General features: G+C 39.7%; 1 protein-coding gene across 1 annotated transcript; it reads right to left on the reverse strand.

Moving 5' to 3' along the window:
* Positions 1 to 2,627: 2,627 nt before the first annotated feature.
* NPSR1 (neuropeptide S receptor 1) lies at positions 2,628 to 58,925 on the reverse strand. Its single transcript, XM_051768432.1, has 9 exons — positions 58,679 to 58,925; positions 45,872 to 46,004; positions 20,401 to 20,504; positions 19,958 to 20,051; positions 15,123 to 15,324; positions 6,100 to 6,176; positions 5,328 to 5,417; positions 3,088 to 3,268; positions 2,628 to 2,978 (listed from the first exon to the last, which is right to left on the reverse strand). The coding sequence occupies exons 1-9, from the start codon at positions 58,823 to 58,825 to the stop codon at positions 2,885 to 2,887; spliced, it is 1,122 nt and encodes a 373-aa protein (XP_051624392.1). The 5' UTR covers positions 58,826 to 58,925; the 3' UTR covers positions 2,628 to 2,884.
* Between the last annotated feature and the right edge of the window lie 13,164 nt (positions 58,926 to 72,089).

A 72,089-nucleotide genomic window follows, 5' to 3' on the forward strand; every position in this document is an offset into this window, starting at 1 on the left:
AAGCAAGTTAAATTGCTTTCTTATTTATATTTTCTTGGACATTGACACAGAAGCACACATTTTCTATTCTCCTGAATTAGTGTTAGTTTGAAAAGTATCCTAGTCCTATGCTGTTTGATGTGACCTCTCTAAGGCATGAGTATCTGATTTTTCATCCTTTCTGAGAATCTATAATCATATAGGACTTTATTATCATATGGGATTTTATGTCTTAACAGTCATGCATATAAATAATTCTGGTCGCTGTGGAAATGTCAGAAGGATTTCACAGATGCATCTTGAAGTGTTAAAGCTGTTGAAAACCAGAGCTCCTCCTGGGTTGTCATGGACAAACCAGCTGGGTGCCCTCTTCTTGTTGTGTTCAGACTCCCTCTCGGGACAATCAGACCTTGACACTGACTTTTGCTGCCTCTCCTCATAGGTTTGAGGTCTGGTCGTAACAACTCTGACACCATTAAGCAACTAAACAGTCAACAGATGTAGAGCGAGTTGCAGACATGGAATAAGAACAAGAAACCTACTGGAGTCAGGTGAAATTCCCTAAATCTCTCTCCCCAGAGACAAAGGAGAGCTGTGCAAGTGTTTTCCAGACTAATGGAAAAAATCAACTTCTTCTGTTGCTTTACGACAGAAGATGTGGAGAGTATAAAAAGGTAGTAGAATGCCATCTCCTTTACAGTAAGAAAGCAGGATAGAAAATAAGACAAATTATTTATTTCTGTATTTAAGCACTTGGAAGGGATGCAGACAAAAGTGGTGTGAGGTCTTTTAAACTGAAAGAGTCTCATATGAGGAAAGGCATCACAATCATGTCCAGAGGAGAAAGGATATTAACAACATGTAAATGGTACATAATACAATAATGAATGAAACAAAAGGCTGTTTCTTTGAAAGTAAATGAATAATGACTTCATTTAAGTCTAGAGTTCTACATTAATTCATGCATATGCTTAATTTAGATGGGATAATTCCTGTGGTGACCACACTGAATTATGTGTAAATTTTAGTGGGACTGAGTCACATTAAATTTGCAAATCAAAGTACTGCTCAGAAATGTTATCTGATTTCCAGGTATTAAATCTACAAACTCCATTAATAGTTTGAAAGTAGAAACCCAGTGTATATGTATCAGATGAAAAAGTTAAATCCCACAATTTATATCACTATGAAACTTAAACCAAGCAGTCCACTTTTGGGAAAGTTACTACATGCTCTAGTTCTTATATACAGTCTATCCAAGGTGGCTGCTGTAAAGGCTGATATAGATTCATAGTTTTAATTAAGCAGTTATTAAAATTTAGACATAGAGTATAAGTAACAGAACTTCATGGTAATAAAGAGAGATACATAAAATTGTGGGGCTTTATGTTCTCAGTAAAATAAATAAGGTATCTCCTACTTAGGAAAAAGTATTTTAGTAATATAGGTAATTATAAATAAATTTTATTCAATTCTTGTTTTGCAGGGAACAAACTCATTGCAAAGGATCATAATAATAAAAAAAGGTTTTAATACTGACTCCACTTAAGTAAGAATAATTTTTTTACTGAGTGGAAACAAATACACTTGCCATACAGCTGGTTAGAGCGTATTATCGCACAAACACTTCAAGCTGCCTTGTGGCAAAATGAGCATTGGAGTTAATATCATTCCCCCACCCACTTAACCTGCATGAGAAATTTCTCCTTAAACTTGAGAAGAGTGTGGTGGGAGGATGCCCTGAGGGCTGGGGGAAGGGGATGCCCAACTGCTTGGGTGCTGTGCAGCAAAGCTTTGCCTGACGGATGGTGTTCTGTGAGCCTCACAATGAGTTTACAAGACTGGACCGTCAACAGCTAATTTTTTCTAAATGTAATTCGAGTTTTATGGTTTCACTTGGGTCTTTTTCAAGCTCTGAGTTTGTGCAAAGATATGTATGGTTCCTTGCATGATTTAAGTGGCAGGGATGATTTACATAGGGTAGGGGGTAGGGAAATGCTGCTGTGTGGGTGGCGAGATTAGTCTGCAGTGACAAAGTGCCCTGTATGGCAACTCCCCATAGGGCCCTGAAAAGACTGTTCAGGGCCTTTGTCACAGAAGCACATAAAGATCTGTTCGTGGGATGAACCATGGGGTCTGGGAGGGACTGGCAAACACTTTCTTAGTAGCCCAGAAATAAATGATTATTTGGATGTGTCATGTGGAGCCCTTCTGGGATCCTGGGGTGCCACTTGTGTGCCAAGGTAGCACAGCAGGGAAATATCGCACTGGATGGGGAAGAAGAGCTACAGGGATGGTGTGGCTGGCATGAGCTGAGAAGCTAGGCCAGGAGATGTGACAGGCAGTGACCCAAACCTTCATTCCCCTCTTGTCTGGCTATGACTTTGTAAGTGGTTCTGTATGAAAACAGATATAATATATAATTGAGTGGCAGGGGTGTGTTCTCATTGGAAAAGTGCCCGTGCTTTCATTTTAACTGGGGTCCTTGCTCTGTAATTATTTGTAAACACTCTATCAGTTATATGAGCCAGATGGTACAGTAGATGGCTTTTAGCAACTCCTGGAAAATAGAGAAGACTCTGACTAGACACCTTTAACTTTTTTTTTTTTTTTTTTTTTTGCTGTTTGGAGCATGCATAGATTACAACTTGCTTTAAACAGAGGGCCAAGATGAAGCCTCAAAACAGAGGCAGACAAAAACCTTGCTCTGAGTTTGGCACTGGCAGTGTGAGATTGCTGAAGCTGCAGTGCCGATCCAAAATATATGTGCTGTAAGATGCACAAGAGCAGCAAGTTGCAGGCTCTTGCCAGTCAGTGTCCATCTGCTTCACGATGACAGGGCTTGTGGGGACCTCTGTTGTCTTCGGTACAGGTTCCAGCGTGGCTTTGTGGAGCATCGTCTGTGCTAGATGTATTCTGGTTTGGACAGGACCTGCAACTTCTGCCCTCCATCACTCCTTTCCCGGAAAGTCCCTCCCAGCCTTTGAGTTCTTCTTTCCCTGTAAAAAATAAGGAATAATCAGAATTAAACCGGACAAAAATAGTTAGTCAGTTTATGGACTGTACCCTTCTTAGGGGGTAATCAGAGTGACAGTAAAGGAGCAATACTCGAAAGGGGGGCAGAGGCGGTTGCTGAAGAAGCAGTAGATGAGGGGGTTGATGGCACTGTTCAAGGCTGGCAGGTTCTGAATGATCACGGATGCGAAGAAGCGCTCTTTAGTCTCAGGGAGTATGTTGAAGTTGTCCAGGATATCAAAAAGAAAGTAAGGGCTCCAACAGAGAACAAATGCTGCAGAAGAGAGAGAGAGAGGAAGAGCTTGACGTTGGATAGTTGAGCAATTTAGGGAGGCAATTACACACTCATGGAGAGACTGTCATAACACATAAATATTTGTTTATGCAAAAAACCCTCTCGCTATTCAGGATCTTATTTAAGAGAATAGTTATTAGATTGTGCTTTTATTTGTCTTTATTTTTATTTTAATGCCTATAAAATATATTATGTGTACTCCTCTAAGCGTTTAGAATGCTCCCTTTAGACATATTTAGACACTTCAGAACACTACACAATGCATAAAGGGTAAATAGGTAGCCAGTTAAAGCTTCATCAGTTATAGTGAAGTGCTCTTTTAATGGTCCCCTGAGTGAGCAGCCAATCTAAATGTACACGCAGCCGAAGCACTGCTCCGTGACAGCACTGCCTGTCATAGCCACCTATTAAAAGAAGGCTCTCAGACACCCAGGAGCAAGGAATGACACTCTTTCACACCACATTACAGCAAACCAACATGTCATTTGGTATGCTGGCTGGAGGTGCTGTGTACATGGAATGTGCAGGAAGATTCTCTAATTTCCTGTACTGCCATTTGAGAGATGAATTTGAGAAAGGGAAAAGAAGACTGCATTGCTCATAGCCTCTGGTTTTTTTCAGAGGTGGTAGGGAAAAAAAAGGTCACAGATCTACCTTTATTTGCAAACATAGGGAATTAATCTGTCCTTCACAATTTTTTGTGTCATCTCTTCTCACAAAGGCTTATGATTCAGGATTTCCATAGAAATGCTTGGGACAGGCAGTTCACTCAACAACCTATAACTACCTGGGTTGCAAACAATTTGTAAAATCAGACACAATCTCTTCCTGACCCAGATGAGACAGAAGAGTGACCTCATGCCTGTTTCTTGTCACATTAATCAGTATTTCTTCTCTGTCACTTAGCTGAGTGCTCCTTGAAAGTGCCAGGAAGAGGTAAACTCACCTCCTGTATTGTAGAGTAACCAAACAGGAGATGTCTATGCACAGATATCCATAAAATAGCAGTACACAGTCCCAGCATGTGGATCATAGCACTAACTGTGCAGAACTTTTAAGTTACCTGTTTGCACATCAAGAGAGGCTGCGTGCCTAATATTACCAAGGTACACTGAAATACTGACCATCCATGTGAGATCTTAACACCTGATGGCCTTGCAATAGTAGTTGCATCTGACAAAATCTTTCTCAGAAAAGTTCAGACACAAAGAAGCTGTTCTTGGGCTTATGAAAGGTATGAATCACACCACCCTCTCTCACATCTGCAGACACTACCTCTACACGGTGAGCTAAGCAACTCAGTAGTGGCTATTATCACAGTATCCTCCAATCTGAATTTTGCACAGTATTGGAAAGAGAAGCAATCTCTTTTTCAGTGTCAGGGGATGATTGTCAGCCCTTGAGAGTAAACAGCTTTGGTCGCTTTCCTGCATTTCTCTGCAGTTAATCACAAGCCTTGTGTGACGCTGGTTTTATTTATTGAGATAGAATATCAGCCTCCTAATTGCATCAGAATAATGTAATTTCCCTGGGAGACAGAGAACGCCTGCACTGAGTCATCTGTTGCTCAGTCAGGAAAGGAGAGTTCATTCTTTCCATCTCGGCAGGCAACACACCTGTAACATCAAATGCAATCGCTCCACATCTTGCCTCTCCTTCCTCTGCCTTGCACCAGCCCAGCAGCTCACACGCCATACATAGTCTCTAAGCCTAAAAGACAACTCAGCTGCCAAATCTTTCAGCAGTCTGGATGGGAAGGAGATGACCCCTTCCTTTTTCCTTTTAGACGTTGTCTCTTCTTTACTTTCTTAATGCTGTGCATATAATTTCATTTGAGGCTTATGTCAGATGCCTAAAATAGGAGTGTGTCAGCCAGAGGAGAGAGGAAGGACAGGGTCAGAAGGCAAGTCAGGGATCTAAGTTCCTTCTTTGAGCTATCTACTGCACTTTGTCTGCTGCTGATGGAGGTTGCTAGGGAGAAGCAGCTTCCTCATGTCAGCATCCTCCCTAGTTATCAGCTGAGGGGCTTTTCACTTACCAAGGATAATTACAATGCTGTACTTGATAGCTTTCACTTTTGCCCTTGATATGAACCCACGACTGGTGCAGCCAGCAGAGGTTGTGCCACCTGGGGAAAGAAGAGTTCAGCTAGTAAGAGAATAGGGCTGGTGTGTGGATGTGTCAGTGTGTACCTTGGCAGGCAGAACAGGAATACATAGCCCCATCCTTCCCTGGTGTCAGTCAGGAGCTCAGTAGTTCCTGAAATTTGGGCACTTTCAAGTCTGCTCAAGTTGAACCCTTAAAACCTGAGCCACCCAAAATCAAAAAGGTAAATGTAATCAGAGTAGATCTTTCTGAAACATTTTGGCATTTATAGTCTTGGGATGGAATGCCCACTCATTTTATAGCCTTCTGTGGCCAAGAATTTCTGATCTTGAGCAAAATCCAGATTTGCCAAGGAAATGCGAAAACACAGAAAAAGTGTTACCTAGGTATATGCTAGAAAATATTTATTCTGAAAATGGACAAAGGTCTAGGAATAGGAATTCTAAGTTCTAGAATAAGTAGTTTTCACTTTTTAATAATTTTCTCACAGATTTTTCCTATTGTTTCTCTAAAGAGGGCTTAGTGTCAAAGCAAAGAAGGTAAACAATGTAGAAAAGAGTTATGAATGAACATTTACAGAAACCCCATTTCCACTGCTGTGATGGGGGCCCAACGCAACACTGCACATCCAGGCATTCCCAGATTTGTAAAAACCAGCCAGAACTGAACCATGAGGCTGGAGTCACGTGCATGCTGAGACTCACCAGGACAGCTGGATAGGATGACAGCCTGAGCTTTGCTCTTCATCCAGATGGTTCGAATCACGATTGAATATATGACGCTGCAGAAGGGAAAGAGTCATTGGTATTATTAGGCACAGTAAATTTAGCAGGCATCCCAGGTCATTTGTGCTCTATGATTACACTTATCTATGTGTAAGGAGTTCATTGAGATGATGGGGCTGCACAGGAATAAAAATAATAAATGGCAACAACAATAGTAAATAAGATATGACTCTCACATAGTATTTTTCTGAAGCAGATCTGAAGAGTTTTCACCACGGGAGTCCTTATGATTGTCCTGGCTTTGTAGATGTCAAATCTGAGGCTCAGAGGAAGGCAGTGATTAGGCCAAAATCTCACAGGCAAGAGCTCAGTGGGGATTTTGAGCTAGCCAAAGCCAAATCCTCCTGGGTACCAGCTCCAGGACACTAGCTTTGAAAAGAGGGAAGCAGGGGGAGGGACCTGGTACTGCTATATGTACATTTCTGTTTTGGTGTTACTTTGTGAGTGTGAAGCTAATGAATAATAAAATGGTACCCTGGGGAATTTGATAGGGGCGAGATCCACGAGAAATGCAGTTAAATACAGCAGTGCTCAGTTTTGGGTCTCAAGGTCCTGTGGTGGAAATCAAGGAGGACAGAAGTATCAGATAGATGATTCAAAACCAGATCTACCACAATTTGCATATTTAGAGAGAAATATATACTTTCCATGGGAATAGATGAAAAGTGCCCTAGTGCACAATGACCTTGGATAGTTATGATCTTTCCCTAAGGCAATAACCAATCTGAACTTCCATTCGTTTAGTATGGAATAGGTAAAAATAATTTCTTCAGGCCAAAGATCCGTTTGAACCCACATCCTCCTTGAGGATGTTACCTTTTCAGCAGTTTATATGCCAAAGATACGAGGCCTTGCTCTGACTGCCTTTTCTCCTGCAAGTGTGCATAACGTGCAGCTAAAATCACTAAGCAACAGCATACCTTTGACTGCTGTTTTCCTTTTTGGTTTGCTAAGGAAGACAAAAAATGACTTAAGAATATTTCAGGTAATGCACTCAGGTTGCCATGTTTTCCTGATGTAAAATCCAAGCATCATAACAGGAGTCGTTATGTACCATTTGCAATACAACACAGTGCTCTGGAGAATTTGGGGCAGCCTGAGCATTAATTGCCTTAAACCTTAGTGGTCCCTCTGTGAAAAAGGTGCAACTAAGAACATTGTTTCAGGGTGTTTTATAGAGGCAAAAACGTGTCTTACTGTTATTTGGTTTATTTTCATTGTCAGAAGAGGCATTAGTCTTACTAGACCTTTCAGATTGATTTATGAGCCTTTCCTACAGCACCATCAATTGCTAGACACGCTTGCAAAGGTGATATTTGTGCTCAAAAAGCTACTAGAAATTTGGAGGTTTCCTTTCTGTGGAAGTTTGAGCCATCTGGTTTCCAGATATAGTATGTGAGAGCTGTAAATTCATTGTGCGGTCTGGGCTGTGCAGTGGAGCCGTAACATCTTTGCCCAGTGGGGGGTTTGCATGCAGTTGCTGTGGACTACAACTTGCTCTCCTTAACCTCCTCAAAGGTCCAGCTTGGCTCCCAGCTGAATTGAACATTTTCCTTTTATCTCCTGGCTTTTCAAGAGGCTGTTTATTTAACAGCTCATACACTTGAGAGTTTCTTTCTACTTTGTACTGACAATGGTGGAAAATTCCCATATTATTTCTCCTTTGATTGTTCCAATGAATAAGAATGTATTATAATGATAATTGTTGTAATCTCAAAACAATTTCCAGCCAATTCTTAAAAATCCTGTTTCTATTTTCTCCCTAGCCTACTATCTCTAGCCTGGCCTTTGTATTTGTAGTTGAAACAACGTCCCCTCTGATGCAGACTTGCCTGTGTCCAGCAAGACATGTTCAGAGCTGCTTAAGCATCAAGACAAAGAGGTCTAATTCTGCAGTCAAAATAGTCAGACTTCCTACTTCCAGCCAAGTGCCACAAGGATTGAATTATAAAGTCAGGCTCCTCACTTGCTTTCCTTTTGATCCCAGAATGCTTTCCCTCTTAGCTGCAGAGTCTGGTAGGAACATGCCTTTTGCCAGATAGTTACAGCATTTTTTGTCTTCATTGGCATTTCACATATGAGATTACATGTGATTCATTTGTATCCCTAATTTTTAGGACTCCAGTGGAAAGCTGAATTCCTGTTTTAATCCAGAGGTTTATAAAGTGCTGCCAATATAGTGGGTTTGTGCTGGTGTTTTTGCCTCTGTTCATCTTTCATATCTCTATAGCTGAAACCATTGGAGCTTTCCTTATCAGGAGTGGACCAGGGGTGGTGTAAGGATGCTCAAGGTGGGTGTCAGGAAAGCCAAGTCACTTGTTATGCTAGGTAATCTTCTGAGTGATGGTTTTGCCAGCCACAATTATGCCTTTATGATTTGATCTCTCTGGGACTCCAAAGAGTGCCTAACTCGTACTAGTGCCTAACCAATTTTTTTTCCCCATAGAAATGTTGGCATGGAGCTAAGAAACTGGAGTTTCCAGAAATTTGTCACCTAAATCTTAAGATCATAGAAGGCAACTGCATGTGTGTTTCAAAGCCACAAGAGTAAAACACTTATGGAACAGAAGTTGTGTTTTTCTTACAACAGAAAGACAATTTTTTTTCAGAATGCATTTGTAGCTCCTTTCTTTCTGTAAAAGGCAGCTGAAGGAGAATGTGGAAGTTGGTCAGATCTCAAAGGGTGGGAAGAAATTCCCACTTGGAAATCGAAGTGGCAGATGAGCAAAGAGTAACAGGGAACAGATGATAACTGGTATTCAGAGGGGTGTTTGGCAGTGGTCTGCACCATTCTGACCGTATTGTAATATCGGTTCCCTTCCTCTGCATGTCAAGCTGCTCAGCTTTCACTATCAAGTGTAAAAGCACAATACACATTGCCACAAACCCATTTTTCAACCCATGTAACATGTCTGCATGCTGCTTGCTCTTGTCTCCACTGAAAGCACTGAGAGATATGATGTACAGTTCTTTAGGTCCAGATGTTGTCACGTTTCTTTGTATCTGTAAGCACAGAGTGCACTGGTCTTAAAGCCCTCGCTGAGGTTTCTTGGGGGCTACAGAAACATGTGCTCTAGTCATTGTAATACACACTGTGATATGAAAATACTATATGAGTTGTTGTGGCCCATTATTTTTAGGTGACAAACTAATGAAAGAGTACTATTTATCATGGAGTAGTCAAACTTGAATGGAAAATTCATCCAAGATATTTTGAAAAGGAGCTGCTCAGGCCTTGAAGACCACAGGATAAAAAGGACATGCTGTTGATCTGAAAATGTGACAATTTTTCTAGCCCTGATAAAATGCATATCTTGAGAGGTGGCAGGAAAATACAAGAATATTGTTCACATTATGGATATATCTGAGAAAAGGAAATTCTTTGCATCTCCAAAAACGACTTAACATGATCCAAATTCTGAGGGACTAAGATCCATTTACATCATTGCGTCTTATTAGTTAATGGTGTTGTTTAATAAGCCTCATTGGTAATTACAGCACTCTTTATCAAGTAAATATGTAACTTATGTTTAGTCATACATGAATAGTCCCACCCCATCTTTATTTTTAATTCATGGATCACTTTTTTTGGAAAATGAACTGTCTTCTGGTAAAGTTGTATATTCGTATTATCAATCATAAGAGTTATTGGTCTGCCCACTCTTTAACCACGGATTATTTATTTTAAGTAAATAATTGCATTGTGACAGTATCCCATCCAGCCTCAATATTTTCTAGTAAAATGAGCCTTTACCATGGCAAAAGTGCACTTAGGCTCCCTGCTAAATGCTTCTATTTATCATCCAGCGTTGCCTATTGTTCCTTATAATTTATTTGTGCAAAGTGATGCAGCTGCATTGTTTTATGGTAGCTAATTTACAGTGCTGCTTATCTAAAAAAAAAAGGCATATGTAATCTCATTTGAACAAACCATTGCATGTATATGTGATGGGTAAATGAAGAGATGAGCAGATATTAGAACATATGTGCAGGATCTATGCTTTCTTATTTAGAAATGGAAATTGCAGGCAAAAATAAATGTGCTCACTGAATCAAACTCAAAAAATGACCTTTAGTATTGTTATTAATGGTATTTCTAGTTCCTTTATTTAATTCAGAGAAATACCTTTTATTTAATCTATTTTTTTATTTCATTACAATGATTTGGGTTTAATTCCGTATATTTCCTTTTAATCAATTCTGGGTTTTCTCTTCTAATTATTTTTCAGCTGCTCCAAAGCAAATGTTCTCTTTGGAGTTTAGATTTTAAACAGCAGATGGCTATTTTTTCCTCTGTGCTTCAAGAGGAGGTTTAGCAATTTTTTTTAAACATGAATTTGCAATTATATTAGATAAATGCCTATGTATTACATTCATAATATAAAAATATATTTAGCAATCATGAATAACAGCTAAAACCCCTCTGAATTTCTGAACACTCAAGTACCAGAATATAATTATGTTTTGACAGAGTAGTGATACAGAATAGAAACCCAGTAGCTGTCCTGTCTCCCCATCACAGGAGATGATGGGCCCAGATGCAACTATTTGCAGGAGAGCAAACTTGACCTGTATCTAACCTCTGCTCAGCAATGCCCCAGTTTTCAACTATCACAGATGCCATTTGAGCTTTTCTTGGTGTACTTCAGCATAGGAGAAAAGGCTTTGGTTATAGTTGATGACACTTGTCCTCAAATAGGAGAGAACTAATTATTGCAGGTTCCCTAATTACTTTTTTCTGAATTTTCTGAGGTTTGGTAGGTTGACAATATCAACTGCAGAAGTGGTAGAATAGTGTAAATAAGAGGGAACAGAACAAATTTTTAAGCACTGTATAGAAATACCTGATGCAGGATCTGTGGCTCTCCCTGTACGACACTGAAATAGGGGGGACAAGGAAAGATTTTACATTAAAAGAACAAATATTCTCCCCTTTTTTCATCTCTCAGAGATAACCACACGCTTGGGTTAAAAATACTAATAACAGCTTTTCATTCTGTTTTCATTATTCATGTCTTGTTCATTTGTATTATAATCAGATGAAAAAACTTGCTAAAAAACCACAAGCTGTTTGATAACTGATTGCTGATTTCCCAGTTGCGAAGAAGTGGTAGGAATAGACCTCACAAGTATTTAAATCTTTCAGGCTGTTGCAGTTTTCTTCATAAATTACCTTTTTAAATATATGTTTAAAAAACCCCAAACAAAACAGGGGGACAGAATGTTTTCTTGTTTGATGTTTTGGCTTGGAATCTAAGTGCTCACACCACATCTGGGGGTTTAGCTTGTCAGTGGAAGGATTTTCCAGACTGAGCATAAGGTTATCAGCTAAATAATTCATTCCATGGGCTGCAGTGTTATGAATAGCACAACTCCTGTGAGTTAGTTGAAGGCTGTCAGGAACATGTAAAATCAGCTCTACTGAGAGAGCTGAGGGATGGATGAGAGAATCTAAAAGATGGTGGTGTCTGGACTGTAAAAAGTGAAAACAGCTCAGCCAAAGCAGTGTATCTAGTGTGGAATTAAGTCCTGCACCTGAAAAGTAAGATTTTATCCTTTTTATGCACTTCAGATGAACAGCACCAGAAAAAAGTGCTGTCATCAGTGAACAGCTTTGCTCTGGAGGTTTGGGTTTCAGCAAATTCAGGCAGCAGAACTAATTAAGAATTAACTCCGCCAGCCAGTGTCCCACATTGCATCAGGCACCTGCCGTGCAGCTAAATCAGAGTGCTTCAGCAGAGAAAATAAAGTAGCTGTGCAAACAATATGAATTTTAGCAGAAAAGATTTTATTTTTTCCCTGTGTGCACCCTGCCTTACTGACTCAGTAAGTGTGTCTTGTGCCTTGGTTTCTGGTTTATATGTAGTCACAGCTTCTTAGATAGTGATCCTTGACTTTTCAGTCACATCTATGTGACTTTTCAGTGCACGTCTATGGATCTTCTCTCTGTCATTATGTTGTGGCCTTTTTTAGGTAACATCTTCAGCTAAAGAGCATTAAAAAAAATAAATCACAAAATGCCTTCCTTCATTTACTAAATAAAACCTTTCATTTTTACAATTAATCTCTTGACAGAGTAACACACAACTAAGATGCACTTGATCTCTCTCACCCTTATGAAATCGTGTCTCATTTATCATCAAACCTACTGTGCATCTGAAAGTATTAAATGGAACAAAACATTTGCAGAGAAAGTGAGTCCCTGCAGATATTAACAGCCATTCATTTTGTTCTTGAGCCACAAACTGCTTACCAGAGTATTTACTTGCTGCAGCCACATCAGGTGGATTAGCTTTAAACTCCTGGACTGCCAATAATTTTTGACAAAATGGATGTCACACCTTCAGGCTGCATTGACAGATGTTTTACAGATACCTCAGCTGGGAAGTTGCAACCTTCACTTTTATGCTTGAGACTTGAAAAAACATTCTAAAAAATAGCCATTTCTTTCCAAATTGCATGGCATTTTTTCATAATGTCTCAGCTGACCTTGCCCTGATGATAATCCTCTTTTTCTGTAGTTCTAGACCATCCTCTGTGTTCTGAACAAAATGGTATCACTGACAACTAGAAATAAATAGGCACCAAAAAATCTTTCCCTGTACCACTCCCCTTCCTTCCTCCCAGTGCCAGACACCACTTAGGACATGTCAAAAATCTGACTTCTGCTGACACAGGAGCATTTGTATTAATATACACTGAAACCAGGGATGTGTCTGGACAGCAACCGGCACTGCGCTGCCCCCTGCCTCCAAGGCCAGTGTTTTAAGTTCCTGAGCTGCCATAAACTTCTTGTGTGAAAGTTGCTTAAGGTTAAAGGCACAAAAATTTTAGGATGTTTTATTCATGTCTCAGCTGTCAGGGCAATCTCATGAAATGCCAGTTTCACTGCCTTTCCCTTTCCTCTCATGTCTTCATCACCTTCTTGCTTCTGGGGATTTACTGTAAAGCAAGTCACAGAGCTGATCTGGTTTGAATATCTTCCTTTGGCAGGGAGGAGGGGAGTATAATGTCAACAGCTCTGAAATATTCGTTGCTCTGTAACTTGTCTTTTCTTGCCAAACAAGTATATATGGCATGTAAAAAGGAGTAGCTGGTCTGTAATAGAAAGCGTGCAAATCTGTATGTTTGAGGGGGAAAGAGATGTTTCACACACCTATGGAATTACTGGTAACTGGACAGGCTGTGGGTCTTTTTCTAAAAAACTTAAATGCTGGCTAGAATTTCCTGATTACTAGCTACTTGAGAAAGCTCATTAAAGAATCCTTCTAATAGTAACAGTCATCCTCAAAGTTTTCTAGTGCCATTTCTTTCCACTCTTAAATTGCTTTTTGCCTGTTCAGTGTGTGTTTATTTTTTTTGCTGCTAGTGGTGGGCTGCAGATCTACCCAAATTTTTATTTACATATTCCCAAGAATATTTTTTTGGTTTATTTAAAACTAGGCTGCTTTAAGAGACAGGACAACATATAGAGAAATGATCCTATCCAGGAAGGAAGAGCTATTGGACAACTTGGGAGTAATTTTTCTCTATTGCTATCACATCCTTTCTTTAAGGAGAATTTTCATGATTTTATTTATTATATCTGTGCAATCTGGCACAAAAATAGAAGGTTTAGCAAACTGACATGTTAAGAGCAAAGTGTTATAATCATCCCTTCTCTCTAGGGGAGCAATACCAGTCCATGTTGAATCCATATCAAAAAGTCAGGTAACTTCAAGTACCACATGGTTTTGATTCTATCAAAGATAAACTTGTTTCTATTAAAAGGTGCAGAACTTAATGTCCATGATAAAACAGTAAAAAACTTCAAGGCATTTAGCTTTTGTAGCCAGTCTTGTCATCAGCTGGAAAAGGTCAGCACCTTCTTCCACTCCCCACCCTGCTCTCACCCAGGGTGCTAATGAGCAGGAAGCTAACAGAGACTCATGGCTCATCACTTGTTGGAAAAGCAGATGGACTGAGAGATATATCCAAGGGACATGCAAACGTAATTCCCCTCTTAGAGTCCAAACAGCCTGTCATCAAATTATGTGGGGGAAAAGGAGTCCCAGCAAGTCTTCTTTTGCTGCTAAAAAGAAGAGATGGATACCAAGAAATCCTAGTAACCTTGCTACTGAAAGAGAAGAAAAAAAGGGGGAAAGAAAGATAAGGGCTCAGAGAACAAGTTACTGCCACTGGGAGCCTTTCTAGGCAGTTAAGAAACCTCAATCCCCTTCCACATCAGATTTTGGCTGCTCCTTTGCGTTGGTTACTCCTCATGGCTAGATAATTTTTGTTTAACGTCAACTAATGGCAGTGCCCTAGAGGGAGGCAATAAACTTCACTGATCACTGGGCACAGTCTGGGTTATTGGTTGGCCTCAGTTTAAAATAGATTCTGCAGCAGATTGCCTTTGTGATTTGGGGCAAATCAGTCTCAAATATTTGCAGCTTAGGTTCCCCATAACAAAACAGGAAGAATTGTATTTGCTCCTATTTTAAAAGTGGTTGGCAACTTCAAATGCTTGGAAGTTTCTTTCCAATCCTGGTGAAGGAATACTTGTCTAAAACTGTGAAGCTTGAGAGCACTTCAATTTAATTTTACTATAATTAGTGTTAAATGTAGTTTCCTGTGCTTTCATTAAAATTATCTTTTGTAATAATAGGTAGATATTCATACTGGATTTATGGAAGTATCTTTCAAGCCTGAAGCTGTGGAGATAAGTGGACACACTTAGAGATTCATTCCTCTTTTCAGAGAAAATGTTTCTGGCTCTTAATACCACATGGAGAACACCCAGGGCAAGTACAGCAACCCATGTATTATGTGATAAAAACCGAAGCAGCTATACAGCAGGCATGGAAATGAAATTGTAATGAATGAGTAGAAATTAAGGCATTATGCTGATTGCACACTTGACAGCTTTTACCACATGCTTGCTGATTGTGGTTCAGGCTTACCTGATAATGATCAGAGGAATGAAATACACCAGGAAAGCCACCACTGTCATGTAGGGTATCCAGTAGGAGTCATCAGGCCAGAGAGCCCAGCACTGCACTTCTCCGTTGGAGAGCTGCCGTTTCCCAAAAATAATCAGAGTTGGTATGGAAAACAGGAAAGAGAGGCTCCAGGCCACTCCAATAAGCACTTTCGCCTGTCTTTCTGTGCAACAGAGTCAAACAGACAGTGTTAATGGGGTTGTTGGTGAGAGTGAACCCTTGCAGCAGTACTGACAGAGAGGCAGGGAGGAGGAGGTAATCATGTAAAGAAAGGGAATTTTAGGCTTCAATTGGCTGATGCTGAAAAGACAATGAAGGAAAAAAGGGATTTCATCTCTTTCTCTTGATAAATAATTGATAAATAATCATGTCATTATGGGCTTGTACTTTACAAGTTTTATTTAAGGATGCTTAGGGTCTGTTGAATCTGAAACACTATGAGAAAGGCACTGGCCAGGGTCAGCAAGTCAGAAAAATGAATGTAAGTGGTTCCTCTATGCTACCAAGAGAACCTTGTGAATGGATGTAAAGGACTGCAGGCCTGCCCTACTGCCTGCCTATTGATGCACCTTGAAGTGAGAAAGATTGCAAAACCTCTCCTATCAGGAAAAAGAAAATGCCTCAGTTCAGGATCAGAACAGAACTGCACACCCAGCTGCCTTTACCTCCAGCTACAACTTTACAGTCCCACAGAAATGTGGTCCTGAGGAGCATGGGCATCTCCTGCACTTCTCTGTATCGTGATGGGGGCCAAACCCAGGTCCTGTTGAAAAGCATATGCCCAAGCCATGACAAGAGTGGACTGCTAACCATGAGACATAGCACATGACGGTGCTCAAGTGCTCAGCCCTGTTTTATCTGCTACAAGAGACATTGACTAGGAGATCTGTGACCTCATGGTGAAGAACAGGAGCTGAAGGATCCAAGAACACCCAACAGATTTGGGCTACTACTTCCTCTTGACTTCTGGCCTCCTCCACTGTCAAGTGGGGAAAACAAGTGGGCAACCAAATGTTGCCTGGTGGCATCCATGGGATTTTGTAAATATCAATGTATCAGAGCAAAATGTCCCAAGGCTTTCATTTTCACAAATCGGTATCTTCTGGCTAAAATCCAGGTAGCTCTAGCAAAAAAGTGTGGGGAAAAAGGGCTGATCTGTGGAATACTAGTGATTTTCAGTGACAGTCCTCAGTTAGACTGTGAGAGGAACAGATGGGGCAGCTTTTTTGATCTAGGAAGCTTTGGTGTTCAAATACTTTATTGCCCTAAAAAATACTTGAGGTGAAACAGAAAATCACTTTAAATTATGCATATCAAAAAGAATGTCTTTCCTCCTTGAAGCTCAAAGAGCAATACAAAAGCATGTGGGCGAAACATTCAAAAAGTAATTTTATGCTTTATAAAACATCAGTTGCAAATACTCAGTTATCCTGCTCATTTTTAAATGCTACCCACGTTCAGCAAAATACAGTCTTGCTAATCTAGGGCTTAAGGGAACTCTGATGACATCTGCCTAAGTGAGAGGGTTAGATTAAGTCTATAAATATTGCACAGGAGAAGGAGAACTGTAAAGTTTCCCAAAGCATAACAGAATAAACTTAGCAAAAGGAATATTAAGAATAAATTTCGCAAAATATTTCCTGACAGAAAGGATACTTCAAATGTGAGCTAACAACTTAAACTACATTCATACAAGTCTCAGTCGGGGTCACCTGTGTATTTCTAAGAGAAAAAGATCATACCTGGATAATATGCCTTATTTTATTTGCACTATATAACAATGACTGTAATTTGGACTGAAGTGGGCAATTTGAGTTGGACAAGAGTGGTATTATATCTTTGTATTTTATAAAACATTACCTGCAATGTTCATTTATTCTTGTTTTAAAATGTCCCTTGTGTTTGGTAAAATATGGCCTTGCTAGTCTAAAGGGCTTTACAGGGCAGTGATTGCATTCAGGGAAGCAGACTTTTGTTTTATCAGACTAATGTTGATTTGCTGCCTCACAAGCAGGTTTTGTTTGAGGTTTTTTTGTTGGAGTTTTTTTTAGTAGTTACTCTAATATGCTCTAAATGCCAGCAAATCATATAACTAGAACTATGTCTGTTATAAGCGGAATAAAAAAAATATCAGATTTTGAAATACAATACTCTATTTAGCCAGTCTCAGTATTTTCCTTTAAAAAACAACATTGCTGTTTAACTGGAGAGTTTTTCATACTGGATGGTCAAGACTAACTCCCAGGGTTGAGGTGGGAATCTCAGTTGTGAGCACTGACTCACATAAAGGATGTTTTCATGTGACTGTCCCCTTTACTCTGCTCCCACCGTCCTTGCACTGTGACAATGGTTTTGTGCACATCTCTCTGCTCCCAGCAACGTGTGGCAGGGAGGCACCTCTTGGAAGGAACTTTCCTTCCTGCCACCAAGAACATCAATGCTGTGCAACCCTTTGATAAAGTGACTGCCACTTTAAAATTAGGTTCTAAATCCAGAGAGAGTGGGCTGTTCCAGAATCTCATTGATCTGATGGACTTTAGCATGGTTTTCAGACTAAAGCCATGCCAGGGACAGTTTACACCTACTTGGGTTTCTTTTAGTTAAGCAGTTCTTCTGTCACCTCTTGTTTAGTTTGTATGTTGTTTGCATATGCCTTTTCAACACGATGAAATGCCTTCTTCTGTAACTTCTCAGTTTCTTTTCCTTTCGATCTTTATTTTACAATTTTTTATTAATGCCCCTTTCTGCTTACAGAATGAGGTGCCTCACAGTAAAAGTGTTAGGAGTAGAAGCCATACTTCTTTCACATCCTTTACTTTCTGTGGTCATTTATGTGTTTGCAAAATATAAAATATTCAACTGTCAAAGTCTGTCTTCTCAAAAACCGTACAAAGTACAACTCATTGCAAATGCTTTTTAACAGGACTTGAAGCTAATAACTAAACCACAATTTAAAAAAAAAGTTGGTTGACATTTTCAAAGCTCCTTAGTGATTTTAAAAATTATGTTTCCATGTGGCCTTGGAGTGTGATTTTTTTTCTCAAATCACACTCCAAGGCCACATGGAAACATAATTTTAAAAATCACTAAGGAGAAACAACTCTTTTGTTTCTTGATTGAATGATTGCGAGGGGATGAGTGTTTCATTTTGGAAAGAAATTTGCCACAGGTTGACTCAGAACTGTTCATGAAGTTTCTCTGTGTCATCACCAATAACAAAGTTTTGTAAATCTCTTTGTTCTCTATCTGCAGAATAACTAAGAGGGCATTTCAAAAGCCTCCCACATGGCACCTCTGCAAGAAGTAGCTGGGTTGCAAAAAGTGATTATTTTATATATATTCCAAAAAGTTGCTATCATAAATATATCTCTCTAGATTCTTCTTTTGGATTTACAGATGCTTTCTTTTCCCCTTTGAACATGGTCTTTGCTTGTCCATCAGTGAGTAGCCAACTCTTGCCAGAGGCAGGTGAGTTTTGTCAGTGCTTTTTCCTCTGCCCAGAGCTGCACCCAGCTGATGACTCTGGTACCCTTGACTGAGGGCAATGTTTGCTCTTCTCCATTTTTAAAAATAAAAGAAAAAACGTAATGGTATAGGTAGAGCAAATGTGACTTTTATGAAAATTTGAGGTGAGATTTGAGGTGATTTTGGTGCAGGTTCTTTTTCAACTTCAAAGTGTTTTTCAAAGATTAACCATCAAATTCTTTACTGTGCCCAGGCAGCAATTTAACAAGTGCTACTTTTCCTATACAATGAAGAAGAAAGACCAGCAGGTCTGTATCATCTTGCCCCACTCAGCTGGTTGCACCTGCCTTCCTGATGCAACATCAGCAGGAGCTGTAGGGCACACCACACTTACCAAAGCCTGCTGAGAAAACCTTGATATCAATCTCCCCGGCCTAATAAAGTTCATCTGCACACTGGAGAATATCAAGCTAAATTTCAGACAAGTATTTGAAGTTTTCAGATCTTAACATCTGCCAAAGCTGCACCACTGCCTTGGCTGTGATTGATTCATAGGTTTTTAAGGCCAGAGAGGATCATTAATCTGATCCCCTGAATAGAGCCATCTGGCAAAAGCCATCATTACTCCAAAACAAGAATATTTGCATTTGATTAAAGCACATTTTCCAGACCTCATGGTCCTTATAACTGTTCTTCTTCCTCCCCATCTGCTAATTCTGTTTATTCACTCAGTGCAACATACTTAATACCCCACTTTGTCTCTGTAGGAAAGAAGTAGTTTTCTTTAAACTGTACTTCTAAGAGAACAGGCGATATTTGACTGCTGTAAAAAAACCCATAAATCAAACCAAAACAAATAGAAGAAATTATAAGAAAGAGTAGGTGTCCAAACTTATACGCTATATCTTTTGAAGTTCTTATTAAACTGTTGTATGAATTCTCAGTACCATCCTCTCCATCAAGTTATTTTTTAGTGTGGATAAATAGAAAATATAGCTGTTGCAGCTTCTATAGTCAGTATAGTTGTACAAGAGATAACTTTTGCCTATAATTACCTTCTAATAATGCTGGAAAATAATGAAAACCACTATACATTTTAAAATGTCGTTTCATTCTTTGCTAACACAATACTTTTGAACGCTGCTAAGGGCTAAGTGGAGTTTAGTAAATCTTGAAATCAGAGTTCCTTTGTCATTTGAGAAACTGTAATGGAGTTCAAATGTAGCTACAGCAGGAATAAATAATTCATGGCAACAAGATTAAGAATTTTGAAAACTAAAAAACAATCCAGTAATATCCATAGCAATAACAAGGCACAGAAATTCTCCTACCTCCTTGCAAGAACTTCATTGGGTAAACTATGGCATGATACCGGTCTATGCTTAGTGACACAAGGACGTAAGTCGAGGCATAGAGAAGGACCACCTGGGGCAGAAGGTGTAACAAGAGAGCAGTTGAGAGAAATTTGTTGCAGAAAATTATGTCAGCAAGAACTCTGAACTAGGAATATTTGAAAACTTTTAAAGAAAGAAAAAAAAAGAGAAAAAGCAAAAAAACCACCACCTTTTGTATTCACCCCGATATTTTTCCTTTACCTCGTCCACAAAATTAAAAGATTTTATATGCTTTGATTAAAGTGTTTCAGTTTTAAATAGAAATTTTCATCATTCAGCACTTTTGAACAATTTTATACAGCATTTTTGTTGGGGTTTCCTGCTGTGGGGACACAAAGCACAGCAGCTTGGGCATACAGGGGAGCACGAGGTTTCTATACCTGGAAGTAGCGAACGATTCTGCAAACGATATCAGGAGCCATAAAATCTCCAGTGTAGCGCCAAATTATGTCAGTCATTATGTTTATGAGTCCCGTGAATGAATCTGCAAAGAAAATTAACTGAAGAAGCATTAAAAGAAGCAAATAATGGCCGCAGGTGAGCCACAGAGGTGGGTATGACCCTTGGGATGTACCAGCTCCCCCACTCCTGAGGGCAGCCAAGCCACAACTAGTCAGCTGAGAATACTAGAGGAGCTGGGAAAGCTTCCAAAAGTTTGTGTATTTATTTTCTTGCTTTCTTAATTTACCACCAATCCATTCAGGCAGACAGCAAGATTCCCCTAAGCACGGGAGCCCATAGCTGGCTTCTCATGCACACAGCTTTCCTCTGCCCTCTGGGTTGCAGTTCAGTCTGGCTGGCACTACAAACAGGTCAGATGAGCTGGGCCCTTAAAGTCCTTTCTCCTCTCCATTGCTTACAAAGAGATGTGAGGTGATCAGCACTCCAGCCCTAGGCTGGATGCAGGTCCTGGTCTGTACCTGCATGACTAAAATTAACTAGGATCCATTCCTCCTCAAATAACAAGTTGCCTTTTTTTGTGAGTAGAGGTGCATAAAAATTTCCCTATGGGTGTTAATCTCACATACACCTAAACATTTTAGGCTTATCTGTGAGAGAAATGGAAGGGACAGCCTGATGGGCCTGATCCTGCAGTATGCTGGGTTCACTGACATCTACAAAGGGTCACCAGGTTTTCCATGAGGTGTGGATAAAAAATATAGCACTAGGGATGCTATAGGTTAGTGTCTAAATGTGTCAGCTTCATCCCAGCTGTGCCAAATATTGAACTACTTAATGTCCTTTTTTCTTTTTCTGTTATTTCATTAAAAAAGTGTCTCCTACAAAAGCACCTGGAGTGACAACCAAATGTTGCTAAAATCAGAGGAAATTTTGTCAGGACTTAATTTGCAAACTTAATTAATTAATGACCAACCCTGTCTTGTCTGCTTAAGGTTAACCTACTTATGCCTGTACTTTTACTTTTGCCGAATTAAATACACCTCAGGCTATTTTTTTTTTTTGAGAAAATCTAAGGGGATATTCCAGCCTTTGTTCTGCTTATTGAACAAGTGAGTGCTCACAGAGATGCAGGTTTCATAAACAAATTGCAAGAACTGGTGCTCCTCTTGTACATATGGGCGATATTAAGTTTTGCCTCTAAAACCAAGTTCTCTCTGTAGGACCAAATTTTCTAAGTGCAGTCCACGGAAGAAAATGTGCATCAATCCAGTATCATGCCACTTCAAGTAACATAGCATATTGCTCTTCTTGCACAGATTACCATAAAGGGAGAGAACAGGTTAGGAAAACATTTTGTGAAATTTATCATTACAAAACCAAGCAATATGAAGAAATAGCTTCAATTTAAAAAAAAATTTAGGGTGGTAAAGTGTTTCATTTTGATATCACCATTTTACATTTGAAAACCATCTCTAAAGTTTAGTGTGATTAAGGTATTCTAACCCCCAAGTCAGAAGATTTTGATTTTAAATTTATGCCTTTGGACACAAGATATTTCAATAATTTTAAAAAAAAATTTTTGAGAAGTAAATAGTTTGAGCCAGTATTTCCAAGCAAACAGGCATGGGTTTTTCAAAACGGGTTTCTACTAAGTCCTTAGAAATTCTAGATATTTCTACCTGGAAACTGAGATCTCAGCTTAATGTTTCAGAAAAAGCAACTTGTTTTGCTTCACTGGAAAACCAGGATAATTTTTTCTGTATCAGTAATTCTTTATCTCCTCATTTTTTCCTTCATTTATCTTGTCTTTTTCTCCATGGGTCAGTTCAAAATTAAATTAGTGTAACAATATTACCTCCCTCTTTATGACTTTATTGTTCAATTAATAGTAGTTTGCTCTTTATTCTCACAGTGTTTCCCAACCCTGTATTGTCTCTCTTCTCCCTTCCCCTGCCTCCATAGAGAGGCTGGATCAGAGATGACCTCCAGAAGGAAGTTTGTGGTTTGAAGCCTTATGTTAAATGTTGCTCATTGATTAGAGTGATGGGGCACAGAATGATTGTTCCTTTGATGAGTATAGTGGCTTTAAGGCTTTACTGAAAAGACTGTAGGTTATTAAGGTGGTCTTTGAAAAAAAACACAGAGCGTTAAGTTTTTCAAAAAGTGAAATGCATCCTCCAGCAGTGGTTCCAACCCATCCCTTCCCCTTTCCTTACTCCTGAATTATTGATTCATATTCTCTCTCTCTCTCTCTCTCTCTCTCTCTCTCTCTCTCTCTCTCTCTCTCTCTCTCCCTCCCTCCAATAGTGAAATATTCATTGGTTCAAAGCAATGCACATCAATAGAATTTCACCTCAGGGTATCCTCTGGCTTTTCATGGTCTGAGCATCTGCCAAACAGGTGCTAAATGGGGGCTCAGCTTTCCTCCAGAGGGGGAGAGCTCAGGACTGCCCTCCTTCCTACCAATCTGAGAGCTCTGGAGAGAAAAGGGAGGGAGAAAGGAAAGCACCTCAGCTATCTGCTCATTTCCCTCTTCTCATCACCGTTTTCCTATACCTTTCCAATGCATCAGGATAGTGCTTTGAGGGTGCATTCTGCAGCTGTGGTGGGAGATGGGACAGTGTCCTGGTGCTTTCCTTCATGCAAGCAATTTGGGCAGTTCCAGAAGCTTATGGCCACATCAGCTTTTTAGTTTGCGTCAGTACTGTGGTTTTTAACCTGTGGGTGGCCCCCACTTCACTGACTTACATGATGGAGATCCACAGGGTCTCGCTTCAGCTGTTGCTCAACTCAAAGTTATTCTCCAGGGTGCCCTTCATGAATCCTACACTATGTACCTGCTAGCCAGTGCTCAGGCTGAGGGACCATACTCAGCTGAAGCAGACCCCTCTCCACAAATGCACAGAGTGAATATCAGCTCCATCCTTTTCATGCTACAGGTCTCTTCCTGCTGCATAGCATACCTACAAGTATATCTATAGCCTTAAGTACTTCAGAAGCTTTAAAGACAACTCTAAATTGTCTTTCCCTTGAGAGCATTGAGTGAGGTTTTTCAGGTGACTGCAGAGGTTTTTAAACGAGGTTTAAACTTCACAGCTTCTTTGTGCTGTCAGCCTCAGCTCCTCTCCCCCAGCAGTACATTTTAAGGGTTCTTTGTGCTGAGTTTCAGAATCACTGCAAAGGGCTCAGCATGCTCCTCTGACCATGTGCCCTGAGCACAACACACTGCATGCCAAAGCCAATGTAGACAGCTGTGAGTGTGCGCCGAGTTTAGCCAGATTTCTCAATGCCCTTTAATTAGAGAAATATTCTTCCACTCAGCATCCTCATGTCTTCTCAGGTTTTAGAAATCCCTCTTGTCTTTTCGGTCCTAAAAGTACCAGACCAACTTTTCTCACTTCTCCAGTCTTCTGCTGCCTGCTCCAGAGGGTGTTTCTTATCCTATCTCTGCAAAGCCAAAGCACCAGACTCTCTCACTATGACACAACTGCACACCTTTAGAGGATCTGTCCTGCAGACACATGTTACTTTATATAGGGCCACCAAGTAAATAATGTGCCTTGTGCAGGTGATCAGACAGTATACAGGAAACATTATATGTAATTTGAATTGCTGTAATAAAGGTTAGTGTGTGTAAGTCACCTGGTTTCAGCAATGAATTCTCAGCAGATCACAGATTCCTTGGCTGCTTTCAGCAAGCTTACACCTCAGTGCATGTCACTGGATGACATCATTGACATCCTAAGTGGTGAATGTCAGGTACAAAAAACTAAGAGAGCTGGTACGTTGCTCTAAACCTTGATGTACTCAGTGTAGGTATCCTCACCACTCCTTACTAAGCTGGTGGCTTGCATATTAGATACTTGCGTTCTTTCACTGATGAATGTTTGTGGGCCAAACAACACCAAGATCATTTCTGAAAACTGTGCTAATCAACCTTCACTCATAACTGTGTGCAAGCTTGTCATTGCAACTGCTTCTTAATACTCTTCTGGGTTCTTTTACTAAGAAGTGGCGTATGTAGCATGGTTCTGTGTAGTCATTGCTAGGCAAGAGTGTGGTTTATTTACTTAGAAAAATTGGTAGAAAATCAATTAATGAAATACATTCTCTTTTGATACAAAGTAAAGATAAGACAAAGTGCTAATTTGTGACTTTTAAGCCAAATGTAAATTCACAGAAGGATACAGATGAAATGATACTTTGTTGAAGAAAAGACATGGCACTAGTGTGATAGAGATGGTAGTAGTTTGCTCTTGATGGGAAGTGGAGTTTATATAAACTTATGTAAAAGAAAAATTCCATGAGATTTCAATAGTAAGGAAAAACAGAGGGAGGCAGGAAGGACAGATGGCTTTGCTTGGGCAGAGGGAGGAAGAAACAGTCTATTGGGGTTTGCAAAACTGGACAAATTTGCAACCCTTCATCTTCCTCCTCCCTGCCACCACCATGGCCACAGCCAGTCCTCAAAAGCAGAACTAGTTTCTACCTTTACAAACCTGTCAGCATTTCAAAATGCAATGTTTTTAAACAGTATTTATCATAAAGGCTGAGAAAATGTCTGAGAAGGAGAAGCACCCTGTTGTTCCCAGAGGAGACTGAAACACACTGAATATAGTGCTACAGCATCTATTGTTGGGAAATATCTCAGGTACTGAACACATTACAGATCTAAAGACAATGTAACCCAAGTTTCCATCATACTCAGTAAAATCTCTTCGGATTTTTTATGGGCATGACTGAGCGCAGGCATTGCCTCTATGTATATGAGCCCAGGAACTGCTTGGTTCAGGAGGTGATTACAGTAGCTCGGGTGGTGGGTGCTGCCTCGTAGGACTGAGGAGCTCAAAAATGTAAAAAAAGAAAACACTGCCCTTGCAGGGACAAATCTGAATACAGGCTTGCTGTTGCTATGAGTGAAACAAATTTTTATGTCAAAAATCCCTCCACAGAGATAGAAATCCATTATAGAAAACAAATGGAGGTAATTAGCAATCTGGCGTGGGAATACAGACAGGTTAAAACTGTCTCAGTTAATACGTTCATAGAAATTCATTGACTTGATGGCATTGCCAAAGGGATGTGCCTTGTGCAAACTTCAGGACATTTCTTTCATTACAACTAAGGAGGTTAAGACAAAAATCTGCATTAGCAACTCTGCAAGAAAATATCTCTATCATTTGATTATTAGTACTGACACCATGCTTCCCTGAAGACACTTACCCTAAAGATGCTCAAAGTCTTTTCTGTCAGAAGTGGAGAGCAGATTGCTGGTGAACTGTGGTGGGTTAAAAAGCCCCAAGTCATCTCAGCTGCAGTTTCATCATTTCCCACTGATTAAAACAGCTGATTAAAAATTTAGTTGGATGTGGTGATCCATCACTTCTTGGTGAGTCCGTACCTCTTACTGAAATTTCCTCTCTCTCTTCATGTCGCTTACAGAGGTATATTTTGTTCTGCTTTGTTGATGGCACCAAGCTGCACAAGGCATCTCAACATGGTGTGCCAGACAGGGTGTGCAAGCTCCTCGTCCTGGCTGAACATTTCATACGTCTTATTCTTTTTGGACGTCCCAATGTGCGTTCCTGTCACCTACCACTCCCCAAAGAGCACATCCTCTGGAAGGATCAGAAGCAGCAGTTTACTAACCCCTCCCTGCAATGGGGAGATAGACACTTAAAAACAAAAGAGGCATTGCTGCTCTATGACAAAAATAATGTCCTGTCTATGATTTTTGAACTGATGAGGCAGGCATTGCTGGTCTACCCTTGCTGCTCTGTGTCATGCTTGATGTGCTGTCAGGTAATAACAGTCAATGCTGTGAACTTGCCTTTCAAGTTAATAAAACTCGTAGCTGATTTTTTTAGACCTGAGGGTGCAAGCAATTTAAATTAAGAATTCTTAGGGGTCCTGAAGATTGGCTTGAGGACAGGCACAGGGCAGAGAGAGCAGGAAAAGCTGTCCTGACTCCTGCAGACACCCTTGAAGCTTGTTCTGTTACTCCCACTCTTCCCATAGCCTGTGCTTTCCACTGAAAATGTCACATGTGGCTTTGCAAGTATTCACTGCACTAGAAATAATTTTGTGGTCATGTTAACTAGAAAATATACCAAGCCCCCTGCTCTTATTCAGCAGCTATTGGTGAAATAGGTTATGTACCAGCTCTGGCAACTGTAGGACAAGATACTTTCAAGACACTTAGAGGATACCTTTTCAAATTATTATATTTTAGCTCATTAAATGCTGAGCCCCAAGAGCCTAGTGTGTTGCCTCTCCATGCAGTCATGGTGCAATGAGGGGCTGCATGTGGAGCAGGTGTGAATGTGAGAGTCACCCTCATGTTTGTATTTCATGACCTCTTTATTTATTTCAAGTGGTACCTAGCATTTTCCAGAAGAAAAAATACTTCTAAGATACCAAGTACCAAACAAGTCCATTTTAATTCTTTCCTTCCCCAACATCTTGTACATAGATTCTTCTGCTGTTTCTTCTAAATCCTCCTTACTGATCCTTTTGGCAACTCTTTACCTCAAGTATTTTAAGGACTTACTGTTCATATCTTGGTCACAACAGCAACTGCATGATTATTCTCATCTAAAAAATGTGGACTGTTGTAAGAATATTTTCTGTTGCTGTAGTTCAGGCACTCTGGTGATTATAGTCACCAAATAACCACACTTCTTATAATGCTGCCTTAATTGGCTCAGATATTGTTGATGTAGACACTTTAGTCTAAGTAGGAATGGTAAGGATAAAGCCTTCTTTCCTCCCTCACACCAAACTGTAAGATTCCCACGATGTTCAAGCAGTGATATTGCATGCTGCAGCTCAATTTTTGTCAAACCTTAGGCTTACCATTGCAGAATAGTAGAGCAATGTTCATTCCCATTTTTGTACCTGCTTTGTCTCCCCTGGTGTTTGCTGATAGCATGAACAAAAGCATACTGGCAAGATTCATTGGCGAATTCCCTTGAAAAATCACCACGTGGAAAAGACAGAACATGCAAATGTATACTGAGCTGCTTTCCATTAAATATCCTGCAATGCCAGAACAGGCTGAAAATTCATTACATGTGGTCTGGATCTCAGTCCTATAATTAAGCTGAATTTGGCTAAAATAGACTTCTAAATGTTTGGTCTTATTAGAACAACTAAGTCTCTGTAGCACTGTATGTGTATCTTTGACCTGAATTCCATAAATCCTGTTAAACTTTTGTAAACATTTGGTAACTGGCTAGGCAATGGAGTTAAAGGAAGTGACTCTCCAGAGAAAACCTGTAAAAGACATGAATGTGAGTTGGACAGATTGGCAGGGGACAAAGTACCCCATGAAAATGTTGGACGTATTGTCCTACAGCCCTTTGCATACATGGATAAAAGGAAATTTGTGTTATTGTTGGTGACACAAAGACAATATAACTCAGAATGATAAATAAATATCACTTGTTTTAATATGCAAGAAGGGAATAGAAAAAAACCCCTATCTTCTTAATGTAACTTTTTGTTTCACTGCTTTTTTAGTGCATGTAAAGGCTATTTCCAGCATACTTTCCATTTGGTTGCAATTAGAAACCCTGCAGAACAGATGATGGACTAAAAGATGTTAATGATATATTGGTACATCTAATGTCAAAATTTTAAAGTCTTGTCTTTTAATGAGTGCTAATGAGATCCTAAATGATGATTCCAAGTGTAGTCATTATGGCCATGCTGTTGGCAGCACCATGCTCATGCAGTCCTGTTTCTCAGTGTTTGCTGCCAGCATATGAAGAAGCTGGATAGAAAATTCCACATATCTACTTTCATTTAATAATAGAAGTCAAACTCTCATGGGGAGTAACTGTAAAATAAATGTCTCCTGTGTCAGATGAAAATCCTGCCTGTATATCCATCAGGGAATCAAACAGGTATCCATACAATTTAGAAGCAACATATTTTTCGAGCAATTCGGAAAGAAATCCACTTCCCCCCTTGATGCTGAAATGTTGGGCCCAAAGGATTATACAGTTTGTCTCTCAAGCACCTTTTATTGAAAACAAAAATAAAAACAAACATAGCACAACTGTCATTAGAATTTGAATGTCTGAAACAGGCTGAAGGTAGGAAAACCATAATCAGTCCTTCAGGACCACAGAACAATTCTGTAGCTGTCAAAACAAGAATTAAGGCTTCCTATAAAACTGGGATAAATTGGCACAGCAAAAGCAGACTGCTGCTGATGTAGAAAATACCTGATTCAGTCTGTTGACTGCCAAATGTATCTATATAGCATACTCAGGGCTACCACTAGGCCACAGGAAAGGTTATCAAAATACCAGCCATCCTAATGTCTGCTTTTGCTCTGGAACCCTATAGAAAACCCCTAGTTCACCTCTTGCCCTTCATGTTTCCTTGTGCCTCATTATATGCGATAGATGTGATAAGAATAAAAATGCAATTGTTCTTCTTGCGCTCTGCCTTGTCCAAAAAACCCATTGCTTTAAAGTAAGTAATTTATGAAAAGATGCATCAAACAGGACCAATGTTTTGCCAGCCAGACTTAGAGGTGCTGCTGCTCTGTTTTCCCAAAGTTACTAATATGAATAAAGGCTGTGCCTACGCCACCCAAACACCGTGTCTGTGGGCTGTGGCTTTGCATGGACCTGGTGCATCAGATGTTCATCAGTGTGGCCAAGTCAGACCTCTCTGACAGCACTGGATGTACACACTCCTTCCCTGGGGTCCCAAAGAGTTCAACCTGAGGCTGATATGGCGGCACAAAAAGCCTCTCAAAGACCTACACAGAACTTTGCAAAAAGGGAGTCAAAACCTCCCACCAGTGTCAAAAGTCTTTGGATTTCATGTGATTGTTGGTTTGAGGGCTAAGCCAGCCAGCAGCTGTGTCAAGGTTGGAATCCCAGCTCAAAACCAAAACCAGAATATTCTAAAATCATAAAGGAAGTTAGATTTTTCAAAGTGTCTGACTTCTTTTCCTGACCAAAGATTTATGAGTATCTTTGAGATGAATAACCAGATATTTGGATTTTCCCTGCAGGTAATTCACTGAGATTGATAAGTGTAAAGAGTATAAACAATAACTCCAATTTGAAAACTAAAATCAATTGACTTGTGTCTTTTCCACATCCTCTCAGTCAGCATTCTAGCAAGGTACTTCTGAAATTGGAATATCTTCCAAAATAATGAATGAATATGAAATTTTGTATTTATTTACAATTCACACTGAAAATGTAACTCTGTGGGAAAAGCTTCATGAAGATGAAAGTGTCTTTATCTACTTCTGAAGGAATGAAGGGTCAAAAAGGGATGTGAGTACTTTTAGAAACCTGTTAGTATCATAGGATAATTCAGGTTGGAAACTACCTTTAAAATCATAGAGGAATAAATAATGTAATCCACAGGCTGTATAAATTCATCAACCTGATGAATTTGTAATCCCTATCTTTTTAGGAACATTTTCTGCAAAGCACAAAAAATGCATTGTTGAAACATTGCTTGCTGAAAACAGTGCTAACCTACCAAAGCACTCATTTGAAAATGTATTTGATATATTAATGAGCAGATGCTTAAGGATTTGGAAATGAAATTGAAAATGTATAATGCTATCTTGCAAGAGTGGGTAGTCCATTCATTTGTGACATTTCAGGATGATCAAATTAATCTTCAGCAGGAGTAAAATATTTTGTTTGCAATATTATCTGCACACGAAGAGGTCCAATAAAAGAACTCAAAACCATTTCCTTTTACAGATCCTTTCAAATTTACATAGACATTATGAACATGTAAGTGAAGCACAGAGTTATTTAAAAGCATACCTCGAAGGGCATGGTTTTGAAAGCACTGCTTTGTTTTTCTGATGGATCTTATTGAATTGATTTTTTTCAGTCTATTTGTATTAGCTGGGTAGAACATTCACAGAAGTGCAATTGTGTATTGTAATTTCACTTTGATCACAGTAATTTTCTTTCTTGTGTCTCCCAAGCAGTCTTCTAGAAAACGCAGCAGTTGATATTGAACTGCTTGCAATCCACTCAGGCAGCTCATAAAAACATTATTAAAAGGCAAATGCCCTTTGTGCTCATTACTTCTAAACCACACAAGCTGAAGAGCCTTAATACTTCTAGGGCATTTTAATATATTGAGATGTGCTCTGCTGGACTTAGTGTCATGGCTTTCCAGCTGAAAACTTGTGCTCTCCTGTCAGTGACTGGTTTGATTTGCCTCTGACTCTCCTTCCAGTTCAAGAGGTCAGTTGTCTAAGTGTGGGTTGCTGGAAATTTCAATGACTGGCAGGTAGCACATGTATTCTTTCTGGAGTCATCTTTTATCTCTGACAGAAGGAAACTTTTCAGAGCATTCTGAAGCATCTCCTTGATACTAGTGAGTGTCCTCCTCCCAAACCATGGAGGCTCTGGAGATGCGCAGTCCTGCGAAGGTGCTCCAGCTCACCTGCTACTGTGAATCTGTCCCCAGAGTGAGAGTTCTGGGAGACCTGTGAAGGCCACAGAGGAAAAGAGCACTTCCTATGCCCATATGTTGTGTGCTCTTTACCAGGTAGAATAATAATGAAGCCATTTTAAAGATATCCTTGATGTTCACTGAGGAAGTGTCATAGTGCTTTAGTTTCTGATTGCATTAAACAACAATCATCTTCCCACCTCCTAAGATTATCCCTTGCTCAGCAACACCCATGAATGTGATCTTCAAACATGTGAGTTTTTTCCTTTACCTAAAGAATTGAGAGCACATCTGAGGATGTGCTTTCTGTCAAAATCAGTCACTGTGCAGGTGATCTGCAGCTTTCCCCAGAAAGTGGGGAGCAACAATACTTGCTGTAGAGTTCAACAGCTGAATAATTATTGCCTTGTAGTGTACTGGGGACTTTCTCCATCACAGCAGCTGTCCTGGGTTAGGGTATTCTTTTCCTCATTGTAGATTTTGTTTTCTGTAAATTTTGCAGTAATTATCTTCATCTTTTTTTGTATCTTGTCTATTTCTGCTGTAAACTAAGCATTAACTTTATATTGTCTACAGGGTCCAGGTTTTATAGCCTAAGAAGTCTTTCTGCAAATTGCAGTTATAAAGGATGCTGGAATATCTAAGACCTTCACACAGACAACAGGCACCACTCTAGTCAATATCAAATTGTCAACATATAATTTATTTTTTCAGTTGGCCTCAAAATCTTTATTCCAAATAACGATTTCTCTATTGGCATGTGATTTCCCCTAAAAGGGAAATTATTTTTCCTTTTGGTGTATTAGTGGAATATACTTCCCCTTTCATAATAAGTAAACTGTACTGCCTTCATTTTCTCCTCTCCACTGCTCCCCTCACCATCCTCCACTTCCAGCTCTCAATGTAGATATTTGATAATCGGATAACTGTGGTCTAAATAGAGTGTGTGTGTTCCTCCCAGAAAGAGCACCTAAAAGTTGTTTTCAGTGGTGGAGTTTATGCTTCCACCATAACCGAAAGAAATTAGTAGCCAATGACCTGAAATTCAGTTTTCAGTACACTAGTTGTTCCATACTGCATGCCTTTGGAGATGGTATGCACTTACAGTAAGGTAGCTTTGGAGTGCAATACATGCTGACAGAAAATCCATACTTGAGGCAACCTACACTCACTTTTCCCTGCCCCAGACACAATGCAAAACACTTTCATGCTGAGTTCCATCAACCACCCATTTTCTCCAAGGTGTCAGAACACTGAACACCTTTGTCTCACCCACTCTACAACCAGGTTCCAGTTAGCTCAGGTGCTACATGCCCACATTACTCAAAAATCTCTTGTTGAACAAGTGTTTGCTGTAGAAGAGGCAGGAGGTGGTTTTGAGAAATACCTGAGGGATGTAAGAGGTGCCCTATTTTGAACAAACCGAGTTGATTTACTCACTGCACGGAAGGCAAACTGGGAATTTGGGAGGTACTTGGTGAATAACATATTGTGGTGTTCCACTGAACTGTCCAAGCAGTAAAAGCTAGTATCCCTGTGCTGGGAGACTTACAGACAGTCTTCACTTACAGCCAGGTTGCAAGGGTAAAGGATACGTTATTGATTTGTTTATTTAAGAAGCTTCAGTGTTTGAGAGAGATAATATTTTACAGCATAATGAGAGGACACTCCAGAGAAACTAGGTTGATGTGCAATTCATGTGGTTGACACATATTAATATTAGATTAGACACCTCTGCAAAGCAAAGATTTCAGGTGGGTAATTTTATTGCTGTGCTGTCTTTTGTGCATTAAAATTTCATGACAGTTTCTGTCTTAGAGCAATGAGATTTGCCACTAATAATTCTTTGACACAAAGAAACTTACTCGATGTTTGAGTACTACAACACTATAAAAACTCATCAGAGAAGATGACCAGAGATTGGAAATGCATGCACTGGATGAGTGGATCGGTGTTGTAGTACAGAATTTCATGGGTCCCATGCAACCTGTACTGTGAGGAATACTTCAAATGGACTCTGCCATCTAACAAGCTCAGTATTTAAAATGTGTCAGCCTTGCTGTGTGCCTGCATGGGCTTTTGTCAGGGATAATCAGGAATCCAAATTTAAATTGATTCTGTGAATGAAAGATGGAAGATGAGTCACGGTATCCTCCTTTTAGAGAGGCGAACAAAACACTGAAAGACCCTTACTTTTCCAGGGTTATGTACAAAGCTGTCCTCAGAAGTGGTGACACTGGATTCCATGCTAAGGATGACAGAAAAAACCACTTTTGCTGTTCAGCCCTTTTAGAGGGGATCTGCTATCAACTTCCACGAATGAACATTTGTGACCTCGCAGTTCTTGAGAAAAGACTTTAAATAACAATGTCCCCTTGATTTCTAAAAATATTGCATGTTTCATAAAAGAAAGAATACTGAGCAACAAATGACATTTCTCGTATTTCAGTTGACTTATCAGATATCACTGGAGAGAGAGTTTCCTAACAAGCAGTGAAATTACCATAGTTAATATACCTTAAATTGTTTCTCTGGACTTCATAGTAATATAGCAGTAACTCCAGCAAACCCACAACACATTAGAAACCCACTGTATATACAATCCCTATCTCTGTAGCATGGGAAAGCCATTTTCCAAGAGGGCTGTCCATCCCTTCCACATGTGGCATCAGCTCTCGTTTTTTCCCTGCCTTTGGGAACTGGAAATGAAAATGGATAGAAATCAGTTCTTCTGTTCAAAACTAGAAAATATTCATCAGTAGAACAACACCATCTTAAAATGTAGAGGGGTTTTGGTTTTTTTCAGGAAATAGTTAAGCTTCTCTTTTTTGTCACATATCTTCAGGTTCCCACAACTTCAAAGCAAACTGTTTCCTCGTGCTGAAATCACTCTATTCACCTCCTCTAGTCTTGCAGGCTTCTGGATATTAGGATAATGTTTTTTCTATTTTTATTTTACAATGAAAGTAAAAATGTCTTGCAAGAAAAAATTCTTGCTGTTCGTTCATTATCAGTAACCTCTAAGAAACTGGCATGATCAACTGCGTCTGCTTTTCAGTGTTGTTAACGCTACTCCTTAAGAAGTAGCAAAAAGTCTGACTTGTAAATGAAATGTTTGGAGATTTATCCAGACGTGATATCCATCCTATTTTGACCAATCACGTTCTTGTTAAGCAGGTCTTCACTCTTCTCTCTTTCTTGCTACTGTCTGCTAATGTAATAGGAGTGATTTACCTGCAAGTTTCTTTTGAATTTCAAGGTTCAGGCTATGGAGTGTGTGTGTGTGTGTGTGTGTACGTGTATTAAATTTGTGCAGAAACAGAATGAACTGCTAAAACACATCAGATCCTTCAGGTTGCTCTTTTCAGCAACACAGTAGGGCACAACACTTACTGAACTCAATGATCTTGGAGGTCTTTTCTAACCTAATTGATTCTATGATCCTAAAGGTTCTCCTTTAAGGTTGATCAGGCAGCTGTACGTAGAGTTAATGCACAGGTTTGGAGTAAATTTTTCACTTAAACTACACTTCTATTCCAGATCCCATTTAGATCTCTGCAACTACCTGAAAGGAGGTTGTAAAAAGGTGGGTGTCAGTCTGTTCTCCTAAGTATCAAGAAATAGAACACGTGGAAATGGACTCAAGTTGTGTCAAGGGAAGTTTGCTTTGGATATTAGGAAAGACTTCTTCACAGAAAGGGTGGTCAAGCATTGGAACAGTCTGGCCAGGAAAGGGGTTGAGTCAGCATGACTGGAAGTATTTAAAAGATGTGTAGATGTGGTACTTAGGGACATGATTTAATGATGGAGTTGGCAGTGTTAGGTTGGACTCAATGACCTTTTCCAGCCTAAACAATTCTATGATTTTATAAATAAATTGTGTTTGGGGCAGTGCCTAGAAAAGCTTGGACAAATTCCAGATAGCAGTTTAGAAAAGAGCTGAGCACAATAGAAATATTCCTGTACTTTCCATCAGGTAACATGTTGCTATGCCTTGCTGTGTTTAAAAATGAACAAATAAAAAAGGTGGGGAGAAACAACGCTGTAAAAGTTTGTATTCGTGGATGGGATTTAAATCAGAGCCTTCTGAGGTCTGATTGAAATGGAGAAAGATTAGGTTCTTAGTTGTCAAAGACGAATAGTAATCCTGACATATTTGGTGACGTATGAACTCTGAAGGGATTTATATAGTCAACTTTAGAGATCAAAATTAGGAATTGAATCCTCCGGTACAAGTCAGTGAAACTTAAAGGCAACTTAGAGTGTTTTTTTCTATTGGCTATAAATGGAGCATGGGGCATCTTATCCTACAGTGAGGAGTCTAAAATAGATGGCATGAATAATCCCTAAAATGAGTACCACTGTGCAAGAATGCAGTCATGAAATTTAATCTAATTGTGTCTGTGACAGTTATGTCCCACTGTGCTTCCCAGGACTGTTTTCAAGATGTATGCTTCCTTTAGACCTAATTCTGTTCACATGGCAAGAAATTAGCAGAGCATTTTCCCTCTACCTTTCCTGCTTTAATGATGCTGTATAAAGCAAAAGGTGTAATGTTCCAAATAACAGTAACTTCCTCAGGTGAAGAAGGTCACAAATTAAAATCTTTTTGGCTCAAAGATCTGCAAATGTAAATTGTCACCTAGGTACTCAACCACTGAACTATAAGAGAACAAAGATGTCTGAAGATACTTGCCTAAGTCACATTTTACTCAGCTAACTAGAAAATTTACTAAGATAGGAATTTCATTGTTCTTTTTACATTGTTTCTTTCAAATAGCATATGGTCACTCTAGCATATGAGCCCAGACCACATTGCATTTTTGTTTTACAGCCCTCAAAGTGCTGTAGTTGCCCAGACAAACCTTTATAATCTCTACATAGCCCTATGGTATCAGCAGAGCTGTGATGGTGCCGTAATTTAGCTGCACAGTGCAAGTTTCATCACAGGGTTAGAGAAATTATATTGCAGGTGAAAGTGGGGGTAAAAAACTAATAACAAAAAAACAACCGAAAGGAAGTGCTTTCATTTTAGTCACACAGATGTCTAGTCAGGAAAAGCATTCACATGCAAAGATCTAAAAGAATGACAGCTCCTTTTGAAATAATACAAATAGAAAATGTGGACTGCCTATGTGGAAATCTGTAGGTGGTTAAGTGGAATCAAGTTTAGGCTCTGAGTGTGTGTGTCTATTGAAATGAGAAAATGATGCCTTTGCTAAGGACAGGGCATCTAATGTCCATTCATCATTTTTTAATCATTTCAGAAATTACTTATTAGCTGGGAAAAGCAAATAGAACAACTACTTCCATCTTAGTTTACAATTGTATGATCTAGGGTGAATTTTGGGAGATAGGATTATCACTAAGATGTTCCACTAATGTTATTATTATTTCCATTATGAGCCTTAGGGATGGCATTCAAAAACACTCCTGGATGGCTTAGAAACAGAAGTGGTGCCTGCTTTTTATTTTATACATACATATACACTGGAAAGGAATAATCATTGCATCATCATGGCTAGGCTTTGCGAACGAAGATTTGGGAATCATTGCATACTGTATTGAATATTTATAGGCATGTTTAGAAGCAGGAGGATTTATGAATTAAAACCTATTAAGTCTCTAGAGGTTATATAAGGATATACTCATTATTTTTTTTACAGGAATCCATACCCCTACTCAAAATACGTTATTACTCCACAAAATGCAAGTTAAAGAAAGATAGCTCTGGCTTCAGAGTGTTAAAGTGATTGAGATGCAGATGAAATGAGGGCATGTCATCTTTGTTGCTAAATTCTCAGGGTCCCAGATGGTCCTTTGCAATGTGATAAAAACCACATCCCCCAGATACTACACTGAAATTGATAGCAGAGCCACTGGCAAGTGAGGAGAGTGTGTCTGCTGTTTTGCAGTTGTGGAGGAGATGCAACTTATATCACTAGGCACTTTGAAAATCCCACTCTGAGCTCCTATGTATGATCAACACACAAACTGCCCCCTTACAGTATTAGGCACTGTACTTTGAGGAAAGAAAAGACCTTTTTAATGAGTTCTCCTAGCCTTCGTGGACCTCAGTTCTGTACATGGGATTATGCTGCAGAATGGTTTTTGCTGCCATTAGGGGATCTGAAGACCACTGTTCAGAGACAACAGACTAAAAATCATTCATTTAAGGATGTCCGCCTGGTGGCTTGTGATTGGATTAATTGCAAATGATGAATCATGGACATCTTGTTCCTGGATTTTTAGGATTAAAGTAGGCTATAAAAATAAAAGTCATTACAGGGTTTTTAAGTGGATGACTATTCCTGCTTCCAGTAGCAAATTTGGAAAGTTCATTACCTTTATATTGTCACTAATGGGAGGGACATTACATTCTGGGTTAAGAACTGGCTGGATGGTCGGGCTCAGAGAGTGGTGGTGAATGGTGCTGCATCCAGTTGGCAGCTGGTCACCAGTGGTGTCCCCCAGGGATCAGTGTTGGGCCCAGTTCTGTTTAATATCTTTATTGACGATTTAGATGAGGGGATTGAGTCCACCATTAGCAAATTTGCAGATGGCACTAAGATGGAGGGGGAGTGTCGATCAGCTGGAAGGCACAAGGACTCTGCAGAGGGACCTGGACAGGCTGGACAGTTGGGCTGATTCCAGTGGGATGAGGTTCAACAAGGCCAAGTGCCGAGTCCTGCACTTTGGCCACGACAACCCCCGGCAGCGCTACAGTCTGGGCACAGAGTGGCTGGAGAGCAACCAGGCAGAAAGGGACCTGGGAGTCTGGATTGACAGGAAGCTGAACATGAGCCAGAGTGTGCCCAGGTGGCCAAGAAGGCCAACGGCATCCTGGCCTGGATCAGGAACAGTGTGGCCGACAGGTCCAGGGAAGTGATTCTTCCCCTGTACTCAGCGCTGGTGAGGCCACACCTGGAGTGCTGTGTCCAGTTCTGGGCCCCTCAGTTCAGGAAGGATATTGAGGTGCTGGAGCAGGTCCAGAAAAGAGCAACAAGGCTGGTGAAGGGACTTGAGCACAAGTCCTGTGAGGAGAGGCTGAGGGAGCTGGGGTTGTTCAGCCTGGAGAAGAGGAGGCTCAGGGGAGACCTCATCACTCTCTACAACTCCCTGAAAGGAGGTTGTAGCCAGGTGGGGTTGGTCTCTCCTCCCAGGCGGCTGTCAGTAAGACAAGAGGGCGTGGTCTTAAGCTGTGCCAGGGGAGGTTTAGGTTGGATATTAGGAAGAAATTCTTTACAGAGAGGGTAATCAGACATTGGAATGGGCTGCCCAGGGAGGTGGTGGATTCACGGTCCCTGGAGGTTTTTAAGATGAGACTGGATGTGGCACTTAGTGCCATGGTCTAGTAACCGTGGCAGTAGTGGATCAAGGGTTGGACTTGATGATCTCGGAGGTCTTTTCCAACCCACATGATTCTATGATTCTGTGATTCTACTATTACAGTTACTGCACCTCAGCTTTTTTTCTTTTACTTTTGTACTAGTGATACTGTTTCCTACTGCAGTGAGCTAAGATGTGTAGAGGCACTGCAAACATGAATACTGTGTCCAGCCCTGCACATTTCACTGAGCCCTTGAGAAGATATCTAAAAATACATGAGCACTAAACAAAATACAGTGTAACAAGCTTGTGTTTGAGCTGGTTAAAAACACTTTGAATGCTCTTTGGAATTGAATGCTAAAGCAGAAGTAGTTGTCAGCAAACCTGCAGCTCATTTCTACACTCTTGGAGTGTCCCATTTCTACAGAATCACCCAGTCTGCTTTTTGGGGTACCTCATTCTAGGCTGAATCTCTCTGGTTACTGTATCAAGATCTGCTCCATTTTTGTTTTTTATCTTTCCTCACATACTTCCTTGACTCTAATTCTTTTGTGCATTTACATTAAAGGCAATCCAACTTAGACCACAGGATTACCCCAACTTCCCCAAGCCCACCTTTTTTCTTATAGCCCCAGTGTTGTGGTAACATATCTTTACCTTTTCAAGGGGAGTTCATTTTGCACCAAAAGCAGTTTCTTTACATTAAAGCTTATAAGGAGGTAATGTAACTAGATGGATTGTTTGTGTACTAGTCCCAAATTCAGTGCTGCTTCACGATTTCACCTCTAAAATGTGAAATCTACTCTGTTTTCTGTGAGCATTTTCATTTGACTCTATGACCAAATGAATGTGAAATAGAGGTCCTGGTACCCCTAAATAGATTATGTCGCCTTCTTCACATAAAGCTTTCTATTGTTCAGTTTTGATGCTGAAGTTCACTCCTGGTTTCCTTTCTTAACTTCTGAGGATATTCCACTTTTTACCCCATCTACTTCATGATTGGGTTGGGAGAAAATACATTTTAAGAGGGATGCATGTATTGGATATTTTCTGTTTTCCTTAGGAAAATAGAAACTATGTGTTGACTAACCATTTATGCAGAGGAAAATGATTATATACAGACATACAGAAATATTCCTGAATGTTTACATAAGAAATCTAAGAGTATAGTAAAGCATGATTCATAATATCAAACTGGAATTGTACAGTCAGTGTCCAAGCTACTTATTACAAACTAGGGGACTATGACTCATCTTCAAATCTGAGTTAAATTTCAAAAGACAATTTGAGTTCCTGCTAGGTGTTATTAAATTGCCAAAAATGGCAATAGATATCAAATCTGGTTTGCCTTGTAGTACTATGGGGTATTAGAGGCAGTGACCACATTTTTTCTTATCCTGCGTTATGTCTCAGTTTGTGGGCACACACTAATACATACCTAACCTAAAGTAAGTCCCATGGTGCTTCCTTGCTACTGAATTAAGTCTTCTTGGCAGAATCAAGATGGAAAATGATTGCTTCTTCTCCAGGCAACTAATGCAGCCATGTAACAAATTTTCCTATTCACATAGTTTCACGAGATACACTGAATAAGTAATGTTAATATTGCTGTGTTTACTCCCAGAGACTATTTTTGCTCTTGGTAAATTGAATCACATTTATTCTGTGAATGCAAAATGAACAGTTGTACTAAATACTATAGTTTCTCTAGCCTACAGAGGAAAGGTGGATATAATCTATTTCCTTCCCTGTTTATTAAGCCGTGTGTATACTCAGGTGATTTGCAGAGATGTAACACTTAGCTGGAAGCTAAGTGTTTGGCAAACAAGCTGCTTGCAAAAGTGGGGAATTTGGGTGCCACGGGGTACTCCAGAAAATTTCAGTGTCTGTGCCTGAGGGGATATTAACAAACTACACTGTTATTTCCCAATTTTGAGAAACTGCTTTCAGTAGTGACGAGACCATGTAGTGTAGAACATGGATGATCCATTACCAGAGACAGTTTCTTTAGATTAATTACACTTTGAAGAGGTTTAAAACATGATGAATATAAAAAATGCAGATATCCTTCTTTCAATTTTATCAATGAACTCTGCAGTACAATTGTAACTTCCTCCAAGTCTGCAGGTAGGGTGCAGACACCTCTCACCTTTCCTCAGCCTTTGTGTTTTTCCTACAAATTAGCAGACAGTAAGTGTGGAAAGGGGAGAAATATGTAGATTTCTGGGAATTATTTCAGTTCAGTTTTCTGCATTAGGTTTCTGCATCTTGGATGGGCAGTCATATAAATCAGATTGTCAGGTTCCAGCCAAGACCCAGCTGGCAAAGTGTAAGTTTTCCAGTATAACTGAAAACACTCTGAACTTTTTGGTTGGCAACAGTCCACCTCCATTAAGATGACCTGATGATTTGGCTGCTAATTGACTCTGTGCAATTCACTTCCAATGCTCATAATCACTGTGATATCTAAGGTACTTGTAAAACTGATGAATTTGTATGTATGATTTCTCTGAAGTGCAGAAATATTACAAGTACCATTTTCCAGATGAAAAGGTGGAGCAGAGACAATTATCTGTTAATAATGTTCTACATGTTAATTTTTGTAATGGTGTTACTATATCAAGCTTTTCCACAAATCATGGAGTAACAAGTCATCTTCATTCCTTCAAGTCACATAGACAAGGAAGAAAAATATTGAAGGACAGGCACACTTCAGTAAACCTAGTGGTTTTTGTGCAGGGAAAAAGAAGAAGAAGGGAAGGACAGCTTCTAATGCATTTGTTCACATTTAGCTGTTGTAGCAGTAGAGTTAGATGCACTTATTTAGCGCATTTAACTAGCAGATAATTTGGCAGACTCTTCCTTCAGTCATCTTAACCAAAGACATCCTAGAAGCCAGTAACTGAGCCCTGTTGGTTTTAGTCTCACAGTCATGCTCTCTCTGGGCAGAAGCAGAACAGAAAATAAACAATCTTTGCTTTAGCAGGGTCTGTTTCCACTTAAGTGCTTCCATAACCCTCTCATAGCAAGTTTTCAGTGTATTGGCTTTTCACTAAACACTGAACAAAATTAAGGCAGCTGATAAGGACCAAGGCCTGGTATGGTTCATCTTTCTAGGAGCAACTGAAGAAGGTGGCAATGATATAAATCTCTTTATGTCACTTTTAAAACTACCTCCCTGTCTTTTTAATGTCATTCTCAAGTAATCCCCTAGGATTTGGTATTTATATCACAATATAGACTGTAGCTACATACTTTTACCAAACATCTTTTGTTTTCACTGTTTATATGTAAGCTACCATAAAAGTTAGGGGATGTTCTTTCTGTTTTCTCTCTTCATTACAGCCACAACAAATTAGCATGTATTTCCAAACAAGACTGTCAGTCTATGGCTTAAAATTTGGCATGCAGTAAAGTACCTACATGTATTTCTACCCCTAACAGTGGACAAAATGTAATGGTGTTTTTAAAGTACTGATTTCTGCTAAATGTTGGAATAGAAAGAGAAACACACATGAGCTAAAGGTCATGATATTTCCAGCTCCAACTTTCCAGATGTTAATGTTGGAGAGAAAGAGCTAAACAAACTATGCACCTTTGGACATTAAAAGGAACTTAAATATATTCCTCTATCAGTAGTAATTGAAGTTGAATGGAGAAAAATGAGAGGTAAAATTCTTTTCAGCAGACTTTTTTTAATGTATTGCTTGATTAGTTTTAGAATCAGTCAAATGATAACAGTTTTTACTGAATGGACTCTTTAGCCCATAAATGACATTCCTTATCCACTGCTACTCAAATAATTATGTTTTATGTATGCCTGTGTACACTGCTTTTGTATTTTAAAAGTAGACTTAAGAAGATTACTTTGATAGAGCTGAGTAAACTGATCTAAATGGACATAAATGAGTGGATAAACTATCTTTTCTTAAAACAAATATATCTTCAATATTTCCAGCATTATACAGCGCCTGTGAACTCATCCCACTCTTTGATCTTGAACCACTTGGTGATTTCAGTCAGAGGCAAACATCTTAAAGACACTAAGATTCTGAAGTTATGTGAAATGGCATCAGGTAGGGGAAGCCATAAGAGATTTCCTGCCAGGAAATAGCTGTGCTATGAGCATAACTTATGCTAAACTCAGAAGAAATCTATTTGGGGAAAAGTGTTTAGAAATACCCTCCTCACAGGATAATCTTCAGAACTTGCACTTTCTGAGAAACTAAATTGCCTTGGAGATAGAAATCTGCAGGAAAGCTAGCTTTAGTCTCAGTCTTCACAGATGAACTTGTTTCTAAGAAAAACATTTTTACAGAAGAGGAATATGACCAAATGTAAACTGAACACAAGGCAAACATGGCAATATTCCTCTTTGTTAAATTAGCTGATGCTGAGTGATTAGTACTATTGTTCAGCTCAGCTGTTGACTCTTAGCTGATTTCCTAGTGCTTAATTCCCAGATAATTTCAAAGAGATTTATGCATGAACTGAGAGTTAGACATAGACTTAAATATGGTTCTGACACAGGCATTGTATAGGCATATATTTAATACCAATATTATGAATTCAGGCTTCAACAACATCTTTAAGCACTCTGAAGTTGAAGAGATTACTCATGCTCCTACAAACTCTTGCAGTTTTGAGCACCCTGTTTTGATTATGATGTAGTAAGGAATCAGTACGAGTCTTCTCTGAATCTGATGAGTGGCTTCAACCACTGAATTCTGGCAGTGTTGAAAGAGGCCTCAATCAGTTAGTTACTACTCTTCTGCATCTGGCTTGGCAACCAGTCAAGAAGAACAACAGTGCTCATTTCACATTCATGTATTATACACAATTTGCTTTGAATACCTTGTTTATTCTGACATGAAGGCTGTGTTTTAATTTCATTTTGGTACTACATTAGTGGGAAGACGTGAGAATTGAGGGCACTACTCAACTCTTGAGCCACAGATCAATAGACAAATAGTTTTTAAGTGGTTTTGAAATGCTTGCATTGATAAAGATATATCCATTATTCTTCTTTCTGCTACTGGGGCAGAAATTATAAATATTTTAAGAACCTCAAAATAGATGGAAGTAGTAGTATTATTGACTAAGCAGGAACTGTTTGCCAGGAGATTAGGCTTTAGTTGGTAGGATTTAAATATGCCTGGCATGTCAAAACAATGTGACAAATCAATGTTTTCATAATCTTCTGTGTCTACCTCATAACTTGTTGTGAAAGGCTGATGGCTGTTGCCAGCTTGCTTTGTTCTTAATAATATTTTTGAAGATAAGAAAGTGAAATGGCTCCATTTCAGGAATTGAGTAATTTCTTTGTGCCAAAATACTGACAAGAACTCTTGGTGCAGGACGATAAATTAGAGTTCTGACTCCTGCATCACAAAAAAGATGTCATGGTTTGAAAGGAGCCTGCTGTTCAAGCTGGTGTTACCTCTTTTAACATTGCAGATGTGAATTTTAAGTGAGTTTTCTATGTGAATTTCTGTAATGGGAAATGGAATAGACTGTTGAACTCAGGGAATTTTAAAAGTCAAGGATAATTTTAGGGAAGGGGAGGTCAGCAAGTGGAACATGTGGACCCCAGTCAAATTATAACATTAGCTATATAGCACTATTTGCTACCCACATCTAGTGGTATATTTGCCTTGTTGTCTTTGCCACTGATTATTTCAGCTCCCTCAAAACTGCATTTGCAGTGCCTTCCCCTTCCTTCATGTAGACAGTATTTGAACCCCTACTGAACAGCTCTCTATACACCTCCATTCTAATACAAAAAATCTTCTTTCCTACAGGTCCAAAATGGCAAGACTTCCCACTCAGACCCTTATTCAGTGCAGCAACAGCAGTAGCCTCCTCCTAGTACACCTCAGCTATCCTGATTCAGATACTTCTGTCTGCTTCTAGCCTTATTCCTTTGACCTGGACACCCATGTCCTTATACCAGTTCTTCCTCTGCTGCAGTAAATACATTTGTCTTCTTACTAGTTCAAGACCCTTTGCTGTTTAGCTGAACTCTTCCTATTGGAACCCATCTTCTATTACCATGCTGTTGTGAGTATTACACATCTTTGCTCTTTCAGCAAGCCCAACCCTTGTGGCCTCTGTGCCAGATGGATACACACAGTCATTTTTCACCCTTCTCTTTTCCAAAGCCTTTCTCATGATGGTTGCTCCTGGTACTTTGCTCACTGACGAAGTAAGTAGAAAATAGACAGTGTCCATCTGGGGCTTCAGTTGCTCTTCTGCTCTTTGCCTATATTACTTCTTGGTTGCCTAAGTATGTTCATCTGGGATAGGGAACTCTTTGAACAGAGACTGTTTATTTTGAAACTCCTGTGAACACTGTAACGCTTGATCTGTGGTTGATGCTTCCAAACTGTATGGTGAGGCTGTATTAACATGATTTACCTGATGGAAAATACCACTGGCACATGAAGGAAGTGACATAAAGGTCACAAATGAGATAAGAATTAAAATCATTTATTACAGATAACTCACAGGCAAATAGGAAAACCAGCTGTCAGCACTTCAGAAGAGGAGTCACAGCAAACCTTCACCTCCTCACCTTGTAATAATTCTTACATCACCTGTAGTTATAGGCCTGCCCTTTTACACCACTTTGCACACCTTGGTCTCTCTGTTTCAGCTGAGAGTAGTTCTTCAAACTGGACAAGCTCCTGGACAGATGTGGTTGAGACCATGAGCAGGAGTTCATTTGTTTACAAAGAATGCATGTTTAAAATTGGGCAGTATAGTCCTTTGCTTTTCCAGTTTAAACAGAAGTACGACAGACATCAAAGAAGGATGCAATACTGCTGGAAAATCAAATATTAAATATCTCTTTGGTGAAAAAGTGCTGTAATTCCTACTATAGCTTAGAAAAAAAATAGCAACAGAAAGCATATAAATATATCCTATATACAAAACCAGTACAACACAGCTGTCTTGTAAGCAGGGATTAGTAGCAGGACACTGTTATAGAAACAGCACATATTTTCCCTTGGGAAACTTAAATCCCCAAAAATTTAGTCCATTCAAGGCCACAGAGAAACAATGTGCTGCTTATGCTTATTTCTTTTCCTTGTTGCTGAGGTTGACATTTTACAAACCAGGCTTCTGTACATTTTACATTTTGTTTAAAAACTACAAAGTCCTTGGATCAACATCCTTTTTTTCATTTGAAAAACATCTAAATCCATTCCTCTCACCTTTATAATTTATATTTCACTTGCTTTATTAAACCAGATAACATGAAGTTATTTTCACTCTTCCCTGCAAGAGTATAATTGATAGAGCAGTTTTAGTAGAAAAACACAAGAGATTCATCTTAAACTAGTTTAATTTAAACAGCTCCATGACAACAGCTGGAAATATAGCTTCTGGGAAATGTGGATGCAAACTCAGATAAGATTTAGTGACATGAGTGAGTTGCAGCTGCTACATTCTGACACAGATACTACTACATCTAGCAACATCTTTTTCAATCAGAGTCAGAATGATCCCTAAGATAAGCAGCCATCCATTTGCTTTATGGCAAGCTGCAACTGGACATTAGATGGCAACTGAATTCTTCACAACTCAGCTTGCATTTTCTTATTTGCCATTTTAATAACAATTTTTGTACAGGTCAGATACCCTTTCCCCTCCCTGCACTACCTGTGATTGCCAGCTGTGTAACAAAGTAGGTCATTCGAGATTTCCGCTTCCTCCTCCAGGTAGAGAAGAGCACGGTGGCATTTCCAGCAATTGTGACAATAAAGAGAATCCAAAGAGTCACCAGCTGCTCTGTCTGCAATGGAGAGAAAGGAAAAGAGCACATCAATAGGTGGGTAGTGACTTGGGTTAAGACAGTCACTTATCCTTGAACAAATAAGATGAGAATGGAAAATGGGAGTGAAATGTGAGTTTTGCCAATTGATTTCAACTATTTAGTCTAAAAGATATTCTTGGTTTTTTTTCAGAAAACACTTAGATGCATCACTGCTAGTGATGTTCATTCCAGTCTGATTTGCAGTGGCTGTGTTACTTCTATCTTCACAAAATCACTAGCAGTGTCTGTATTCAGCACTTAACACTAAAATGAGAAGCTGCCCTCAGCTCTTGTGCTGCTCCAGCAAGCTGTGAAATAACCAGCTGCCTCACTTCATAAGGAATGTTGATAGATGGGCTCCTTTGGAGAAATGGGGGAAATAAATAATTCTCTCTTTCCCAGCTCCAGTGAGTCTGGGTCATCCACGAGCCCTACAAAATTCGGACATCCACTCCATGATCTAGATGTGCACCAAGACTGAAAAGGAAAAATGACCCACTAAGGAAAAGTATAGCTGTGTAGCCAGTGATACGTGATGACAAAACGTCCCCTAGTGGTGTGTGTACAAAGAAAAGAAAGTGAGAAATAAAGCTATTTGTGCTCTCCAAGCATCATGATCCTCTGTCTGCAAGAACAAGGGAGTATGTGTCCATGTTTGCTTGTTTGGTGAGTGCACATCCAGTCTTCACATCCTAGCAACTGGAAGGAGTTTCAGGTTATGTCAATGCAGTCGTTTGGGATCTTCCAGTTCCTGACACCAAACCCAAAATGTGGGAGTTAGAGGAAATTGGAGGAGATAAGTAAAGGCTGCAGCTGAAGAGGAGTGCCAGCTGCTGGCCGTACAGAACTGACCCCAAGGCGCTGTCCTGAGCAGGCTGGGGAAAGGAGGCTGCCAGTGAGACCCACACCTACCTGATTGGGCTGATAATAGAGCAGAACCAGGGGAGAATACTCATTAAAAGCATTCGGAAGCCACTAACCTGTGATTTTGTCATGGGTGAGCAGAAACCAGAGCTCCAACTGCTTGCAAACAAAATATCTCAGCTGTGAACGTGGGGAGGGAAGGTGAAATGAAAGGAATGGAGCAGTGACAAGTAGCTTCTTGCTTCGCAGTGAGCTTTAGTGCCTCCTCAGCTCTTAGCCTCCAGCTGGCCAGAAGCCATGATGTCTCCTCTACTGGGGAGCCATAGCTTTGCTCCAGGTAGGGAGTCCTGCTGCACTGTGGATTATATGGTCATGTGGGGAAGGTGACGAGCAGTTTGAGGTTGCACTCTGTGCCTGAACCCAGAGATTAGATTACCATACAGTGAAGGCTTTGTTGAGATGGTTTCACTCTTCCCAGCATGATCGCTTTCACCAGTGTAATCTACCATTTGGGTAATCTCACCTAACTTTAAAATGCCAAAGAGAGAACAATTCTAAATTGTCATAGTGTTGTCTAGATAATAGCAGTGTCTCAGAGATGAGTCACCATTCATTGCACCTACCATGGGATGGCCTATCTCCACTGATTATAGTGTGACCTGGATAAGACAACTTGTGTGGGCTGGATGCTTAGTTTTTAGACAAAAAAAAAAAATAAAAAAAAAATCCACTTTTTTGGGGTATCTGCAAATCTCTTGAACTTCTTGGAAACAAATTCCCTTCAAAATGTGTGGCACAGGCATGGTAGAACTATTTTTATGGGGATGCTTTGCTTTGAACAGGAATTGGAAGGAAATGTCTTTTTGAAAGATAATAAAATTATAAAAGGTAAGATTTCACATCATTTTGGTCCTTGAAAACTGTGACTTCTCCTCGGGATTTGGTTTGTCTTTTCCATTTCAGAAAAGGTATTTCCTACATGAGGGAAACTAAGGGACAGGACTTGTTCCCATTTTCTCTGGTATAAAATCAGGAGACTATTTTCTTAAAAGTAATTCTGTATTTCTGTATTATACTGATGGTTAGGAACAGAACAAGGATCTGACACTCAAATGTTCTTACAATTCTCACAGAAGAAATAGCTATGGAGGAAGAGAGACTGTTTTAGAAGGGTGTTTCCTCACTATGGGGGAGCAGCACAAATGGTCAGCTTAAATCCCCTCCTGCCAAGTTAAAAAGCAATGATTAACAGTTAAGCAATTTTAGGCTGCAGAAACAAACAATTAAGCCAGACTGCAAAGATAAGTTAAAAAATACAAACACTGAATATAGTATAAGCCTGAAAGGTGATAAACAAAGAAATAAAGCCAAAGTGTCTGTTTGTTGGAGCTTTCATTCAGACAAAAGAGAAAAAGGTCTCATTCTTCAGGGTAAAGGAGCTATAACAATAGGCAACTTAAATCACTGCAGCCTCTCTCAGTCTGCGTTAACTTGCAGAATGAAAACTTCTGTGCTTATTAATGGGATGGCCACCTTGATAAAGGCCTTCATGGAGGCTAGGATTAGAATTCAAAATTACCTTCCTGAGTTGGAAACATGCACTGGGAAAAAAGCAAGATGCTGTTCAACGAAGTATAGGACTCTACGGTGTAGTGGGTGTAATCACAGTGGGTTGGACCAGTCTTCAAAACATCCTCCCTCACACACAGCACATATGTAAAGTGGCCCAGAAATGGAACATGACTTAGTAACATCATCCTACCATGAGAGTAACAGCCACTGTCATGGGATTGACACTAGTCTTGTGTGCCTCTGCTCTAATCCTTCCACCGTACTATGCCCACTCCTAGGCACAGTGCTTCAAGAGAGACACAGACAAATGAGTTGACAGCAGTCTAGAGGATATAGCCAGGGAAAAAGACTGAATGAATCAAGTTGCTAAATCCAGCAAAAATCAGACTGCAGCAAAAGATGAACATACCCTTGAAGACACAAAAAGACAGATATAAAAAAGGAAAGGACTAGGAAAGGACTAATCTCTTCTTTAGATCTACTGCATACTGGACAAAAAACAGTGAATCAAAACTATAGCACAGAATTCAGGATGAAAATTTAAAAAAATTGACTTAAAATATATCATACATATAGAGATTGATTGAGTCAGTGAAACCTCCATCTGTGAAAGTGTTAAAAATAGTTATTAGAGAGATAGCTGAAGAGAGATAGCTGATGGATCCTTGAATTTCACTCTAGATGCATTTTCTCTAATTTTGTTTTATTCATCACCTTCAGGTTGCTTAGACATAGAAGTGTTTCATTTCATGTCTTGTTCATTCATCAAACAAAAATCCTTGCTTAATAACAATCCTCAGCAAGGTAATTTACAAAAAAGCATTCTTTAACAACTTGTGCAGGCATCAGAAGCATTCTGATAAAAAGAAAGATACTAATATCTCCCAAATCTCTGTGTAGAAGCTTTTGACAAGGGCTTCTATTGCATGAGTGTTGATAACTACAGTATATGAGAATGCTATGAGAGAGATTAGTGTCATACACCAGTTATTTAGGTTAGAAAAGCCAGAGATACTGGTGACTCAAAGTCAAGAGAATTTCCTTGGCTTGACTAGAGCCATTATACATGCTGCTGTTCCACAAGGCTGCTGTGTTTGGAGCATGGAAGTGGTTGATATCTGGAGCGCATACTGATGTACTGCTAATTTGCTTTTAGATTAAAACCAGCTTTGGTCAATGAAAAAAGCCTCTTCATGGGTGAAATGTAAGCCAGAACACCTGCTGAAGATTGTGTGCATTTTCCTTTGGCTATAGAAGAGGCTTGTCATTCTGCTTCTCTGATAATATTTCTGAATCCATAGGCCATGATAAGTCTAGCAAGAGGAGTATTCTGCTTTATATTTGAGACAAAGATCACCCCTGTGAGCAGCTTTAATCAAGACCATAGCTAAATCCTTTTGGAGATATTGGGTAACATTTTGGTGCCATGATGCCATCCCTCCTTCTAATTCTCCCTAACCCACTTCCTTGCTCTGTCATCTTTCAGGATTTGTATCCCTTCTGTTGAGGGGCACCAGCTGTGTCTGTGGAAGAGGGTTCCTAATAGCCCATCCCTATGTAGGTGCTGTTGCTCATGTCTCGAGGTGCAGAGCCTTTGCCTGATAGCAGAGGAGCTGCCTAATACAAGAAGATGTTCAACTAGTAGTGCACAAAGCATGTTTGTACTTGAATGGGGACTCTACATAAAACAGTTTAGTTCTAGCTGCTGAGGCTGGTTGGGAAACAGCCTGGGAAAAATAAGTTTCTAGGTAAGAAATGAGCAAATAGGAAAAGAGAGAGAGAGGTACTCCATTCCTGGAGTGACTATCTGACCTCCTGATGTGAGGACAGGTGGCTTATGGTGAATTCATGGCCTTGCTGACATGGTGTCTTCCTACACTATGTCCTTGGTCACTTGAGTGAAGAAGAGGCACTGATTCCTCATATCACAGGTCAGTAGTTGCTTAAGTCCCCAAAGAGCTCCTTCCTGCCAGTTGATCAAACTCTGGGAATATTGATCTTACTGCTTGACTTTGGTATATTTTAAAAGTTATGGTTTTAGCATAGCTTATTGCAGAAATTGAGATTGTAAGAGAGCTGTAATCGTGGAGCAAGCCAAAGAATTTTGTAAGAATGTCCTTAACACGTAAGAAGAATATATAAAAGTCCTTTGTTAAATTGAGTAAACATCATGCTCACAGTCAGCTTCACTACTGGTAGATTGCATTGCACTTTCTTGAAGGAGGGGAAAAAAAAAAAGAAAAATCTTTTCTCACTTTTTAATTGCAGACCATGTAAGAAAATGGAGTAGTCTAGATTCACATTTTTTTGATCCTGTTGTAGAAGATCTGGATTCTTGAATGTTCAAAACTGAAAATGTTCAGGACAGATTTGCTGTTTTTACATCCCCTATGTAGGATGAAAAATAAAAGCCCTTAGAAAACTCAAACAAAATCCAACAACAAAACCAAAGCAAACAAAGCAAACCAAACAGGAAAAAAAAAAAAGCACACACACAAAAAAAGCCCCAAACCCAAACAAACCAGAAAAAAACAAAAAACAAAAAAACCCCCCAAACAAATAAACCAGGAAGATTAGTTTTCCAGAGGCAGAGAGGTGCCATACAGCTTGACTGATTTCAGTCGGGAATTTATAGTCAGCTTACCTCTAAGGCAAATTGCACTTTGGACTGCAACACTGAAAGGAATCAAAGAAATACACTAATCAACACAATTTAGTTAGGGAGTTTTAAAGTACTGGCACAACGTCTGATGTAATTCATAAAGTTATTTTAAATAAATAAACAAAGCAAAAATAAATTAAAAACCTCTCTGTCCTATACGTCCAGATTTCTCCCCAGCAGAAACCCTAGAGGAGCCTCCTGGGGTCTAAGTGTGGCCTACAGTTTCTAACAGGAGGGTGTGGAGAAGATGGAAGAAGGTTTTTCTTAGACATGCACAGTGAAGGGGCAAAAGGCCACAAGTAAGAGTTGTAACATGAGACATCTTGATTAGACATTAGGAAAAAAGTATTCATCATGAGGGTGGTCACACACTGGGATGGAGCCCAGAAAGGCTGCAGGCTCTCCACCCCTGGAGATATCCAAAACTTCAATGGGCACTGCCCTGAGAAATCCGGCATACTTTGAATTTGCTTTCGAGTGGTTGGCACAGGTGACCTCTAGAAGTCTTTCCCAACCTGAATTATCATGCACACACATAAGTATGCATCTGACCTATTTTCTTAAGGAATATTCTTAAAACTAGAAGGTACTTATACAGACGTAATCAGATGAGTACTTTGCGCAAGTCATTATGTTATTTATTGTATCACAGAAACATGAACAACTCATGGCTTTGTGTGAATCTTTATGTGAATTAAAGTTCACTCTGCAAGTAAAAAGTAGGTGTCTAAAGGCTACTGGCATGGAAATGGTACAAACAGAGAAGTCTTAGGAAAAGAACTTTAAAGGATAAGATAGTATTATTCTTATGCTTATTTGGAGGCCTGCCAGGTGTTGACCAGCTTAAACAGTGGGCTCTCAGAAGTGAAGTGTGATGACACTGAAGGGGTCATGACTCTTGTTATTCTTACTACCTACAAAATAAAGGTTTTTTAGTACATAAAAAAGAACGAACTCGATTAAACTGCCAAATGGAGACATCTTTATTTCTTCTTGTTTTGAAACTTTCTACACAAGTTGTGTTGTAAAGAATCCCACAACATAACAGTAATATGCTTGCGGATAAGCCGTAGGTGCATTACGTATACTTTAGTTGTAAACATCAATTCTGATTGTCAATAAGGAAAAAATAAGGGGCACTAAATGTCTTGCAAAAAGAGGCTCAGCAAATGGCATACTTGGGCTAGAAGCCAGCTTCATGCAGGAAATACTAATGACCTAAATGTAAAGATTCAGATGATTAATTTAAGCCATCCCCTATTGCTCAAGAAAAGCTGAAAAAATGGCTGAATCATTTTTGATTCATTTGCTGAGAGGTGTCCCAGTAAGAAAGAAACATGCTCAAACAACTGAGAAGGACACTGAAATCTTATGCCCTCATTGTTACAAGCAGCAGAAGTTGTACTGTCCACCCCTGTGATACAAACATGTTTCAGAAGGATGTCCTCCAGCTAGCAAGAAAAAACTGAGAAGATGTTTATACACAGAGTTCACACAAGATGTTCCTGAAAATTTTAGGAAAGCAATTTGATTGACACTTAAAAGCTCTGAGAAAACTCATGTGAAGATAAGAAAGACTGGGAAAAGGGAAAGTTTAAAGCTAAGTTTTATATTTTGTCTTTGAAACTACTTCTACTGCAATTGGATTTCAGAGGAACACATTTGGAAGGCAACAAGGCCTCTAGGAGCTGATTATTTTTTTTAATTAATGTGGCCTGGAATGGAGCCTGATTCAAAGTGCATAAAAACAAGTTCAGCCCTAGGTTTGACTCTGGGACTCCTGCTTTCCCATTTCAGTGTCACCAGTCATGCCTGATAGTTCTCATATCTCCTGCACAGAAGCTGCTTTATTGAAATGCTTTCTAACTGACTGCCTGTGTTATCCTCCCAGCACAAGGTTATGGGACATTCTGGAAATCATGAGATGCATTGCCAGACAAAGCCTTCACAACACATCAGAGGTGCTGGCGACAGTCACTTCCCAAGGGGTCTTTATGGCTTGGAGAAGGGCACAACTGGAAGGAACCCAAGCTGATTTTTTTCTATTCTGTTGAACTTGAGAAGGAGTTTTGAATGAACTTGTGTCTATATGGTATTGCACTCACAGTCTGTGAATGTTAATGTGTTATACAGAGGAAAGATCTATAACATTGTCCTCCTTTTAGACTTATGGAAATGGACAAGCTGAGAAAGTCTGTTCACTAAATCAGGGCACTCTCTCATGGAAACGTGTAATTATGTTAAGATAACTTTCTCTTCTTTTGAAATCTAGCAAAGATGTATCTATTTGTTTTCTGAACCCCCATTTTTAAAAAAACTTATTTCTTAGCTGTGACTTTACTGTCACAGATGAGGCAGGGTCCTTTCAGACCACAACATTGAATACATGATAATTGCTGTGATCTTTCCAAACTCAAATAACAGCTGAACAAGCCTGCACCCTGCCCCAGATTTCTGCATAGATGTGGCTGTGACAGTCAGTAACAAATGTTAATAATTCAATTCTACTAGCAGATAGTTCATATTTACCATTCTGCTGTGTTTTGGTACAACATGACTAATAAATGGGGACAGTTCTGTCCAGTTATTACCCATTGCACTCTAGGAAACTTCCACAGAATTAGATAAACAGATATTCCTGATTTAAATGTCATCAGGAAAGATATATTTTTACTATTTTCATTGTAGGAATTTTCAGTGTGAAGAGATAATATTAGGTCACTCAATGGTCCATCCATAATTGTATAACTTTGACAGCCATATTTAAAACTGTGAAATGCTGTTTTTCCTAATCACAAAAAAGAGTAAAATTATTAAGTATGCCTAACTTGTACAAGTAAAACATCTCAAAAAATGTAAAATATACTACTTTCCAGGCATATTTATATAGGAGAGGCAGACAGATGCAAATCATGTGGCTGTGTGGACCATAGAGACAGTAGTATGAGGGTTGCTAGTACAAAACTGCCCAAATTAGTTGGCTCAGCGCAGCTCCCAGTTGGGATGTCATATTGCCAGATCCTTTCTGTGTTGCACTTAAGCTGCTAGATGAAGCCAGCCTGGCCAACAGCACTGCAGCAGCAGTTTCACAAGGAGACCAGCTATTACATTCTCAGCTCAGCATCTCAGGAATAGCAAGTCATTATGGCATATTACAGAGGCTGTGTTCAGGAGTTCCTGACACCTTATTTGTGTAAACTTAATTCTCCTCCTTTCCCCACACTGAAAGATTGCAAAGTTACCTCTGAGTTATTTGATATGTCTATTTTATAAAATGTGTGATTGCATTTGCAGAGATAACTCCAGAAATTTGACAGCACCCATTATTATTTTCCTATTATGTATTCAAGCATGGGATGCTCTGTATATTACTTGAAAATCAGAATGAACAATAGGATAAGCAAATGCTTTCCAGGAGATAAAGCAACTCCTGCATTTGGATGAAAGGATAAGGACACCAGACTCTGACTTAAACAGGCTCTGAGGACACCTGGGGCCAAATCCATGGTACCTGATAGTCCTACACAACCTGTCATGTTGGTCTCCTCGGGTCTTTGCTGGAGATGGTAGGCCCTTTGTAAAGAGATTCCATGGATAAGCAGCACATGCTCCTAGATTTGTCCTAACTCAATCTAGGCTGTGATGTCCTGTTTAATATCTGAGCTACATGGGCTTAAACATGTAGGTACAGGGAATGCTACAGTGTAGGGAGAGGATATTTTCAGGCAGAGAATCAAACAGTCCTTCCTGAAACAAACTGGGAATTTACACTAAACGTTTAAAATAATCTGTTGTGCTTTTGATATGCACATAGTTCCTCCTGAGAGCTCTAACACTGCAGCGTCATTGCTGTGGTGAGGCTGGGCTCATGACCAGGGCTCATGGGCCCAGAGTGAGGGGGTGTCAACGTGTGGACCAGTGGCTAGGATTCCCACTTGGCAAAGGAGAGCATTGGGGCTCCTAGCGACTGTGGGTGTAAACAACAAAACCTTTGTGTCCTGCTGCTCAGGGGAGGATTCAGCTCTGTGCAGCAGAAAACAAAATAAGAAAATTAACTACCTGATGGAAGTCAGCCCACTCTGCTGGGAGGCAGGAGATGATGGTGGAAACACAGTGCCACCAAGAAAGTAATAGCGACTGTGAATTTTCTCCTTTTGAGCACTCTAACCTTTACTCTACTGCATAAAAGTAGGGCATCCCATTTCTCAGCAGACCTTTTAAAAGAGAGATGATCCCTACTCAATCCTCTCCTACCATTGGGGAAGCTTCTGGGGTGGTGAGTACTTGGCAAGAGGAGCTGCTTCCTCCAGCCCTGACAAAGCCTTCCAACTCTGTGGACAACTGGGGCAAACCTATTCTGAGATTTCAGCTTCTCCCCAGACAGGTTTCTGGTTTGTATCTTGTCAGGCTTATAGAGTAAAGTGGAAAAAGGCCATAGGTGTTCAGATGACCTCTGTTCCTTCTAGACTACTGCATTTGGCAGGGGGCAGTTGACACTCACTTAGGGCTCTTTTACACATGGATTAAACACATGTGGAGGAGATTGTAAAGGGATGTAATGAACACTCCTTTGGCCTGGAAGGTTGAAGCTGTAATTAATACCAATTTGCACATCTGTTCTGAATTAGGTGCTGAAACAGACAACAGAACTCCTTGTGGTTTAAGACAGTAACCTACCTGGATGCTTCTTGGAAAGGCATCTGGGCTTTCAGGGGGACCATTTGTCATAACACAGCAGCAAGACCTGAATGTTCGTGGGGATGAGGCAGTGCCTTTGCCATGGAAGCACCAGCTCATCTTTGATGGTGAGTCGTGCATGGGTACACATAGTCCTGCCCCAAAAGCTGCAACTCTGCATGCTGAGAACCACCCTAGGGAGCCCACATGGCCCCAAAACAGACTTTGTTAGCAGAGTCTTGGTGAGCAGCTGGCCCTTCTACAGTAAGGACCACCAGAAGAAAATGCGCGTTCCTCCAAGTGAAGGAAATGCTCCATTCTTGAGCCCCACCCCCCCCAAAAAAAAAAAAATAGGACTGAACTGGCAAAACACTCTGTAATCTGAAACAGTGCAGGATTTAATTGTTAAGCAGAGGAATAGACAGAAACTCCAATGCTTCCGAAAGTGAAGCACTCACAGGTCAGCCTGTAACAAGACTTTCTTGCACTAAGGCACATTATTTTACTTTTGTCACGTTGCCACCACAGTATAATACAGACAGTACCTTAGGTGGGTACAGGTTGTCCTTTTGAAGCATGGGAGGAAAAGAAAAAAGCAGCGCACGCTCCCATAGTCTGAGCAGCATGTGAGGTATCCTGCAAAGCTGTCATTGGATTAAACTGTTGAAAAGTCATTAACACAGGTACTGGGTGAGTGTCACTCCCCGGTCTCCATATATTAGGTTAGATCATGTTTTCCTCTGACTGCTTTGATAAGATATATTACACCTGCATTATCTGAGAAGAAATAGCTTGTTTGCCCTGTCTGCACCCTGGCACACAAGCTCTGAGATCAATCTGTGTGGTGGCCGCTCATCTAGCTGCTTTTACAGCTATCTAGAGGCTACAGTGTGTTTGAAAAACCCAATGAAAGGGCAAAACCCTATTTGTGGCTACATTTCGAACATAGAACTCTGTTTTTCAAATTCATACAGCCTATTCCAAACTGAAACTTATATTGCTTTAGCTGCTTAACCAGACCCTTGTGAAGAGGAAGGAGACGCTATTTGGCTTGCTGGAGGGGACAAGGGCACAGCCACAACATGGGCAGAGCTGGTGGAGGACAGCCAACAGAGTCAACAGGTACAAGCCATACCTTCCACACGTGAGCTTTTCCAGAGCACTGAAACTGCTGGCAGGGAGCCCCGTCTTCCCTGCACTCTAGTCATCAGAGCAGGTGTTCTCTCCTTCCTTTCCTGCAGCTGCACCAGCTGTCACTCGTCTCCAGAGTCAAAATATTTCCATGCCTATCAACAGCTCGTAATTGACGTGAAATCAGTGAATCTCCTTGCAAAGTTCATGCTATATATGCGAGAGCCAGGCATCTGGCAGAGGAGTGCAGATCTAATGAGAAGCTCTCATCTAACAGAACCAAGTTTCCTTTAGCAGTGGGTGAGCATGCATGACTATCCATGGTTTCCTAATTATTGTAATTTACTCAATCTCTCCGATTAACAAGCATTTTTCTGCCTGGGGACTTTCTAATAATGAAATTAATTGTCACTTTTACCATTATAAAATACTTCTCCCATGACATTGCTCAGATTTACAGCCCTAACTGTGAAAAGAAGAAAGGAGATAAAGAGAAATTTATTAAAAGTATTTTGCTTGTCACTTCTGATATTTTTTTCAAAAGCATTTTAGGAGTCTAACACGGAGAAGGGGAAAAAAAAAAAGGAAAAAAAAGAATTTTCTACCCTGAAATCCTAAATAGGAAAGTACTATCTTAACAATAAAAAAATGTATCAGCAGCATGTTAAAAGATGCCCTCATTAATTAAGAATAGAACCAGAGATCATCTCTTTCTTTATGAGGGGTGGAAACCTGCAGTAATGCCACTGATTCCACCAGCATTGTGTCTGAGCTCTACCAATCTCACAGCTGTAAAAATCGCTTTTGAATATGTCCCCTTTTACCTCACATGTTGTGAAATGATGTAAGTGCCTGCATCTTTCCAGTTGAAATTGATCTCTTTGGTCCTGAGCTCCAGAAGGAACAACAGGGTACTCCTTGTCAGACTTTTTAATAACTTGAACTTAACTTGTACAACATGCCACAACAGTAAAGGGAGACATGGCAATCAGCATGAAATTAAGCAACAGCAATGGGCATAGAAATCTTAAGGAAAGACAAATTTCAGTACCTCTTTAATCTTTTTCCTACATTCACATATTGCCAGGGTGATGGTTGGTTTTGGAGACGAATGAACATACTTCCCATGCCGCTCGGCAGCATTCACTACTGAATGACTCATCTGGTGCATTCTTAACAACAGCCTTTAAGAGACTACATCCCCTTCTCAAGTTAAAAACAAACAAACCAACTAATTAGAAGCTGTCCCTCATGGTAAAAACAAATAAACAAACAAATAAAAAACCACAAAACCCCAAACCAAACAAAAACCCAAACCCAAACAAACAATCAAAACCAACAAAAAACCCCCCTCTCACTTGTGTGCAATGTTTGTTACAGCTGGAAAATTGAAAAGAAATCCCTTACGTCATGACGATGCCTATAAGAAATTAAATAAAAATGTGTTAAAATCATACAAGCTTTTGATTAAAGATGCATGTATAATTACAATACCTCTACAAAAAACCAGTACTGTCCTCTCTTGGGAGGGGATACAATTGGCTAAGACACGTTCTCCAATTCCTACAAGTACTTTGCTTTTCAGTAAATGCCTCACACATGTTGTCGGCTGTCTTTGCAGGGTAAAAAACCACCGATATCTGGGCAAAAAAAGTTCAGTAATCCTAGTTGCCTCCCCACACAATTGCTGAAAATGCACCAAAGCTGCAAGCATGTGAGAAAAGTAATGCACGCCTTAAAAGAATACCTTAAAGGAATAGTAAAAGGATCCCCACTCCTCTTCTCTCACCACTTCAGTGAAAGTCACCGTTTCAGTACAGGTGACAAGGGTAAGATCCAGCCAGCCGGTGCCTCCCTGGGAGCTGCTGCTGGCTTCTGTGGAGCTGACCTCCATCACTGGGTTTTGTGCGAGTTGTCCAGGTGCTTGTTGTAGTAAGAGTTAATGCAGCCAGGCTTCTCCCGTAAAAGCGCAGCACAAAACCAGCTTCTCACTGCTCCACTACTGGCTACCAGAGGTGTCAGGCTTCAGTGCAGCTGAGTGATAGAAAAAAAAAACAAAGCCAAGCTGGCATCATTTTGAGCTTTCCTTTGGTACAACTCTGACGACAGCTATCCACGTGCTCTTTCCAGTAGCAGCAGCCAGTACAAAAGCCAGCACACATGGTCCCAGCCATGTGCTTTGTCGACTCTGGATTGCTTTGCACACCAAGTTGTTAGCTCTGGAGTCAGGCACACCTGTAAAAGCATGGACCTGCTCCCTGCATTAAGCTCAGGAGCCTGGGTATTCCACTCAGCAGATTTGCTTACTTTCCCTGGCTCAGCTCACTATGATTTTGATTACCTGCAGTATTACAATATATCCATACACAAGCACCAACACTCTCTCCTGTATTAGCAAAACCCTATTAAGTTTGTAGGCTTAAGCTATCACAACTTCCATGTCAATGTCTCCCTGACTTCATAAATAGGCCTCTCACTCACCTTTGCAAAGAGCTTGAGTGTGCTGCACACCCAGGAAAGGCAGGGCTTTCTTCACCATATGGAGAGCCTGTCTGGGAAGGCATGGCTCCTACAGACTGCTAGTGTCACTTAGAGGCTCAAGGACTCTTCAGAACAAGGTAATCAATTATCTTTCTACTTGTGGATTTTCTGGGCTCTGATCTCACCTACCCTCTGTTTATTCAGATGTTTTTACCTATCTCTAGTGACGTTACCTCAGGTTTACACCAAGATGGCAGATGAGAGTCACTTGTAAATCCAGAACTTGTTCAGCTTTGTGAAGATTCTCTGCCTCAATGACAATGCAACCCTAAGTAGAACGTGATGCATTTCACAGCCATACCCCACCAACTCCATTTCCTCTTACCTGCTCTTGGCAAAACCCAGTCCTGTGCTTATGTAAGCAAAGATGGCCACAGGAGAGATCAGGAATCTTTAAAATCCTCTCTCTTGCCAGCACAGCACACCCTCTTTCCAGCTGCTGGAGCAGGGGTCTCCACATAGCATCCATGCTCCCGATCCAGGTGGGACTGTGCCCCATCTACATAAGCAACAAGAGACAGGTCACTAAAAAAGGGCCCTCCAGCTCCCAGGGCCAGTAACAGCAGGGTGTGGGGCACAAACAGTGAAATTCCAAGGTCTGAATTTTGAATCTGAACCCTCCCAAGTTGGGACATGTCTAGACCCGGAGCTTTGGACCAGGCTGTTCTATGGACTGGAGAAACCTCTGAGTGTCTGAGCAGTATTCAGACCTCTCCAGAAGATGTTGGAGTCATTCAGAGGAGGGAATCAGTCTAGACCAATACAGATAATCAGTACCAGTCAGGATGAGAAGGGATCCATATGCACCAGTGCTTAATATTTAACAACAGTCGATGTTTCATAGGTTGGAATGTGATCAGATAAAAAAAATGTTGTAGAACCACCATGTTTTGCTTAAAACCACTGGGAAAGTGTTCATTTATATATTATAGGAAAGAGAGGGGAAAATTTTTTTGAAGTTTGTTCTGACTGATTGTACAGGTTGATTTTGAAACTCTGATAAGAATTATTTAGGTAGTGTCCAAACTTCTTGAAAACACAGTAACCTTTTTTTGACTCTTCTTCCTCCTTCTTACCTTGCTTTCTTATACTTACAGATTTCTCTTTGCTGCAGTTAAAATTTATTACACTGAACTTTTGGGTTTGGTTGTTTTTTGTGCTCCCATTCCTTGAGCTTTTAAGCTCAAGCATATTATCAGCTCTAAGAGGCTTTTCAGTAACTACATCATACGCCAGATCATGTGCAGCTCTCAGGACTAACCAAGAGTGACTTCTCTTGTGGCTTTGCCAGCTACTTGATCTAAGTAGTGCTTATGGTGCTGCAAAAGGCTACACCGGGCCCTGCTCCAGTACTCTCCAGTCTACACAGGGCTAATTCAGGTTTTCCATCACTATTAGCTTTTCTGCCCTTGAGTATTTCTCAGTCACTGTCACTGCCATGGTTTGTTGACATCTGGTTTTGCTGAAATGCTGTTTAGCCACAGATTTTGAAGCCATGGGCTGTCTGTTGTACCACATCTAGAATTAAGGTAATTCTCCAGAACACAACACTTTGTTTTAAAACCTCTACAAAGTCATACCATCTCTCTGAAATTTGGTGTTGATTGTTAGTTCCCCACCCTACTCCCCAAGCTGAGAATAAACAAACTCTGAAATGAATGGTGAAATAAAATACTTCTGTGATTGAATCTCAAAAGCTTAAAAAAGGCAAGATCAAATCCTAGCAATTCCTCTATGGTGAAGGAATAGCTGATTGATTCCTGTAACTGACTTTGTTGTTTTCCTCAGTCGGGACCTTGAAAAGGTTTTGAGAACTTTGAGTGATTTAAGAGACTTTTTTAGAGAGAGAGAAATCGAGTCTTCTCTGTGCTTTAATATAAAATGCTCTCAAATTATTATTGTAAGACAATTTTTTATCTAATATATGATAAAATATTCTTCTTCTTTCTTAACATTTCGAATGACTTTTTTTTTAAGTCATACTGTTGTACTGCACCACAGCATGCTTCATAAGTATCAAAGAATGGATTATTTGGAAGAAGAATAGAAAGAACTTGCTTTAGAGTCCTCTTCATTTGTCTTTCCCTTTATCTTGGTCTCAGAAGCTATTCAAATTTAATTTTCTTAAATAAAGCTTTGAAACAAAGGACCAGAAAACCTAAGAGCATAAACGGTTCCAGTGAAAGGTGAAGTTGCCATGGCTGCTGTGTGCAGTAAAACCAATGTGGAGACACATGAAGGGAAACCTGCAATGCCTATATTGTATCTCCCCATAGTGGCATGATGTTCCTGACTGGCAAGAAGAAGAAACCATGTACAACTGCAGAAAGTAAAATCAGGAGACTGATAGACTAGCTTGGTTAGTTAGAGCCTGGAGCTAATAACGCCCCTGTGTGGGCCATTCACTTAAGAGTTGGACTTAATGATCCTTCTGAGTCTCTTCCAACTCAGAAGATTCTGTGATTCTGTGACATGATGCAATAGGTGAAGGTGGGTAACTCTGGAAAGGAGAAAAGAAAAAAAAGAGAAGCAATGAATCAAAGTTTTTAAAGGTCAGACAAAAATTAGTGATTTTGATTATTTGAGCCAGAAAGTCCTCGTGCAGGGAGTCTGGTCTTTCCTGCACAACAGCTGTGAAACACAATAGGTGGAGATGGGTCATTTAGTACAGCACAGTGTGAACGCTCTATGGCAGGCAGAGGAGCCATCGCAGCAATGGTGGATGTTACATTCCAAAATTCACCAGTAGTAGGAGGAAGAATGATGCAGGAATATATGGTTCCTCCTATGCTATCCATTTCCACATTTTGTCTTCACTGGTAGAAATTATTGTGTGGCAGTATTTGTTGAGCATGAAGTTGATAACTTGCCAAAAATAAGCCAATCTAAATGTTCTGATGTGTCTAATTGTTTAAAAGATTACACACCTCTGAAATGGGCAGAAAAAAGTTCTGCTCAAGTATATATTATTTTTTACTGAGACTTTATAGTACATTTCTCTGCTGCATTTAGGCAACATTGGGAGTAATTTGAAAAAAATATTCAATTTTCTGCTCTTTGGAGCTTTGTGCACCCTGGAGTAGTTGGACATAATCATATTAAATGCAAAGAACAAATAATGCTATCAGACTGCAGGAAGAAAGAGAATAAGATATCTTTTACTTCTAAAAGAGTGGCAAGTTAATTGCTTTTCAGTAAAAAAACATGCTTATCCAAATCCTCATATGCCAGCTTTGGAAGAGGAAGGTTAGTCTGCTCTTACCAATGCACAACTCTTCTCCCCAAAAGCTGAACATATGGGATAATGCAAATGGGCTCAGCTGGTGACTCAGACAGTGTAGGATGACTGTAGAGCTGTGTTCCCTCATTCCCACTGCACAGGAGAGAAGAAATGACACATTAATGACACAAGTCTTGTCTCATGTAAGCTCATTTTCCTTTAATTTACAAGATGCCTAGCAGGTACATTGGTTTCCTTTGGCATTGTGCCTCCAGAGGGGTGCAGATCTGTGTAGCATGGGTAGGCAATGCCCAAACAGGCTGGATTGTTGCCCTCAAAGCAACAATCAAACCTGCATGTGGTCCCAGATCCTGGGCTGTGGCTGAGAAGGGAAGCTCTTGTTTCTGGACTCCTGGAGGTCATGCTGTGTGTGAAGAAAAGGGCTCCATATATGCCTCACTTAGGATGTAACTATTTCCCCAACGCATTTGCATTCACATTTATACAATTTTTTTAGCCCCTCCAGGTGAAGATGGCATCAAGTTTCTAAATCTTCAAAGACTTGAAGTGATGATCTTTTATAAGCTAAATATGCAGTCACTAGATTTTCTTGACAGAAACCCCTAGCACCCATTCTTCACCTTCAAAAATGAAGTGGCTGTAACTTAGGATTTGAAGACTCAGGAGTCAAAGCACGATTTCAGAAGCTGGTTTCAAATTCAATCCCAGGTATTTTATTTCAGGATCTATATCCCAAGGGCAGGACCAAGACGTGCTGCCTGTAAGTCTGACAGCAGCATACCAACACTGCCAATCTTAACCATTCCCAGGCTTCTCTTGGTGAGTGTGTGAATTTCAGCTACACTCTGCAGAGACCCTGAGGTTGTGACTCCATCCTATCTGTGCTGCATGGATCACCTTGGGCCACAGGGGCCAAGAGCCCACTGCATCCACTGCATCCTCGAATTTCTGGGTTCTAGAGTTAGAGAGACTAGCAGTTAGAGCTGAAGAGCCTTTCTCTTTTATGGAGAAAATTGCATTTGATTTTCATCCAGAATCTGAACAAACATAATTTTGAAATATTAGTAGTATCACAGAATGAGATAACTGCTCTCTGCTGGGCTCCAGCCTGATCTCTGAGCTGTCAAATATATATCTAGCTTTGAATGAGATCCCCAAACTGACAGCAAGTAGAATTTTCCTCTTAATTTAAGCTTTGAATCAGATCTTTTGTAAAAGTCTAGATTTTACCCATAGTGAAGTACTGAAGTAGTAGAAATCACAGAATGCTTTAATAATAAATGATAAAATATGAGCATGTAATTTCTCTTCTATATACAACTTAAACAAATTTTAAAAGGAGATTTCTTTCCCATCTCTATTAGTCTTTGTAGTCTTAATCTGGATTGGTTCATTTTACAAGAAGGATACACAGCCATTTCTCTGTTTTTGCTAAGAAAATTTTGCAGAAGAATAAGCAGTCCTTAAGGAATTACCTTTGAAAAGAAGCAAGGAGATGAAGAAAATATGTAGAGGAGTGCCATTAAATATGAGTATTGTGTCAGTGGAACCACCAGACACCTTGAGATTTCAAATCTCTTTGCTCTGTTCCTCTCAATATCAAGACAATAATATATTTTGCCAGGGCCTGATTCTCCATTCATTCATTGTGTTGCAGAGCAGGACTGCTTCCTGTTCTGTGACTGGAATTGCAAGTAGCTTCCACAAAAAAAGAACCAAGCACCATGAACTGAAACAGATGACTGATAAATGTGCATTCCAATAAAATATTGAAGCAGTCAACATAGTCACTTGGAATACTCTAACTTTTAAGGAGCTGAGCAGGTGGCCAAAATGTACGGCATCCATCAGGTGCTGGCATGTAGTTATGTGTAGAGATGCCAGTAAGTAGGTAGGATAAATTCACAGCTCACATCACCACCAGAAAGATTTTTCCTTCAAAATCTTTCGCTTCCAATTGCCAAGGCACCGTCTGCCCTTCTCAAAGCGCAGCAGCAGGAATGGGAAAAGAGCACAGAAATAAAGCTAAGCTGCCAAAAGGGAAAGGTGGCTTCAGGTAAGCCCTGGCGAGCTCCCAGCACACCCGGCAGGCATGCAGTCAGCCTGCCTGACTGCATCCCCCGGCAGACTGTGTGCTTATTAACAAGGAAACTGCAGAGAACAAAACACCAGCCATATGCTTGTCCTGTCCTGCTCTTCCCTCTGCTTAAGGTCCCAGTTAACTGCAATGAACACTAATGTACATTGAGAGAGGAGGCAAAGAGGCTGTGCAGACACAGATACTAGTTCCCATTTTGTCTACAGCTGGCATCAGCAGCTCGTTGTACAGTCTACTGAGCTACAAGCCAGAGCCTCAGCAGTGCCAGAGTTCTGTTTCACACAGTACAGGAAGGCCATTGGAGGCAAATTGGCTTCAAGGTTCCCACAAGCCAAACTTCTTGCAGTGTTTTAAGCAGCTACTACTGACACATAATGCCTTTTACATATATAAATATGTTCAGTTTTCATATGGTTGCTTAAAAGCATTTTTCTTCCCTTTGCCCATGTTTAGTTGAACTAAAATCAACTTAGCAGGCTGTTGGACTAGATGATCATTGTAGGTCCCTTCCAACTGGAAGCCCCTTCCAACTAGTCTAATCTATTCTAGTCTATTCTATATTAATTCTTACTCCATCTTAAGCTACACTTTATGGATAATCACATATATCTGTTCTGGGACATACTCTCCTCCCACTCCTTACCTCCCTGTCTACTACCTCTGGTGATTGCACACAAGATGTCAATTCCATTCAAGACTCTACTGATTTAGGAGTTGCTCCCCCATCAGAGTGAAGAGGATTCCTAGATTCGATAAACCTGTCTTCCTCTGCAGTGAATGAAGAATAATCCAATAGCTAAGTCACAGGTTTGGAATTCAGGGAAGATATTAAATTCCTTGCTCCTCTGCACTTTTCCATTCAGACCATGGCCAAGAAACCTCTGAAAGTGTGACACAAACTCCAAGTCTGACCCTTCTGGATGTCATTCCTCATTCACCTGGATGCTGCTGTCTGCGTATTTATCTCTGGGCACACAGAGCACTTGGAGTATCCAACTGAGTGTTCAACTGTAATTTTTGACAGACTCTCTATATACAGGGACCTGATTCTCTATTTAAAGAAAGGTGCACCCTTGCAGACCATGGTCCTTGCACACTAAATCTGAACAAATTAAATCAGCACTGAGCTAAAACTGTGCTGAGCCTCCTTTGCAAAGCAGGGCTAGGTAAAGCCACACAATAAGTGAGCTGTTCGTTTCACAGCAAACTGAACTTTTGCTATGAATTTCTGTTGGGTAGAAGGTTTCAAAAAAATACAATTCTAGGTAAAGTTTAAAATCAAAGAATCAAAGTTCAAAACATGGCAAAAAGAGAATAAATAAGAACATATTCTAAGACTATATTGCCAGCTTTAAACTCCAGTGAAATAGTACTACAGATGCTACAGTGAGAGAAGATGGTGATAAGGTGAATTAGTCTAATCCATCAACACAAAAAGCTTGGGCAAAAAAACCCCCACAAACCACGGTGTAGGTCCAAGAAATAGAAGAACTCTGTGTCCACAGGAAGGTAGGAGAATAAACCAAAGTGTGGGAAGAAAGAATTTTAACTGCCTGCATCCCAGTTCTCCTTTCTGTGGAAGAAGTTGTACCTGAAGTAATGAATACACTCTGTCTTGTGGCGATGAGCAGCAGAGTGGAATTACAGATTTACAACGGAGGTGGAAAGCGGGTAGATGAATTGCAGGACTTTTTATTGCCAATTACAATTTCATGGCAGGGTTATTATTTATTAAATATAGAAGCAGCCAGTTGAATTCCAACTTATAAAAAGGCTGAAGAAATTACACAGAGCTGGACTAAAAGTCTTTTGCAGTAGCAGGCATGCTTCTGTTGCCTTCACATGGATACACACACACCCAATTTACTTTAAAAAAAAGCCTAAGGTAGAGTAAAATAAATGTACTGTGCTGCTATCATTACTGCACCTGAAGAACAGTTTGAACAGCATAACTTCCTCAATTATTGAAGCTCAATTTTTTAGGATTTCCAGAAAAAGATACACATTACACACTGCTCTCTTATAGAAAACCTGTGTACAGACAGAAAAAACCCCCATGAAATATGTCTCAGGTCAGAACTGGTATGTGCAGAGAGAAGAAAAGACAACATTGGCCATAACAAGCAATTGTGTCCCAGACCATCTCCATCAAGGAGGATTTTGCATACATATATTTTTTTCAGGCAGCAAAAGGGATGAGTTATTCAAACACCAGCAGCTTTGTGTCAGCACTTTGAATTCACTAGACTGCAAGGCAGCAGAAAGTAAAAGGGGCCAGAGAGAAAGGAAGAAATACTCACTAAAGAAACTGTCTCAGCTTCATCAGAGAGCTCACATGGATAAAGTTTTTATACCTTTGTTCATGCTGATCTGTACCACTGCATATTAGTGCAAGCAGGGTGTTTAATAACATATGTTGGCCAGAACAACAAATCCTATCTGGTATGCCATAAAACAACTTCTTTCTTCTTTTTTTTTAGTGTTAGAAAAATAATTTAAAAAGATCCTACAGGAGAAAAAAAATATATAAAATATATATTAAATATATTTTTTATACAAAAAAATAGTCTTCTGCAGGCCAGTTCTTTTTAGACTAGAATACAGATGTAAATTAGTCTGGTGTGATTCAAAACTTCATTTCCAAAATGCCATAGTCTTTTGCTAATATAATTTTTAGGCATACTTCTTTGGATATTATCTGGAGTTCTTTAGCAGTGCATTGATGTTTCGGATCACATTATGAAATGTATCTTCAGTACAAATGTGGAAACGGACTGCTATCATTTCCATTTCTGTACAAATAAAACCGTTTGATTACCGTTCCAGTCCAATGAAGAAGGAGTGAAACAGGACCGACTCACATGCTGACTTGAAAGCAGAAAAGAAAAGACTGTCCAAGGAAAAATGCAAAATTTAGCAACCAACTTAAGGCTGTGGATACAGGTGCCATAAGTATTCACATCCCCTAGTGACCAAGCAGGCAGCAAATTGCAACTAGGCAATTGTGGCGATGAGCACACAATTCAATCAGTCCAGTATTTTTATGTCCCCACATTTTAATAGACTGCTGTGTCTCTTAAATCATCAGCATTTCAATAAGGTGTACACAACGATGTGGATATCTTAGGCTAATGATTCTTTGCTCACCATTGTAGGTGTGAGTATAATGATACAAATGCTCAGAGAACTGTGTAATAGATTGTTGTTTTCAGAAGGAGTATAATTACCCTCATGGTTGCATTACACTCAGGCAACCCTCATGAGCTGGCCAGGGACAACTGCTCCATTTGCAGTAAGTTATGGACCAGCAGTGCCAGATTTTCATGGAGATGAATGTGCTCAACTCTTTCCAGCTCACAGGCTGTGCCCATGCACATGGGCTGTTGATCTGGCTTGCTGACTACATTTGGGAGTAAGCTATCAATTTTTTTCACATTAGTGATTATATGCTTATATGTGTAAGCAGAGATGATTTACTGCCTATACAGACAAAACAACATCTCCTTTAGTTAGGCAAGAAATTTCTAGTCCTTGTCCAAACATACTTCTGGAGCAGGTAATATTGTTCTTATAATAAAGCTATAGAGGATAAAATAATAAATATCATCTAGGAAGTAGGAGTGCAAAAAGTTTCAAGTGTTTCTAAGAGTGGTGTGGGCAGAATATATGAAATAGCAAACACAATAACTAATTTGTTAAAGTCATTAGAAACAAGACAGAATTCAGTGTGGGAGACATTTGTTATGCCTGCTGCCCAGAGCTAAGTCTTCAGAACTTTTAAAAAGATCAAAATTGTTGAAGTGTTCCTTCAATTTTCTCTTTGGAACAAAAAGAAAATTTGAAGAGAAAAAAACCCATTGTTATGCATCCACATGTATCAAGCCAATGAGAGATTAAATGAAAGAAAAGGAAAACATCTCCACACTTGAAGCATTCAGAGTTTTTGTAGCACAATTTGCTTCAGGAAGAAATAATGTTTTCTGTGGTTATGAACAAGCAAAAAATTTGAGACTATATGTACTGCTCCTTGGGGATTACATGAGGATTTAATATCTTTCTCAGAGAAAGGATTAATTAAAGACTGTCTTCTTTGGGAAGGTGATGAGCAAAAAAATTTCGTATGCATATAGAACTTTTGATTTATTTCTCTACAGAAATAAAATGTATTTGATGATTTCTCATTTCATGTCCTTCTCTTCAAAAATAGGGATAATTTTAAATTTTTATTCATAGGAGTTGCTGAAGGGGTTTTAACATGCTTTCAAATGTCAAAAAAAAAAAGGAATCATGGGAGTCTCCTTTTGAAAACTGAAAATCTACTGCTAGGAGCTGAGGAAATACTGCTTAAACATCACTAAGAATCTGTCTTTTCATTGCATTTTTTCCCCATGCTTAAGTGAATTAGGTTAGAAACTGGTTAGGAAGTCGACTGGCTAGTGGTAGACCTAATAGCATTTTTCATTTCAGTGATCATCTTGTGAAAAATTTTACTATTCTTTCCATGAAATTTGATTGTCATCAAAAAGCTGAAGAGTCCACACAAGCAATTGTTTTTTATTTATTTACAGACCTTAGCAGCTGGTGGTTTAGAGAACTCAGGATAAAAATCCAACTAATCTGGCCCTGCCTCAGGGGGTGAAAGTCTGGAAATGTCTTTCACCACCTTCTCTAAGGAATGACACAAATTAGAGCATCTCACAGAAAACCTGCTGGTGCCTGGCCCCTGCCGTTCGCTTTCTCTCTACAAAGCAGCAATCCATGACAGTTATAGAAAAAAAAAAGAATTTAAAAATCATCCAATATTTGTTTCGTGATAGAAATACCAGCCAACATGTCTGAATTCCCTGCAATACTGATATGAAAGAAATAGATATTTCACTGAACAAATGTGATTTTAAAAAAGACTAAAAATATTCATTTTAAGCCATCAACACCAAAAAATTATGATTAACCTTTTTGTCAAAACTATTTGACCCCAAAGTAATTAATTTGACTCAAAACAAACAAGTATTTTTGTGAAGACCATGTTATAAGAATAATTTTTTATTATGCTTGTAATTATAATTCTTTTTTACTGTTCTTGTAACACCTTCCCTTTTATGAGGAGTTCAACACCAGAAATCCTTAAACTGTGCCACTTTTTTAATGAAATATCTGGCAAGTTTTACACATAAATTTATACATACTTACATACGTATATAGAATCAGTAGAAATTTAAATGGCTCAGGCCAAATTTCAGATCTTCCTGCTCTGAAAATGACACACAGTGAATGGATAGAGGAAAGTAGAAGGGTGGGAAGGGAAGAAGCAATGAATGGCAATCTGAGATTAAGACCTAAAGAAGCAATCAAGAACAAAGGCTCTACTGGAGAATTTCACAAACTTTCTTATACAGCTTCTGCTTATTAAAGCCTGGGACCCCAACTGGATTTTTTGCTTTGCATTTGTCTCATTTCTTCAGTTTCAAAATGCAAGATGTTTAAAGGCTTGACAACTTCTGCTACCCTTTTCAATGAGCACTTCTGTCCCTTGCTCAGGTGGACAAGATCTCTGTCATGCAGTGCAGCATGAGTATGATCAAAAGAAGCAAGTGATATTCCTTCTGATGAGCACACTTGAGTAATCACCAAATAGTTAGTACACCAGGGAACAGCATCTCTTGGATGGAGTAGAGCACAGTATTAGGTGATCTGGTCTACTATTTAAACATGGCTCAACTTCAAGGACTATTTTTGCCCGAACTTCATAAGGCAATCTGAGCCCATATGTTTATTATAGATCTCTTCCAAGGAGCTCAAGAAAGGATCGATGGCCTGCAATTTTACAGTCGCTGCATGGTCCTGTAAGATAAATATGGATTAGCTGCCCTGGATTAAATATTTAATGTAATAAAATGCTTTTTGAAAGTTATGGAAGTGTGACTTTGTCCTGCATTTTAATTATACTTAAAAAGACTCATGTCAGCATCTAACTTGTTCTATTCAAATCCCAACATGCTCCAAAGATAAATCTCTTCTGTTTGAAGAAGGTTAAGATAGTCAAGGGAGCAGATCAAATAATTAGGCATAGGTGAATTTAAAATCACTGTTCCAGGCTGTCAAATAAATTAGAGTTCAAAGACTGAACAGTAAATTATACATAAGTGTAATATATATGTACAATTTCTCATTCCATTTTTGTAATTGGAAAAAAATAAAAGAATGTATGTTTTATTAATTCATCTCAGACTCTCTAGATACGCAGTCTTAGGTCAGTAATTATATTAAATAAGTTATACTGAAATCTTTGTGGTACCTTCCAAAATTTAATATGAGCTAGTATCACATCACAGCATATCCACAGCTTAGCCTAGCTAAGACAGGGTATCACCTTCTATACCTTTTCTCCTATGCTACTTTTGAAATTATGTTAACGAGCTATGAGGAGAGGAGGTGCGAGCGAGCTCATGCAGTGAAATGAAAACTGAAAATTGAAAATTTGAGCTTTGTTGCTTCAGGTGGTTTTTTTTAGTTTAATTAAATGTAGATGAAACTATACTGTTTCAAGACTTGCAAAATGAAGAAAATTAAATATTCCACAGGAAACTGCTGAAGTCGTAGTTTCTCTGACCATTTATTTTAGCTGCAACTCTTTGCTAAGTTGAAGGCTACTTGTGAAAGCAAAAAGCTGTTAAGTTTTTACCACATTGGCCTCTTACTTATTCCTAGTGATTTGCCTGCAGTTGAGCTCAGACCCTCGCTGTGTGGCATTGCTTAGGAGCAGCACTCTTCAGCTCAGGTCAGAAGCAGAATATTTTTCCTCCTGTCCTCTGTTCCTCGTATCAGCCAAGCTGATGGGTAAGAAGAACTGAATAACGTAGAGGGGAGCATCCTCCTGCCTTTCTCACCTCTGCTCAGCTCCTTTGCTCACAGAGTAAAAGGGCTCTCCTCAAGTCCTAGGTGTCATCTAACAGGTTCAAGTTTTCCAGCTTAGGGAGCACAGTCATGTGAGGTTAGAGACATAGTTCTAGTGGCAGACAGGTTATGGTTTTTGACCACCACCTGCAGCATCAACATAGTGCCTAAGTTTTCAAGTGTTTTTTTATAGCACAGACCATTAAACCACAGAATGTCCCTCCTGAATGCTATAAAGTGGATAAATAATGAGTTCAGCTATCAGTGGTTTCTGTGCGTTCACTGCTACCTTTAAAATGGAAGAGCGAACCCGACAATTTAACACCAGCAATTAAAATGAAAGAGGTGAGCAACAGTTAATTTCACAGCATGAAGAACCGTGAA

This window comes from Manacus candei, unplaced genomic scaffold (assembly GCF_025592945.1).
Source record: "Manacus candei isolate 608988 ecotype Guabito, Panama unplaced genomic scaffold, ASM2559294v1 h1tg000095l, whole genome shotgun sequence".
Lineage (NCBI taxonomy): Eukaryota > Metazoa > Chordata > Aves > Passeriformes > Pipridae > Manacus > Manacus candei.

What these genes read in the sequence shown, in the direction of transcription:
- NPSR1 (XM_051768432.1), bottom strand. Translation starts at nt 58,825, where the DNA reads ATGGAGGTCAGCTCCACAGAAGCCAGCAGCAGCTCCCAGGGAGGCACC. An exon ending in TACACAGCTGGCAATCACAG is followed by an intron (nt 20,505 to 45,871) that starts GTAGTGCAGGGA and finishes TTTTCTTTGCAG; the next exon opens with ATTCATTCACGGGACTCATA. An exon ending in AATGAAGTTCTTGCAAGGAG is followed by an intron (nt 15,325 to 19,957) that starts GTAGGAGAATTT and finishes TCTGTTGCACAG; the next exon opens with AAAGACAGGCGAAAGTGCTT.